Source organism: Cannabis sativa, chromosome 3, assembly GCF_029168945.1.
Source record: "Cannabis sativa cultivar Pink pepper isolate KNU-18-1 chromosome 3, ASM2916894v1, whole genome shotgun sequence".
Lineage (NCBI taxonomy): Eukaryota > Viridiplantae > Streptophyta > Magnoliopsida > Rosales > Cannabaceae > Cannabis > Cannabis sativa.
This window is the reverse complement of record NC_083603.1, coordinates 1,523,912-1,594,256: the sequence shown is the minus strand read 5'-3', so window position 1 is coordinate 1,594,256 and position 70,345 is coordinate 1,523,912. Positions and strand designations below refer to the sequence as shown.

The 70,345-nt window shown below is 32.9% G+C and overlaps 9 protein-coding genes across 11 annotated transcripts; 3 read left to right on the top strand and 6 right to left on the bottom strand.

The window, feature by feature from the left end:
• Positions 1 to 4,713: 4,713 nt before the first annotated feature.
• LOC115709502 (putative disease resistance protein RGA3) lies at positions 4,714 to 8,748 on the bottom strand. Its single transcript, XM_061111372.1, has 2 exons — positions 7,927 to 8,748; positions 4,714 to 7,299 (listed from the first exon to the last, which is right to left on the bottom strand). Exons 1-2 carry the CDS (start codon positions 8,746 to 8,748, stop codon positions 4,714 to 4,716), a joined length of 3,408 nt encoding a protein of 1,135 aa, XP_060967355.1.
• Positions 8,749 to 9,280: 532 nt separating this feature from the next.
• LOC115709123 (uncharacterized) lies at positions 9,281 to 11,648 on the bottom strand. The gene is made up of 2 exons (XM_030637159.2): positions 11,534 to 11,648; positions 9,281 to 11,423 (listed from the first exon to the last, which is right to left on the bottom strand). The coding sequence occupies exon 2, from the start codon at positions 11,411 to 11,413 to the stop codon at positions 9,392 to 9,394; it is 2,022 nt and encodes a 673-aa protein (XP_030493019.2). The 5' UTR covers positions 11,414 to 11,423; positions 11,534 to 11,648; the 3' UTR covers positions 9,281 to 9,391.
• A 2,183-nt stretch (positions 11,649 to 13,831) lies between these two features.
• LOC115708718 (uncharacterized) lies at positions 13,832 to 16,528 on the top strand. The gene is made up of 2 exons (XM_030636717.2): positions 13,832 to 15,272; positions 15,360 to 16,528. Exons 1-2 carry the CDS (start codon positions 14,270 to 14,272, stop codon positions 16,424 to 16,426), a joined length of 2,070 nt encoding a protein of 689 aa, XP_030492577.2. The 5' UTR covers positions 13,832 to 14,269; the 3' UTR covers positions 16,427 to 16,528.
• Positions 16,529 to 18,721: 2,193 nt separating this feature from the next.
• LOC115709626 (disease resistance protein RGA2) lies at positions 18,722 to 24,122 on the top strand. Of its 3 annotated transcripts, XM_030637769.2 has the most exons (4): positions 18,722 to 22,378; positions 22,469 to 22,991; positions 23,137 to 23,223; positions 23,593 to 23,630. In XM_030637769.2, exons 1-2 carry the CDS (start codon positions 18,982 to 18,984, stop codon positions 22,963 to 22,965), a joined length of 3,894 nt encoding a protein of 1,297 aa, XP_030493629.2. In that variant the 5' UTR covers positions 18,722 to 18,981; the 3' UTR covers positions 22,966 to 22,991; positions 23,137 to 23,223; positions 23,593 to 23,630. The 3 variants fall into 3 exon arrangements, with proteins under 3 accessions (XP_030493629.2, XP_060967440.1, XP_030493628.2); XM_030637768.2 differs by having other exon boundaries at positions 18,726 to 22,991; XM_061111457.1 differs by lacking the exon at positions 23,137 to 23,223 and having other exon boundaries at positions 18,724 to 23,040; positions 23,565 to 24,122.
• Positions 24,123 to 24,233: 111 nt separating this feature from the next.
• Positions 24,234 to 26,022, bottom strand: LOC115709627 (uncharacterized). The gene is made up of 2 exons (XM_030637771.2): positions 25,805 to 26,022; positions 24,234 to 24,618 (listed from the first exon to the last, which is right to left on the bottom strand). The coding sequence occupies exons 1-2, from the start codon at positions 25,884 to 25,886 to the stop codon at positions 24,395 to 24,397; spliced, it is 306 nt and encodes a 101-aa protein (XP_030493631.1). The 5' UTR covers positions 25,887 to 26,022; the 3' UTR covers positions 24,234 to 24,394.
• A 2,059-nt stretch (positions 26,023 to 28,081) lies between these two features.
• On the bottom strand, positions 28,082 to 29,614 carry LOC115710303 (uncharacterized). Its single transcript, XM_030638668.2, has 3 exons — positions 29,448 to 29,614; positions 28,576 to 28,870; positions 28,082 to 28,389 (listed from the first exon to the last, which is right to left on the bottom strand). Exons 1-2 carry the CDS (start codon positions 29,588 to 29,590, stop codon positions 28,585 to 28,587), a joined length of 429 nt encoding a protein of 142 aa, XP_030494528.2. The 5' UTR covers positions 29,591 to 29,614; the 3' UTR covers positions 28,082 to 28,389; positions 28,576 to 28,584.
• A 1,096-nt stretch (positions 29,615 to 30,710) lies between these two features.
• Positions 30,711 to 36,982, top strand: LOC115709860 (alpha-N-acetylglucosaminidase). Its single transcript, XM_030638092.2, has 19 exons — positions 30,711 to 31,179; positions 31,800 to 31,873; positions 31,989 to 32,200; positions 32,370 to 32,491; positions 32,975 to 33,060; positions 33,178 to 33,272; positions 33,412 to 33,493; positions 33,587 to 33,693; positions 33,780 to 33,810; positions 34,307 to 34,424; positions 34,607 to 34,657; positions 34,914 to 35,023; positions 35,098 to 35,200; positions 35,313 to 35,411; positions 35,536 to 35,646; positions 35,743 to 35,990; positions 36,077 to 36,314; positions 36,442 to 36,520; positions 36,618 to 36,982. Exons 1-19 carry the CDS (start codon positions 30,970 to 30,972, stop codon positions 36,851 to 36,853), a joined length of 2,412 nt encoding a protein of 803 aa, XP_030493952.2. The 5' UTR covers positions 30,711 to 30,969; the 3' UTR covers positions 36,854 to 36,982.
• Positions 36,983 to 37,518: 536 nt separating this feature from the next.
• LOC115709674 (probable glycosyltransferase STELLO1) lies at positions 37,519 to 40,798 on the bottom strand. Its single transcript, XM_030637837.2, has 3 exons — positions 38,723 to 40,798; positions 38,383 to 38,509; positions 37,519 to 38,306 (listed from the first exon to the last, which is right to left on the bottom strand). The coding sequence occupies exons 1-3, from the start codon at positions 40,462 to 40,464 to the stop codon at positions 37,833 to 37,835; spliced, it is 2,343 nt and encodes a 780-aa protein (XP_030493697.2). The 5' UTR covers positions 40,465 to 40,798; the 3' UTR covers positions 37,519 to 37,832.
• Positions 40,799 to 51,722: 10,924 nt separating this feature from the next.
• LOC115711317 (polyamine oxidase 1) lies at positions 51,723 to 58,111 on the bottom strand. Its single transcript, XM_030639655.2, has 10 exons — positions 57,947 to 58,111; positions 57,609 to 57,858; positions 57,236 to 57,367; positions 57,052 to 57,113; positions 56,813 to 56,967; positions 55,038 to 55,181; positions 54,146 to 54,295; positions 52,734 to 52,988; positions 52,567 to 52,648; positions 51,723 to 52,462 (listed from the first exon to the last, which is right to left on the bottom strand). The coding sequence occupies exons 1-10, from the start codon at positions 58,080 to 58,082 to the stop codon at positions 52,242 to 52,244; spliced, it is 1,587 nt and encodes a 528-aa protein (XP_030495515.2). The 5' UTR covers positions 58,083 to 58,111; the 3' UTR covers positions 51,723 to 52,241.
• Positions 58,112 to 70,345: the final 12,234 nt, after the last annotated feature.

Genomic DNA, 70,345 nt, shown 5'->3' with positions numbered 1-70,345 from the left:
TATTATTCTAATTTACAAATGATTTAAAAGTGAATAAAAAATAACATAAAGAATCACCTCTTCAAGACCTTTTTTTTTATATATATAAAAATTATTTAAGAATGATTTACAAATTATTATTATTAGATATTGAAACTTTCTTAAAGACTAGTGAGCCAAATATATTAAAGAAGAAAGTACTCATTTATTGCAATCAATTGGAATTGTAAGGATGAACATCCTTAAAGGAAACAAAGAGAAAGAAAAAGTGAGATGAGATTCCTATGTTTAGTAATGGTTTTTTTATACATAGTATTGTATAGTATTGTGTTATATTGTATTGTATAATATTATATATTATTATTTTCATATAATGTTATATTCGGTACTAATTTGTAGTGATAACTTAACAAAACAACTTTTAAAAAATATCGTTAACTAATCGTATAGTATCACTTATAAAAGATGTTCAGCAATAGCAATGCTCCAATTAAAAAGATCAACACTTTTAACTAGGGCTGTACAGAAATTTTCGTAAACCTCCCAACCCGAATAACCCGACTAAACAAAACTGACAAAACCGATAAAAAATACACTTGACAAAATTCTAAACCGCCCAATCTGTAAATTGGGTGAGTTGAATTTTGACCCAAACCGCCCAATGAAACCGCTCAAACCGATTTAACCCGATTTTCAGTTTTTTTTTTTTTTAATTTTATATATATATATTATATAATATATAATAATATATATTAAAAGAAATCCCAAATCCTAAATTTTAGTCTCTCAGCCTGCCTCTCTCTCTCTCGCTAGTTCACTTCACGCGTTCCCAAACCCTAAATTTTAGTCTCTCAGCCTGCCTCTCTCTCTCTCGCTAGTTCACTTCACGCGTTCTCTCTCTCTCTCTCTCTCTCTCTCTCTCTCTCTCTCTCTCTCTCTCTCTCTCGTTACCTTCATCTTCTCAGCCTCTACTCTCAGCCTGCCTCTCTCTCTCTATCCAACTATCATCCTCATTTATGTATTATATTATATATTATTATATATTATATAATATATATATATTAAGGGAAAAAACATCTTAATTCGGTTTAACCCGCCCAAACCGTCGGTCGGGTACAGAATTTTTTTTTTTTTAATTGGGCAGTTTGCATGAGAATTTTACAACCCGATTTTTATGTCGGATTGGAAAATATATAGTATAAACCGACTAAACCGACCGATGTATAACCCTACTTTTAACATTGTTTGTGTACTCTATTTTAACTACCAACCAATTGGCTCGAAAAAATGTTTATTGAAATTGAAAAGGCGTACAAAGGTAGGTTATGGCAGTTGTGAATAAAATATATATAAAAATCTATTCAGAAAAATTGGGGTATCTTAATAATGTCAATTGAAATATGATAAGAATTTAAACAATTGGTTTAGAAAGGATAAAAAAAAAATATATCGACTCCAAGTCAACTTTTTATGTGACAATAATTCATAGACGTGCCAAGTCAAGCCATATTAAACAAAATTTATGACACTACTCACAATATTAAACTAATAAATATTATAATTATAATTTACAAATGATTTAAAAGGCAATAAAAATGTGAAAAAAAATAATATAGAATAGAGAAAGTTTCTATTTCAAAAAAAAAAATCAAAAAACAAAACACAAAAAGAATAAAGAAAGCTTATCACCTCTTCTAGACTTTTTTATATACTAGGTGAATGTACGTGTCGAGCCACGTATTGCTAGTTTCATTTAAGATTTTAGTCTTTTGAAGATTTTGAATGTATTTTATTTTTAAAGATTACAAATTTTTTGTTTGAAAAAATTAAATATTTATATTTGAAATATTATTTAATAATGTATTAAAACTAATATTAGTGTAATTATAAAATTGTAAATAAATTTATTATTGGAGTAGTAGATTATTCTATTTAGTTCTTTTTTTAACACAGCATTGTAATGTAATTTTATATCTATAAATATTCTGTAAAGTGTTAATATTATATAAACATCTGCATTTATAAAGCTAAAAAGTGGGTCAATGACAGAAATGGTATATCTGCAATCACACAAAGATAGAAGTGGTATTTCTGCTAAACCATGACACTTGAATCATCGGGGCGAATTAACACCAACCAATAAGAAAGAAAAAAAACAGAGAACAGTTTCAAGGTGGAATATTGTGTTTAATATATGAGTTTGCACGATCAGATTTAGAACAATTACAAATAATGCTGTGATGTCCATGGATCGTGAGTTGATGCACTCTGAACTCACTGGTGCTCGTTCAGAATTGAAACCAGGGGAGAGTCTTCGAATCACTCACCTCACTTTTGCTCATGCTTCCCTTATGCGGTTTGCACTAAGCAATTGGGTTCCAAATTCTAACAAGACCGTGGTGTCTCAAGAAGTGGCTACACTCTTATATCGCATCACCTCTGGAACTTCCATTGATCTAGCCTCTCATATCCTAAACCAGATTGTCTCCTTCCGAAGAGGTAAAAAGCCAACCTTCAAACTTGTATTTCCAAATCTAATCTATAAGGTTTTATCTTCTCAGAAGAATGTGGCCCAAGCTCATGAAACACTTGAGCCTCCCATCACTGGACCTACATTCCAACCCTCTGAATACTTTGATGGTGTGTTTCAAAAACGGCCAAAGGCTGGTGCTGCTGCTGCTTCTGCTGGTGCAAGTTCAGGCTCTGCTGCAGCAGAACTCCTGGAAGTCAAGTCTGAACTTCAGAATGTGTACACTCGTCTTGAAGCAATGGCAGATGTCCAGCATAGCATGTCCAGGCAACTGTCCACTTTGGTTAAACTCTACAAAGATTAGAGTGTTTTTCGTTTGTCTCTTTTTAATTAACCTTTGGTCTAGTTTTTGTTCTTTGTTTACTTTGGCACTCCGATAAACAAAAAGGGGGAGAGATATTTATTTTTTGGTTTGTTGCCCAACTCTGGACCCTTTTTTTCAGGGGGAGTTGTGGTTTGTTAGTACTTGTGAACTTAATGTTTAAAGTTAGCATGTTTTTGTTTTTATTGTGATATTTGATTGTGTTACTCAGGGGGAGTAGTATCTTTTGCTCTTGCTAACTTTGCTGTGCAGGTACTTTTTGTTAAAAATTATTTTGTTCATCTAAAGTGCCAAAGGGGGAGATTGTAAAGTCTTTTTTTGGCAAGTTAGGTGACAAAATAATTTTTCCTTTTTATGGTAAGATTGCTATGCATTCAGTTTCGAATTCTTACTTCTTTTATTCGGTTATTAGTTGCCATTTTCCTTGTTTGGAAAGTTGCACTTTCAGCTGAACTTTCCTTTGTTGAAAACTTCTCAAAAGAGAAGGAATTCTCTTTTGGAAAGTTGTCTTTTTTAGGGAAACTTTGTTTATTGTCTTTTCCTTATTGATTTCGATTGTATCTTGATACAATCAGAATATCTAATCTGTTTTTGGCAGGAATCAAGCTTTAAAAGAAGATCGGACCCGATTTTAGTAAGTTTCCCGTTTCTGGGCAGATCTGCTTCGTCAGCATCCGAATCTGATGTAGCAGATCGTGTTTCTTTTGGAAAGTTTTTGTACTGCTGCTAATTCGAACTTGTGGTTGCCTCTTTGGTTTCTATGATCTATAAATAGAGCCTAGAGAGCAACCATTCGAATTACCTCTTCCATTATTCATTTTCTACATTTATCTTTTGAGAGAAGAGAGTCTTTCTTTGTTTTGTGAGAGCCTAGTTGTTCATCTAGGTTCTAGTTGTTCTATTTCTGTTCTTACTCTATCCTAGAGGTTGTGAAGAACTACTTGACTGAACAAGAGATTGGTCTTCGGGAGAAGACTTGATAAAGCCTTACTTCGGGAGGAAGTAAGCACTTGGTCTTCGGGAGAAGACTTGTTGAAGCCTTACTTCGGGAGGAAGTAAGCACTTGGTCTTCGGGAGAAGACTTGTTGAAGCCTTACTTCGGGAGGAAGTAAGCACTCACACTTCAAAGACGAAGGGAGTTCGGGCTTGAAGGTGTTTCAAGAAGTCAGATTCATAAAGTGGATTACAAAGGATTGCGGCAATACTTTAGAGGGAGTCTAAACTTGTTTAAGTCAATTGTCTTTGTAATTTTGATACTTTATTAATTGATTTCATTCTCTGGACGTGGCCCCGTGGACTAGGAGTGTTCGTGAGAACACTGATACCACGTATAAATCTCTTGTGTCAAGTTATTTATTTTTCTGCAAATATTTTATATTCTGCCTGTTCAGTTTTGCTGTAGCAGAATTACTTTCTGCTGCTGCAAACGCTTACAGTCTTTATATTTTCTTATATACAACTGACATTTGCAAAAACACGGTTTTATCAATACTAGATAGAGAGCCAGTTAAAATGGAACAACAATTTGTTCAAACCAGAAAAAAAAACACAAACCAACGATTTAAGCCACACAACACAACCAAAATCTAATAAGGGATTATATAACTGATGCTAGAAGCTGAAATAAGGCATTCCATAGTGTCAAGAATAAGTATTATTTATAAAAATTATATGATATGAGTTCTCAATTTTATTATTAGAAAACAATGAATACTAGAATTACACAGTACAAGGAGGCTATAGACTATAGTAATACAAACTCAGACATTTATTTCTCTCTAGCAGGAGAAGATTCACCATTACTCCAGGCTGTCTCACCTTAATAAGCAAAAACATAGTTGTAAATAAAAAATTAAAAGAAAATGAGAAAAATGTGAATTAATCAAACTACCATATGTAACTGATCTTGAAGTACTCTTTCAATGTGAGTAACTCGAGGGCAGTGCTCAACCTTCACATTTGAGGAAGTGATGAGGTCAATTCTATCATGTGGTATTCTTAACTGGGGACATAATTTGATTGAAATTTTGCTGAGAGTTTTGAAGTCATCTATCCAAGTTTCGATTTCCACTAAATTATAACAGCGCAAAATATGGAGTTGTTGCAGGCTGGTCACTTGTCTAAGTCCTCCTTTAAGATAATCATTTATGTCAGCAACATTATCCAATGTCACAGAACGGAGGCTGTGAAGGGACTTCCACATATTTGGATCAGAATTGGGCATGTCAATGATATGTAGTGTCCTCAATTTCGAGAGAGGAGTGACTATTGCTGTTGTTGTTGTTGATGATGAAATATTCTGTGGAGTTGGAACTGGTGTCTTCAATGTGGAGTCAAGAGCAACTGTGGAAGAAATTGGTTTTGGTCGAGAAACATGAAACCGAGAAACTTTTTTAAAAGAAGGTGATTTTGGTTTCATATTTAATGACTTTGTTCGGCGAGGGCTTCTCCGTGACTTGCTCTTGGTGAGAGTACTAGATGGTGATGATGACCACAATGGTGATGATGACGACATTGGTGATGATGACGACATTGGTGATGATGATGACACTTCCAATTGAGATGTTAGAGCTCTTTTCTCTTCTATTGCTGTTGTCACAGTTCGTTTGAATGGCTCCCAACTTGTGTTTTTGAGCACTAGTAGTTCTTCTAAACATGGAAACAGAGGCATGGAAGTAAGACAAGGACAATCTTCAACCACCAATCTAGAAAGACAACTAAATGTAGCATTTTCACATGAGTTATCTTTACACCATCCCTTTAGTTGTGGCAAATTAGTAAGTCTCAGCTCTTTCAATGATGAAAACCATGTTGTTGTTGATGATGGTGTTTCATCCATAATGTATTCCAGATTCATCAACTCATCTACTACCAATACTTGAAGATTAGTCAACTGATCCAGCCGCGGTAGGCAATGGCATCTGTTGCATCTCGATATTGATAATTTCACTAGATTTTTAAGCAATGGAAGCCAACTCGAAAACTTGCTACCACCATAAGTAGATATTGACAGCTCTCTCAAGTTTGGATGTGGCTCAAGATCTTCTAGTGCTTCTTCACAATCAGCTTCATTAACAGAAGAGTTAATATCCCAAATCAAAATCAAAGATAAAACATCTTTTTTTCCTTTCATGTTTGCTGCTGCTGTCTTATCATCTTTGGGATTTCTCAAATTTTTTATTTTGATCTCTCCTCTCAAGTAGTTTAGACAACTTAGTTCGTCGAGCTTTCCTTTTGGCTTTGAGGGGTTGTCCTTACTCAGCCCGAATTCTGACAATGTTCGAAGATTTGATAGCTGACTTAGTCCTCTTGGCATCCGAGTTAAACAATGACATGATTTGTTTTCGAGATGTCTCAGATTAAATAACCTCGTAATGCCTCTGGGAAGTGTTTGAAGATTACTGCAGTGGTTGAGTTTCAAAGTCTGCAGAAAATATAGCCCACAAATAGACTTTGGCAATGCCTTAATATCACCATTTTGAGACAGATCCAAATAACACAAAAGCTTCAACTCACTAATAGAATCAGGTAATTTCTTGATGCCTGTGTTATGCAAATCCAACATTCGAAGCCACTCGAATTTTGGAATTACATCACAAATAGACTGACTTGATCCGCCTTCAATTGCCCGCTGATATTGCCAAGGCAAAAACAGACTTCGAATCCTTTTCAAGTCAGAAGATGGGATTGAAATCTGCCATGATGAATCTAAATGAAAATCAAATGATACATGTCGAACAAGTGTTGCATCATCAATTCTATCTTCCTTTAAGATTAAAGTAGCATAAGCTTTCCCAGCTATTTGTTTAGCAAGATCATGCATTAAGTTAGGCATTCTGCATTTTTTTATGTAACCCAACTCATCTTGCTCAATTTCATGAAAGAAACATCTTCCATGTAAATCCACAAAATACTTATAACCCAATCTCTCAAGATCTTGTTGTTCATTATTGTCCTGATCTTGATCTGACTCAGTAATAACAATAAACCCCTGTGACATCCACAAAGTTATGAGTGTGTCTACATCAATCTCATAATCTTTTGGGAAAATTGCACAATAAGCAAAACAATCTTTCAAAGCAAATGGTAAATGATCATAGCTCAACTGAAGAATTGCCAATGCATTATTTTCAGTCTCTATTATCATTGAAAACTCATCAAAAAACAATTTCCACTCTTGTTTTGTTTTCTTAATACGCAATAAGCTTCCTATTGCTGTTATGAGGAAAGGGATTCCGCGGCATCTTTTCGCAATTCCTTGTCCAATCTCAATCATTTCCGGGTCAGTTAGTTCTTCTTCTTCTCTCACGGCCACTTTTTGGAATAGTAACCAAGCTTCCTTTTCATGTAGCTCCTCTAAGTGATATAGTTGGTTCTTACCAGTAATCTCTGCAACCTTTGTATGACGAGTAGTTACAATAATTCTACTTCCATTTGCACCAGCTGATAGTATCTCACTTGTTAGCACCTGTTCGGAAAAATAATAAACTTTAAGCGCAGCAAAATAATAAAGGAAAATTTACTAGGTTTGATAAAAATAACAAACCCACAAAGACTGCATATTTCACTTATTTCAAGAATACAAGAACATAAAAGAAACTAAAATAACAGAAAATGAAATGGACAGAAGTTTAATGAGGTTCAACCACTAGTTTCGGTTAAAACTTGGATCTAATCCACAAGTAGAAACAGCTCTGTTGGCTGTAATTATCTTTGTTATTGATTGGCTTGGCATGATGAAGATTACAATACTTGGATCAAGAACACAATGGCACCCACCAATGGTGGTAAACACCAATTACAAACACAATCTTACTTGAGGCTATCTAATCAAACACATGGAAAAGCCTTTTTACAACTCTCACTCTCAACTAAAATACTAAGAGAATTCATTTCAATCTGTTTGTGTCCCTAAACTTGATCACCCTCAAATGAGTCCATAGGCTCCTATATATAGTGCTCGGTTAGTTAGGACAACCCCTAACCGAATTAACTACCATAACCAAAATAACTGCCCTGACCATTCGAAAACTTATCAAAAAAATTTGACACATAAATTATTTAAAATTAATTTGAGTCAAATATGTAACAGTACCTTCCATGATTGTTCATCAACATTGGGCGGGACATCATCAAGAACAAGGAGAAATCGCTTTCGCCTTATTTCTGAAAAAACAAGAGCTTGCAGTTCCTTAAAATCAGAGATAGTTGGGTAATTATGTGTTATAAATGAAATAATTTGTTTCATAATGGCTTTTACATCAAAGGCAACACCAAGAGACACCCAAATTGTAAGATCAAAATGTGATTTTACCCTTTGGTCATCACAAATGAGCATAGCAATTATTGTTTTGCCTACTCCTCCAATACCCACAATTGGAATCACCATTAAATTCTTGTCTTCAACATCATCATCATCCTTCTTCAACAACTTTTCTGTGATTTGTGCTAGGTGATGATCCCTCCCCACAACTATAATTTCTCCACCAACATTTCCTCTCTGCTCTTCCTCTGCCTCTGCCTCTGCCTCTGGAACCGATGAGTTTTGTAGCTGTTTCACGATTTGCATGGCGTTGTCCATTTTGGAAGAGATTGAGTTGAAGAAAGTAGTGGTGGTATTCATCATCATCTTCATCATCATGATTAGCTTTTTGGGTGCTGACACGTGGCGTGTTCTCCAAGTGAGTGCCAACATTTTTGTGAGTAAGTCATCAACATCAGCAAGTGAATCTTTTAATAGTAACTTATCACTATAAAGCTTCTTCTTCAACTCTGCATCATCAAATGAACCTCGTAGCATTGAAAAATCTTTCTTAATCTCATCAAGTCTCTGTTTTTCTGTAATATCCTTCAAATCTAAACACTCCAACAATCGTTGAATCCGATCAACAACGCCCACAAGGTTTCCTTCCGCCATGATTGGTAGTTTTTGGTTCAAAAATTTGTAAAACTTTGGCTATTTTTAGTTAAGCACAATAATCCATGCAAACTGAACGAATAATCACTAAAATAGATCTAAAAGACTAAAAAGAAAAAAAGATTATTTTGAGAATAAATACAAATGAATCATGCAAATACGACGAAACAAACAGAGTTTCCCTATATTATATATGTAATTTATGAAAAGGATAAGTCAACAATAATTAATAAAGACATTAAAATATGGTGTTTGGTAATTGAATTAGATTGGTTAACTGTAGTTAGACTGATTCAAGTCTAATTAAATTGTTGAGTTTACACTAAGATAATATTAATTTAAAAGCAATCAAACTAAATTTAATATTAAAATTAATAGCAAACACCTAGATTAAAATTGTTCAGTTTGGAAATGTTGTTAGTGGCTGAAATTTTCATACAAATATTTCATTATTTACTTATTGTTAAAGAAATTTGTAATATAGTATAAAAGAAATTTAAAAGAAATTGGAGAACGATTTAAACAAGTGAAAGCTTAAATGATTAATAATATTCATTCAAAACATAAGAAAACAATATACATCTAATTGATAGAATACAAGAGCAGTAATTAAAACTAGCAAATTTTGAGTAACATGCCTTCCTTAACCATGTGGTACCTGGTCAGAAAATTGTGTTCCTAAACCCAAATGATACATGAGTAACCAAGTAAAACTCAAAAGCTCCCCGCCTTTACTAGGCTGCTGCGCATGTGTGGCCGGGCTGCAATTAATGGCCGCATAAGACATCAACTCAACCCACACTTGAGCCATCAACTCCCACTGCTGCTCCTCCAGATTTCGAAGCTCTTTCGAGAGAATGCAGGCGTCAAACAACAGAGATTTGCTCTTGGTTCCCTTCACAACAGCCGCTCTGTATGGCGTTTTTACTAACCTCAACTTTTCACAAGCTTCCTTATGATTTGAAATCGAGTGTTTCTTGAAAAACTTCCTTGTCTCTGCCTGAGTGTCTTGTAGTACTATGGAGAAATTTCCCATTTCTTGGGATAGCAAAGTAGGTTGGACAACAAGTTGATAAAACATGTAATTTGAAAGAAGCTGAGAAATACCAACATACTCATTTCTCTTCTGCTCTTCCTCACTAAGATTATGATAGCAAAGCTCAGTAGCTAAGTGCCATAGAAGAAGGCTCTCCAAATATTGGAATTCTCTAATACTCCATTCAAGTTTAGAATAGCTTCTACTATGCTGCAAAAGGGCCAAAAGGCCTCTTTGTGAACAAGCTTCTTTAGCAACTTTTAAATCCTTTACTTTTGAAGATAACATCTTAAGCTTGTTGAAAATGAAGTCTTCCTTTTCTTTGGTGACAATCACTAAGGAGGAAGACATCATTGCTCTCATTTTTTCAACGGATCCTGTTAATGTCAACAAAAATCTAGAAACTTTATAGACCAGTTGTGTAAACCAGTTAGATGAGCTGTAGTTGAGCATGTTGTATTGGAAAACTGTTCTTGACCATCTCTTTCTTTTCCAAATACATGATGGAGTAAGATATCTAACCAATGAGATTCTAAGGATGCCCCATTCAGAAAATAGGAGCATAATTATAGAGATGACATCAAAGAGAATGGTTCCCAAGAGCAAAGCTTCAGTAAGTCCAACATCAAACCCAGTATATCCGCGTTTATCTGTTAAGAGAAACAACACAGATGCAACCGAAACAGAGGAGAAACAAACAATCCTAAGAATGTATCCAAACATGTTCTGTAACACAGACATTTTGGTGTGCATAAGATCATGCAAGAAGCTGAGTTCATACTCAATCAATCTAAAAGCAACAGTTGAATTTCTACACCGAAGAAAATAATCGCGGCTTGTTTCTCGAGTTTGGTAGCTCAAAAATGAGCCAGTAAAGAGTATCTTAAACTTCTCAAAGAAATAATGTGCAGATTTTAGTACTTTCAACTCATCTATTTTCTCATCACGGCCTAGCAAAATTTCTTGCTCATTGTTATAATTTGAGGCTATCTTTTTTTCTGGTTCCATTTCAACTTGTACACCCCTTGTTGCTGAGTAAGTTGAAACAGCTTCTTCATAGTCACAACCTGGATCTGGTTTTGGTAAAAGAGTTTCTCCAAATTGATCAAACCCTGCATTGAGCAGAGCTATAACCCTCTCCCATGACTTGATAAGTCCAACCCCAAACACTAGGATTGTTGGGAACCATAGCTTATCCTTTCTAGAAATTGCAACGAGAATGAAGCTATAAATAGTTGCCAAAACTTGAGAAATGAGTCCAGTGAGTGACTTTAACCAGACTCCACTATCCCCAGTTGAAAAAGTTGTAATACTATCAGGACCAGCAAGATGCAACAAAAGAAACTGTGCCCAAAACATGTAAAGGTCTCCACTTTTGTTTGGATCAAGGAGATTTCTAGTTGGCTTTCTGACAGTTTGACCAAGACCATAAGCAGCAATCCAATTTGATAGGGTGTAGGCAAGCCATATGAACAAGTGTACGAAGTTGGATTTGCATATTTTCCTCAATGAAGCTGCAAACAACAGAAAGAATTGTAGGGAGAGGCTTATTATAAGACAAGCTCGAAGATTCCATGAATCCCATAGCTCATCTCCCAAGCTTTGTGATTGTGATTGTTCATCTCCCATTTTCTTATATCTGCAATAACCATTGCATTAAATTAGTTCATATCATATGAATTACATACCTGTAATAAGAATTACCAAGAAAGAGACACAAAAGATGTGCATATTCAAAAATATAATTACCTTAAACAGAGACTCAGATTACAAACATACTCAAAATCCAGTCGATTTGGATTGAAGTCATTGCATTTATTTATGTGTTTAGGCCAAATTAATAGATGCACACTAAGAGGTGACGCTCTATAATTAGCTAGCGATTCTATAATCTTTATATGTGAATGTTTGTCCTATTTGCATGATTTGTTTAGACTAACCTACCTATCAAGTAATTAAAAAAGACCAATATTTTAATGTTCTTGCATTAAATTATTTATCAATTATTATTATTTCATTGAACTTTTCATTTTTATTTACTTTGTGTACAACTGTACACGTGTTTTGTTTTTTAGCAAAGTCAACTGTACATGTCCAATAATTGAATATGAGTACATTTATTCTAGCTTTTGAAAACATCAGTATACATTTTGTTGATTTTATTGAGAGCAAGAAGAAAGCTTAAACCATCTTTTGTTATTTACAAAGGTGTGTTCATCAAACTACTTACACCGTACAAACCGCCAACACCACCCCGCACTAAAGTAAAATATGCGGTTTGAAATTTTCTCAAACCGTACGGTGTAGTGCAATTTATGATTTCAGAATTTATAAATATGGTTTAAACCACATCCTTTTAGAAAATACTAAGTTTTTTAATATAATTTATATTTTTATTTAAATTTTAGTTTTGTTTAAGCTTATTAGAAGTGTAAGTTTATTTAAGCATTATATTTATCACTTGTGTAACATATAATTCATAGCCCCTTCGAGATTTGGAAATACTATTCCTATTTCCACCCTATTTAACGAGCTTTAGAAATAGAGAACCGGTAACTATTTTTAAAGCCTTACTTGTGTTAGGCCCCTTAGTGCCCCATAATTCTCTTTTAAATCCTTTACTTTTGAAGATAACACCTTTAGGGGGAAAATTGTTGCTTACTTGTAGTAAAAAAGTTGTAAGCATGTTGTTTTTCAAAAATCCTGAAAAAGAGTGGCAAAGATTCTATGATGAGAAACTTTCAGAAAATGGTTCTGATGTTTTGAAAACTCTTGAATTGAGTTATTTAACTTTGGAAAAGCCTTTGCAGCTGTGTTTTGCTTACTGTGGGCTTCACAGGGTTATGTGAGGTTGAAACATCATTTGGAGGATCTTGACATAAAAGGTTTTGATAGTTTTGAGTATTTACTTAAAGATTTTTCTTTCAAGAAACTAAGAAAGATGAGTTTGGCTTGGGCTCATGATATGCTTATCATGATCAAGTACTCAAACGTTTCATTACTCATTAAATCAGATAAGGGTCATTAAGGCAACATTCAGAATAAAAATGGTCTAAGCCATGGCATACCAAATCGTTAAAGCATCAGTAAATAGGTGAGACTAAAAAAATAACATTAATAGGAACAGTGAGAACAGGTGTTGTAGTCAGTCTGGGTCCAGGGTCTCGAGTCCAAGTCTCGAGTTTGAGATGGGTCCAAGGTCGGGATCGGGGACCTAGATAAGCATTTTCCTTCTCAACGTAGATGTTGCCTTATTTGAGAAGGGAAATGCTTATCTAGAACCCAGGACCCCGACCCTGGACCCCATCTCAAACTTGGGACTTGATGTTTGGATCACCATTGGACATATCCATGAATCTGTGAAGTTGGTTCATATTGCTGACATAAATGATCAGCTCCAAGGACTTAGACAAGTGAGGAGCCTGCAACAACTTCGGTGTGATAGCTTAGAGGAAATTCCAAGTTGGATCAATGACTCTAATTTGCTTAAGACAATTTCGATCAAGCTATGCCTCAAGTTGACAATATTGCGTGACAAACTTAGCCTCATTACCAGTTCAAAAAAGGTGGAGATTGAGAACTATACTCGAGTTTCTCACATTGCAACCATGCTTAAAGATCCACTCCCCTGCTGTTTCAGGTATTGTTTATCAGTTTTTCAATTTTCTTTCCTATTAGTTAAAAATGTTGTTCTCTTGCTTATGATATTTTCATTAACAACTTGTCTGAATATATTCAGTGTTAACTTTTAATGGATGGAGAGAGAAAATAATATTGGAGATCTCTTATTATTGCCTGAAGAAAACACACACTTTAATATTTTAATAACTTGCAAGAAGAAGAAGAAGAAAACTTATTTATCATTATTACAGATTCTCTTGAAGCATGCATGAAGAAATCTTTGAGCTAAATAATTGTTTTTATGATAAGCAAACTTGAAGTCACTTGCTTGGTAACCATGGATATTGGAAAACAATCATTCTTGTAATGGTTCTTGGATGATAAAACATGCCTATAGCTCAAAAATGATTTTGCTGTGTTGGCTTTGTTTGTTTTGTGTTTTTTATTTCTGAGACATTATTGTATTATGATTTCATGGTTTGATGAATGAATGTATGGATAGTGCCTTGGGGTTTTTTCAGAATATGATTATTTTATGATGCTTTTTCCCCTTGGTAACTAAGTCCACCCGATGAGCTTTCTGATTCTGATTGATTCTGATTAGTTTGTTCTTTTGTTTCTTTAATAATCTTACTTAAAAAAGCTTTTGGAATTAGCCAACAAAATATTTCCTTACCTTTATTTGTGGGAACCAAAAACTTAGCCTAAGTCCAAAAAAATAAGGGAGCCCACCAGAAAAGAAAAGAGAAAGACTTGTCCTCTATGCAATACCACCATTAAACAAGTCAATTATACCAGAAGACTGATTGCATTTGTTACTAGCCAACTTATCATCATCATCATCACTCTACAACAGATTATTAGATGGTACCAGTTATTCCAAGTAAGGTGAGAAAGATATGGGAAATATGGGACCTGAGAGTGTGCATCACCACAAGCCTCTTACTCCAAGCCTTCTTGCTATTATTAGCACCTTCACGCCAAAGATCAAGAAGCAACCTTCTCTCAAGGTCTGTTTGGGCATCTTACTTGTTAGCTGACTGGATTGCTGCTGTGGCCATAGGACTAATCACCAAAAGCCTTGGCAACAAAACTGACCCCGAAGGCAACGATGACCTTTTCGCCTTATGGGCATCTTTTCTTTTGATGCATCTTGGTGGCCCTGATGGCATTACTTCTCTGTCTTTGGAAGACAATGAGCTATGGATCAGACACCTCTTTGGACTCTTCTTGCAAGTTATGTCAGCTGCTTATAGCCTCTACTTGACACTGTCTAACAACAAACTATGGTGTATAAATATCTTAGTTTTTATTGGAGGGAACATCAAGTTTGTAGAAAGAACTTTGGCTTTGCGTCTAGCAAGCTTGGACCGATTTGGAGCCACTACATTGCCAGATCCAAATCCTGGTCCTGATTACCAAGAAGCTGAACTAGTCTACTCTACAACAAGGTCTGTTCAGGTTCAAAGTTCCATAGCAGAGATGATGGTATCGACCGTGCCTGGTGGTGTTAGCAACTTTGGTAGTACTGACCCCATCTCTGCTATTGAAGGACCACCTCAGAAGAATTTAGATGAGATGAAACTACTTGAAGTATCATATTCCTTCTTTGGAACTTTTAAGGGACTCATTGTTGGCTTCCTTCTCAGCTCCAAAGATAGAGAGTCAAGTCGAAGTTATTTTCTCCACGAAACAGCTACTCGCGCGTTTAGATTGGTTGAGTACGAGCTCAGCTTCATGTACCAAGTTCTCCACACCAAGGCAGTTGTCATACATGGAAAACTTGGTTACTTTCTTCGCTTCATTACTATTTGCTCCACACTTTTGGCCTTTTTGCTTTTTCTTTTCACTCAAAAACATGGTTTTGGTAAGTTTGAAATTGATGTCACTTATGCCCTTTTCATTGGAGCTGTCCTCCTTGATACCATTTCTGTTGTTAAACTAATCTTTTCAGATTGGGTTTTCATGGCAATCAAAGATAATCAAATCATTAGGCATGTTCCAGAAGCTATATTAAGAAGAAAAAGATGGTCAGGGTCAGTTTCTCAAAAGGACATAATTAGTCATTGTCTAGCACCTAAGATGGCACCCCAAGACTTGGCTAGTTATGTCGATAAGCATGGGATTTTAAAGACAATGGAAATGATGTTATGTAAACTTTCTTACTGGAAAACAGTGGATAATCATCTCAAGCATTTTGTTTTCCAAGAGCTGAAGAATAAATCCAAGAAGGCAATTAATTTGAGAGATGCAATAGAGACATGTTCAGAAAGAGGAGAGGCTGCTCTGTTACAGAATTCTTCAAGCTATATAAAACTGAAATGGAGCATAGGTGAGTTCCAATATGCTGAGAGCCTTCTTCTTTGGCACTTAGCTACTGAACTATGCTATAATGATCAGGCCAATTCAAGTGTTGAAGAAGACCAAAAAATAGGAGGAGGAAACATTTGGCAACTCTTTGCTCAACGTTGTTGTAGAACATGTGTTTGTCAAGGCCACAAAGATGATGACCAATCAAGTGGAAGTGATAATAGGAATATTTGCAAGGTGATTTCGAATTACATGTTCTATCTTCTGGTGAACAAGCCAGTGATGTTGGCACCAGTTTTGGGGAACTGGAACATAGTGTTTAGAGATACTTGTGCAGAGGCCAATAGATTTTTCGAAAAGCACAAGCTTTCAAGTCATGGGAAAGCTTGTAAGAAGGTTCTGTCAGTGAAACCGAAAGTTAGATCGAGAGCTGTAAAGGGTGAGAGAAGCAAGTCTGTGTTGTTTGATGCGTGTATTCTTGCACAACAATTACAGAATGAGGAATCACAGTGGAAGATTATGAGCCAAGTTTGGGTGGAAATGTTGTCATATGCTGCTATTAATTGCAGACCATTCATTCATGCACAACAACTTAGCAAAGGAGGAGAGCTCTTGACTTTCACATGGCTCATAATGAATCACTTGGGTTTGGGAACACAATTTGCCGAGCAAGAACAACAAGCTGGAACAAAGATGGTCACAGTCATTTGATTGAGTAAGAAATTGAAATCATGTCATATATAATAATTAACCAAATTGTAGTTGGACTTAATTTATGTAATTAATTAATCAAATGACCATTTTTGCTACACATTAACATGTGGGGAGTACTGGCATATTCTCATTTGACCAATATTAACATCAAAATAAAGAATTAAGAGTTTCCATTAATATCATTCTACCCTTTTCTTTTAATATGATCACTGTCATTATTGCCACATCATCACGCCAAAAATATGAGTATTGCAACACAACATAATTGGTATGTATAAGTGTGGAAAAACTTAGGATTGTGTAGGAATTAATGCCCTACACCACAGCAAAGGAAAACCATTCAAAAGCAAGGTCAATTTAGTCCTTTTACCCAGTCAAACCCTATGTTGACTATCAATGGTTCAAAACCCCAAAATGACAGCCCATTGTCATTAACCTCTTGTCGTATATACTATTCCAAGAAACCCTAAATACCTCAGATATATATATATACCAGAAATGCTAAAGGGTACCACTGATGCCTAGCACCCTCCTACGTGTCAATATCGTTATTAGTCCAACTAAATATCGGGTCCCATATAATTTAATATAATAACTTTTAAAGAGTATCACTAGCCAATCGCAACGCGACATTTCGAGAAGGTGCTAGGCACCACTGGTGCCTTATAGCAATGCTCTATATATATATATTATCTTTAGCATTTAAACACACACTCGGCACAAGCAAAATAAACCCTAACAGAGCATTATCCTCTTCGTCTTTTGAATTTTTTAAAAAATTAGTTTAAAAAATTAGAAAACAAAAAATATCAAATTCTTATTTTCAATTTTCAAAACAATTTTTCTTTATCTAATATATTATATTTTGTATTTTTTTCACATACTTGGATTCTAGACTCGGAACCTAACCGAACCCAAACACAGACCCAGACCCTAGACCCTACACCCGACCCTACACCCGAATACCGGACCTGAACCCCAAACTCCGAACCTCAGACCCGGATCCCGACCTCGACCCGAACTTTGACGCAGACCCCAGACCTCAAACCCCGACCCGGGTGCTAGACCCCAGTTCGAACCACGACCCGAACCCGGATCCAAAACCCGAGGCTAGGCTCAAGGTCCTTGGTCGTGTCCGGATTCGAGGTCTGACTCCAGGTTTGGGATTTGGGGTCCGAGCCCGAGTTCGAATCTGGGGTCGGGGTCGGGTCCGAGTCCAGGTCTGGGTCCAGACTAGGGTCTAGGTTCGGGTTAGGTTCAGAGTAGGATGAGTTCATGTCATGGTATGGTGTAAAATATTAAATTTTTTTAGTAAGAACAAATTTAAAAATAATTTTAGAAAATTTGTGTCACACCATTAAATTTTTAAAATGACAAAACTGTTTTTATTCTCACTTTTGAAAACATAATTATAAAAACTAAAAACTGAAAAATACAACCAAACAACTTTTTATAATACAGCTCCTGAAAAAAAGTAGTTTTAATACACTCTTTATTTGTTTTATGTCTAATTTTTCTTTTATTTGTGAGGCTAAAGTGATCAACACTTGTGTTGTGAGATTAGGATAAGTGTTATAATGTGGCACTTGTTTATTAGTAGAAATCACCAACAATTATAAATACTAAAAAAACAAATAGATGAGTGAAGCCACATGGGGGGAGTTGTAATGAATGCATTGCATTAAAATATCTCCACATAGAAACAAACACAAAAAGAAGTTCTACCGAGTAGTTGTTGTTGTTGTTGTTGGGTCCAAACGAAACGACATAAAGTGACTGTCTTAGTCGTAGTGTCGCTTTCTACTTTGTAATTTCCTCTCCAAATCAAATGTATCTTTACTAACGTCAAATAACACTCTACCACTACACTTGAACACTTTTGTTTTTGCATATTTATCTTATTATATATATGGCGTGTTTGTTTGGAATTAGTCTCCCTCTCTATTTTATTGAGCTTATGAATTAGCTGTGCACGCACTTAGAGTAGATGATGAGCTGGTTTGGATGAAAGAATTTTCTTTCTTTCCTTATCGATGTACTGAACGCTGATTTTTTTTAATAAAATTTAGTTCATTGTTCAAAAAAAAAAAAAATGCCATATAGACTATACATAAAAATGAAAGTTGTTCATCTATAGAAGAATGTCTCCTAAGAAAAATAAAAACAAACACAATTACTAAGGAGTCTCATTCAACTAATAATATATTTTTTCATAAATTGATGTAATTTATTATCGAGTCTCGTATATTTTAATTAAATAAATAATATAATACCAGTGGTGCCTAGCACCTTCTCGACATGTCACGTTGCGATTGGCTAGCGATACTTCTTAAAAGCTATTATATTAAATTATGTGGGACCCGATATTTAGTTTGACCAATAGCGATATTAACACATAAGAGGGTGCTAGGCACCACTGGTGCCCTTTAGCATTTCTCATTAACTAGTGAAGGGAACACTTTGGAGGAAATAGCTAGCTAGTAGCTATTGTCTTAGCTTCTCATATATGAATTGCTAAGTATCAATAACAAAGCAATTAATGCTATTTTATCATGGCTCATCATGGATACTTGTTGTCCCTTGCAGATGAATTGCTTCATTTGCATCTCTTAAACTTTGAGGTGTTAACATTGCAGAAGGGCACTGTTGCTGTTGTTGCAGAAGAGTTGTCACGTCTGAAAAAAGATGTTTCTTTTGTCCAAGCTCTACTTCGTCAAGAAGCTCTCTTATGGGTTCAAAGCCATGATTTTGAAAGATTACTTCTCAGCCTTGAAACCCCACTTGCACGTATCATGAATTTGGTAGTGGAAATGCAGGTTGTGGTGGGTTGTAGAAAACGTGATAAAATAATGTCTTCACCCAAAAAGGTTCTCACTTTCTTCTCATTCTCCTCCTTAAGCTCAAGCCCATTTCATTTCAATCACGATTACAAACTCGACTTGTTCAAGGCAGTGACAGCAACAGTTCATGAGATTGTTATAAAAATAAGAAATCATGAAACGTTTCATAAACTTCACGAAACTCAGTATTTAGATCATTGTAAAGAAGAGGATATTATAGGGAGGAATGATGACAAAACAGAGATAATCAAACTTGTACTAGATGATGATGATGATGATGATTTTAGGGTGATTCTCGTTATGGGTGTTCCAGGAATAGGAAAAACAACACTTGCTCGGATTGTTTATAATGATGATCAGATTCAAGAAAAGTTTGAGCTTTATAGATGGGTTTTCATGGGTGATGATGCTAACTGTAATAGTACAAAGATTGTCATGAGACTTGTTGAAGGTGAAGGTGTACCAACTTATAATTGTAATCCTCCAATGGATCGATTGCAGAAGGAATTAAGAAGAGCAATAAGTGGAAAAAGATGCTTGATTGTGATGGATGATATGGTTGATGAGAATCCTCTCAATTGGGTTGGCTTAAAAGACATGTTAAAGGGTTGTGCTAAAGGTACTTGTGTTTTAATAACCACTTGTAGTGAAAAGGTTTATGACTTAATAAGGCGAACTGGTTCTGGTTCTGTTAAGTCTTACAGTTTGGATTGTTTGAGTGAAGAAGATTCTTGGGTTGTTTTCAAAAGACAAGCTTTGTTAGATAAAGATGAGAAGGATTTGGGAGAATTGGAGGTAATAGGAAGAGAGATTGTTGCGAAATGTGAAGGAGTTCCTTTATCACTACGTGTAATCTCGCTTATTCTGCGTTATGATGTTTACAACCTTCTTCCATGGGTGAAATTTAATGATGTAGAAATGATTAATGAAGAGGTTAAGAGGTATAAAGGTCTGGTTTTTCCAAATGCTCAAGAGATCAGAGTTGCGAATTCGGGGTGGAGGCAAACTCAGTCTTTTGTACCTCAAGATATGGTTGTTGGGAGAGATGAAGAGAAACAAGAAATCATAGCAGAGCTGTTGAAAAAGAATCATGAAAAAGTAATGGTCATTCCTATTGTGGGGAGTGGTGGATTAGGAAAAACAACACTTGCCCAACTCATCTTCAATGACAAGAAAATCGAATGCCATTTCGATCTCAAGATCTGGGTGTGTGTAACTGATGCCTTTGATGTAAAAGCAATTGTAGAAAGGATTACTCAATCCATAACAAGTAATTACTTTGAAGAACTTGGCTTTGAGCAATCTGTAATTCTACTTCGCCAAGAAATAAGAGAAAAGCGGTATCTACTCGTTCTTGATGATTTGTGGAATGAAGATGAAATCAAATGGAATGAGTTAATATACTTGTTATCAGATGGTGCATATGGGAGCAGAATTATTGTAACTACACATAGTAAAAGAGTTGCAGAGATTACTGGTATGAAGCATCAACATGAGTTGCAGATACTTGATGAAGAAAAGTCTTGGTTACTATTCCTGAAAGTGGCTTTTGTGCAAAGAGAACATCCAACAGACCCTGAAATTATCAAAATTGGAAAAGCTATAGTGAAAAAGTGTGGGGGAGTTCCACTCATCATAAGGACAATAGGAAGCATAATGTTTTCTAAAGATCCTGAAACAGAATGGCAATCTTTCTATGATGAGGAGCTTTCAAAGGTAATAGAAAAAGAATCAGATGTTTTAGCAACTCTTCATTTGAGCTATGATCATTTGCCAACTCCATTGAAGAAATGTTTTGGTTACTGTGCACTTTTTCCTAAAGATTATGAATTTGATGTGGACACACTCATATCTTTGTGGATGTCTCAGGGGTTTATTGAATGGAGACAAGATGTTGAGAAATTAGGATATGAGTATTTTATGGATTTACTAAGAAGATCTTTCTTTCAAGAAACTAAGAAAGATGAGTTGGGAAACATAAAACAATGCAAGTTGCAGAATTTAATGCATGATCTTGCAAGAAAAGTGGCTGAGAATGATTGTGCTACCTTAGGTTTAAAGGAGGACAAATTTGACAGCAAACATCATCATCTTCGCCACGTGTCGTTCGATTTCCATTTAGATTCATCCTGGCAGATTCCAATTTCATTAGCTAAATCGAAACAGATTCAGAGTTTGATTTTGCCTAGGCAATTTCGATGGGAAATTGAAGGAAGATCAAGTGAGTCAATCTGTGATGTGATTCTGAAACTCAAGTGGTTAAGGATGTTGGATTTACATAATTCTGGAATTAAAGTCTTACCAAATTCTATTGGTGAGTTGAAGAATCTCCATTATCTTGATCTTTCTCAAAATGTGAATATCAAGTTATTGCCAAGTTCTATTTGTATGTTAAGAAAACTGCAGACTTTGAAACTCAATCATTGCAGTAATCTCCAATCATTGCCTAGAAGCATTACCAAGTTAAGAAGGCTAAGAAATCTTGAAAATGAGTCATGTTATTCTTTGACTAACATGCCACATGGACTGCATCAACTATTTCAACTTCGAAGATTATCAGAGTTTGTGTTGCTGAGTAATGGCATTAGCAGCAGTTCTATCTCAAAGAAAAGTGGTAAGCTTGATGAACTAGGTGCTCTAAATGACTTGGGAGGCAAGCTCAAGATTAAAAATTTGAGATTTCCCAAAGATGATAAGACAGCAAAAGCAAACTTGTATGAAAAAGAAGATCTTTTATCTTTAATCTTGATTTGGGACATTAACTCTTCCATCAATGAAAATGATTGTGAAGAGGCACTAGAAGATCTTGAGCCACATCAAAATCTCAGAGAACTGTCTATATCTGCTTATGGTGGTAGTAAGTTTCCGAATTGGCTTCCATTGCTTCAAAAGCTTGTGAAATTATCTTTATCGAGATGCAACCGCTGTCACTGCCTACCACCACTGAACCGGTTGCCAAATCTTCAAGTATTGGTATTAGATGAGTTGATGGAGCTTGAATACATTGTGGATGAATCAACAACAACAACAACATCATCATCATTTTCGACCTTGAAAGAGCTTCGGCTTACTAATTTGCCAAAACTAAAGGAATGGTGGAAAAATGCAGGTGATCAAAATGCTACATTTACTTGTCTTTCCAAATTGGTTGTTGAGGATTGCCCATGTCTCACTTCCATGCCTTTGTTCCCATGTTTAGAAGAATTAGTACTGAAAAACACTTGTTGGGGGCCTTTCAATCAGACTATGGCAGCTGCAAAAGAAGAGAAAACATCTGAATTTCAAGCATCATCATCAACTACTACTTTCACAGTTGTTCCTCTCTCTAAATTGAAGACACTACATATCATTGCCATGGATATGTCCACAGGTGATCCAAACATATGGCAGTCCCTTCCAAGCCTCCGTTCTGTGACATTGGATCATATTGCTGACATACATAATCAGCTTCAAAAACTTCAGAAAGTGACTAATCTGCAGCAACTCCACATATGGCGCTGTGATAGTTTGAAGGAAATTCCAAGTTGGATCAGCAATGTCAAATCGCTTAAGACAATTTCGATCAAGCTATGCCCCGAGTTGACAATACCTCGCGAAAGACTTAGCCTCATAGCCTCTTTGAAAAAGGTTGAGATTGAGGACTGCCCTCAAGTTTCTCACATTGAAAGCATGCTTAAAGATCCCTTATACAACTAATTGTTCTCAATCCTCTCATCTTTCAGGTATAAATTGTTGTTGATCTGTCTTTAATTACATATTATATACTCTTTTGTGAAGCATGAAGATGAAACATGCCTATAGCTTCATCATATTATCTTACTGATATGGTTTTGATGATTGATTTTAAAATATTTCATGTATATTCAGGTGGAATTGTGTTGCGTGGTTGATGTTGTTGTTGCTTCTCAGGCTTGTTTTTCTGGATTTTCCAAGTTGTTGGTTGTTTTCGATCTTTTTTTTTTTTTTTTTTTGAAATGAAATAGCAACTTCATTGAATTAATAGCATTCTGAATACAAGAGAGCCTTTAAATCGGCCCAAGCATTATGAACGAAAATGCTACAACCAGAGGAAAATCGAGCATGCCTAGCAATAGCATGAGCAACTCGATTGGTTGATCGTTTAATAAATCTTATTTTAACATTAGATAGAGAAGTCAGTAAATGACAACAGTCCTGAATAACCAATCCAAAAAGGGAAGACATTCTCTGCCCGCTTCGGATTGCTTGGACAGTGATAAGACTATCTGTCTCAAGCTCTACGTTGTGCCAATTTGTGCTCTTAATCCAGCTAAGAGCTAAGAGCTTCGGGTTGTTTTCGATCTTAATAATGAGTACTTTGTACTTTATGTCTTCTAGAATTTAGGGTAAGATGAATGAGGTTTCAACTCAAAATTAATTGGCGAAAGTTTTTTAGTTTGGCTCGTCTTATTTTGGACCGGCAGCACTTTCAGTGCAAAACAAATCATAACCTGATTCTGATACTAACCAATTGACAATGAAAAGAGTAATCCATTCATCTTATATATAACAATTTATTTTCACACATTAACAATGTAGGACTAACTCTAATATTATTAATTACAAACTAAACCCTATATTAAATTATAAGTTGTACTTTATGACATATATATTTTATGAGTTCCATTACATTTTCTTATTTTCCCTACTTATCTAGGTCATAAGGCAATATATGTATCTTTTCATTCCAGTTTATCATGTATATTTGGTCATAAGGAAATTAGTATAGTTGCTCTCTGGGTCACTTCTTCCATTGAGGCCCCTATTCCGCAAGTGTTCTGTTGATTTTTCTTCCAAAATCTGCTATACGAATCACAATGCAGTAGTTTTTCTAACATTATGACTGAAACCAGAATTGATATTTGATATAGCATCATGCCAACACCCATTTCTTAAGAGCTTACAGTTTAAAGCCCCCATTAAATTAAGATAAAGATTATAATGACTGCGCTTTCAAAAGGGTAAGTTCAATTAACAGCAAAGAGTTTGAAAACAAAACCGAGAAAAAATATGAAATCTGCAAAATGATTGCGACGACAAAAGTGTACCAGAAAGGAATTCAGATGCCATTAACATCCTTATTATGAACATTTTTTTAAGAATTAATCTAAGCAGAGGCGGTCTTCTTTTGCTGGAAAATAACAGCGTAGACTGGAACGAAAACACCAATGCTAAAGGCAGTAAAGACAGCAAGAGGCATCTTCACTTTCTGATACTTCATCCTGTCCAAATTGTACATGTGCTTTGCATGAAGGTAGTATTCGTAATCGTCATGCCCGTGTCCTCCTCCACCCATTCTCTTCACTCCGGTTGAGTGAAGACTTCTAGTACCTGGCCACAGACAAATATTGCAGCCTATTGTGGTTAGTCCACACACTTAGTATTTGTATTTTGTAGGAAAGAATATCAAGGAAATTTTATCGCATAAATTATGAAAATTCTCTTGAAGAGTAGTAGTAGTTAGCACATTTTTTGCCACACGGGAAATCCTTACGGGATCAAAGCCAAATCTAACATATAAAGATACAACAAGCAAAAAAAAAACATTCTAAAAAGAAGTCAATACTATAGAACAATTACACCGATTGAACAAATTCCATATGCATTTACTGTCGACATGTAAAACATTCTAAAGAATTTGGAGTTTCTACATATGTATCGTCTAAAACAACAATTTTTATCAGCAATAGCAAGGAAATAAACTTCATAGAATTTGAAAATGAATAGCCAATGCTCAAGCAACCCTTGAAACTCAATTACAACTGTGAAAGATTTCCAACCACAGAACAAGTCACTCCCCAAACTTCTCAGAAACATAATCTTAACAAGTTTCCAATGTCAACAACCGAATGAGCTATACTTATACGCTAAATACACTAAAAGGGATCACAAAGGACATAAACTCCTAATTCAACGAAGCAAATATACAATAGCTTTTTGCAAATGACTCGAGAAAATTAGCAAAATGACATATCCATGTTATGTTACACTTAATTCTGCTAAATTCATTTCTGAGATCGTCATTCCTGCAAATCCTTTCTAACTACACTAAAATTATATAAAATTCAGTTAATTTATATCAAATACAGTACCAACACTCTTAAATCATAATGCTTCTTCTCTTACCTTTCTTTACAATCTGAATCCACCATTAGACACCCAATTCTACAATTTTTTACAATTTGAATTTCAAACCCATCATAGCTCACTAAGCTTCCTAAAAATATTTCCACAATCCCTTCAATTGAACTCCCCCGAAGAATCCATACCCTAACATCTCCAAATAGACCCTAAATCGACAAAACCTAACCCTAAGTCCACCCCTCCAAACAATCAGATAATAAATAAACCCGAAATTTCAAAGCTTTAATAAGATTCAAACAAGTGATCTGAATCAATAGAGCAAGGAGAGATTTAAAATCAAAATTTTAGCATTCCTTTGTAATCCTATAATTGGAACCAAACAAAACGACATATAATTTAATAAATAATACTACGGAAAAAGAAGAGGGTAAACCTTGCTTGAGGAAAAGGGTGGATTCGGATGAGGAAGCGATAAGCTGCTTGGCGATGGATCTGAGACCGTTGTTTAAGGCCATGGCTGCTGGTAATGGTGCGCACAGAACAGAACAGGGTTGAATCGAATGCCCACTCAAACAATTTTCTTAGGGCTTTTTCTTTTATATTTTTCAAGCTATAGATGACAGAAGAAAGAAAGACCCCTTTTTTAAGAGTAATTTAATAACAAAAATTTTACATTGCTAAAATTTTAAAAAAAAAATTACAAAAATACTTACCGACAAAAAAAATTATTTTTACGCTTTAAATTTAGATAAATATCATTTTGGATCTTGTGTTTTATAAAAGTTATCAATTAAACTCTCTGTTTTGTTAAATAATAAAATGGATCCTGTATTTTTTAAAACTGTACAAATAGGACCCTGAACTGATTTTTTGTCAAAATAAAACTTAATAATAATATGATCTAGAGATGTCATGACAAAACTAGTTATATTTTCTGTATCTGTTCGTGTTAGAAATTGTCTCAAAGTTAGTTATATTAAAAAATAAAATTATTAAAAATTGAACTCTAGGTCCCAAATTTTGATTTTTTTTATGCTTACATTTGGTTAAAAAATTTCTCCTAAACTCATAATAACTAATATTTGTAGGATATGACAACTTTTATGATATCCCTAAAATACACCCTATTTACATTACCCCCATTTACACAATCGGACCCCCCTCATCAGACCTCACATCGGACCCATCAGACCCCATATCAGACCCATCGGACCCCCCCCCCCCCATCAGACCTACGTCTCCTACCTCGCAAACACACAGTTTCATTTGACCTCATCGAACCTTGCCCAAATCACAGATCTGAGATTCTAAAAACTGAAAAACGAAACACAAACTCACCTTTGACATTATGTCCAATTTGGTTGGGGATGCATCGTGGGTCAGTGGGGGTCTACGGGGTGGTTCGTCGTGGGTTGGGATGTTGAAGGGGCATGTTCAACGAATATATATATATATAGATATAAATAGAGAGAGAGAGAGAAATGGGGTTTGAAAACTAAAAAGGGTATTTTTGGATTTAATGTAAAGTGAATCTATTTTTAAAATTTTGAAATGTATAAGTTTAGGGAATTAATTTTCCCCATTAGTATGCATAAATAATCAAATTTTCCTCCTATTTTTACCATTTTAGAAAATATATGGTCTATTTTGTCCTGAGTAATTTGCGGCAAAACCCCCTCAATTATCAATTTAATTGCAAAAAACCATCCAATCTCATATTTTGGTGGGAAAACCCTCCAAAGTACTGTTCCATCATTTTTAAGGTGGTATCTGTCCAGTCTCGTTAAGTCCTAATTTTGCCCACGTGGCAATGACAGGTCACTAAAAATTTATCCTGCGTGGCCATATTTTACAAAATAAAAATAAAAATAACAATAAAAAATTTAAGAGTAATTTGCGGCAAAATTCTCCCAACTATCAATTTACTTGCAAAAAACCATCCAACCTTAAAGTTCTTTGGATAGTTTTTTGCAAGTAAATTGATAGTTAGAGGAGTTTTGCCGCAAATTACTCTTAAAATTTTTATTTTTATTTTGAAAAAGACTAATTAGTAATTTTTTCCCCCGAACTTTACATGTACTAAATCGTGCCCTCTAAACTTTTTTGGCCGTTAAAAATTCCCCTCGATAGTTAAATTTAAGGACTTTTGTCTAATTTTAGTAAAAAAATTCTAACATGGATGAAAGTTCAAAGGCATGATTTAGTACATATCAAAGTTTGAGTGGCATGATTTGGTAGATATCAAAGTCTGGGGAGCATTGTTTAGTACATAAACAATCAAACAATAAAATTGAATGAAATTAAACAAAAATCCTTAAATTTAAGGATCTCAATAGTTCAGAAGAATTTCTAACGGCCAAAAATATTCAGGGGGCACGATTTAATACATGTCAAAGTTCGGAGGAAAAAATTACTAATTGGCAATATTAGATTTATGATGGGTGGATTAGCAATATTAGAATTGGCAACTATCAAGCAAAATACAACCATCTCTTTCAATTTTCTTTCCACTCATTTGTACAAATCAGAATGAATTGTTCTGTTCAATTTTTCTGAAGCTTTGATTCTTAATTCTGTGAAAATAAACTCACATCTAATGCAGCACTTGCCAACTCAACAATTGTCAACCTCTCCCTCCCCATATCATAAGGAGCATAATTTACAGTGAACTACAGATTCAAATAAAACCGATCATTTATGAAGAACAGAATGATAAAAGAAGGTATCAAATCAATTATTATTCACTATAACATGTATATATTATCACTGGTTGATCCTTAAAGTACATCAAAGGCCTCAACTAGTGATGACCCTTTACTTAATAATAATGATAATCTCTACCAAAAATATCACTCACATAATCTCCTCTCCTGGTATTTACCCAATAATAATGTTTTTTTTTCACAAGTAGTCAAAAACCTCTGTCAAAACTTGAAAGGAATCTTCCATTATCAAAACTTGGAAAGAATCCTCCTTCCATTGCTCTGCCACCTCCAGCCATGGATGAACAAGTTTAAACTGTCCAAATAAGCAAGATTACAATAAATAATTGTATATAAATATCAATAAAAACATTCTGATTGGTTTTGAATTGAAACCCAAACTTGGAAAACATAACTAAAGGTTCAAACGAAGTATAATGAATCATATTCATACAAAAAATAGTAATTGATTAAGGGGGCAAAGAGTTGATTAGATATGAACCTAGAATTTTCAAGCAACAGTAACAGGCTGCTGTTTAGGTGGGTCAAGACCCTTCTTTGTCTGATCAGATTGGACTAAGAAATCCTCCATGTTGTAAATGACAGTAATATAAAGAGAACAACTGGGACAGCGAGCGATCTCCTCGCCGAGTTTAAGATCATCTTTAGTAATTTGGAACAAATCTCCACACGGGCAAGGGTATGTGTACGCCTTCAGCTCTTCATTCCACTCCATATCTTCGATCTCCACATCGTCATACGACATTGTTTCTTCTTGTTCTCCTACCTCCCTCAAACTTTTGATTGAAATGAAAATTTATGAAAAATAGTGTCTTTATAACAAGTAAAGTATTACCTTCAATATTCATGTAAGTGCTAAGTCCTAATGATTATTTGGGTAAAACAACTTCAAGAACAAAATGAATGTAGGGCAAACCCTTGCTCTGTCTGCAAACTATTACAGCAGAGCGGCTAAAGTAGCCCCCAACAAAAGTTGATGATATGCGTCCAACGCACTATTGTGCGCCACGATTTAAACCTCTCCCGTGGAATACCACGCCACCCCTTCCTCAAGAGGTAAGCGCTCGGCCTCGGACGCGTATTTTCTCAATTCAAAGCTCTCACAATATTTATTCAAATACATGTTCATAAATCAATCAATCAATATCTACATAAAAAGATTATAATTTTACTATTGTAGAATGAGTAATAGAGCTACCTAAGAGATTTTAAATTTTAATTTTTGGATTTGGAACAGATCAAGGTTAGAAATTTAATCATTGATATCAAATATTACAAGTTAAGATTCGGTTCGTCAGTGGGTGTTTAGATTAAAACCAAAATGGAAGAAATTGCAGAAACTGAAAAACTGACCTGATTTGCGATAGAGAGAAGTGTGCAAGGTTTGGGTAGAGTCCGGCAGAGTGAGATTGAGGGTGGCGGAGTGGTGTGAAGGAATATGAAACCCTAGCTCTGTTTTTCAGAAAGAAAAACCCTAACTCTGTTGTGGAAAACATTATGAACAAATCTATTTATTTATAGAGTAATTTTCTAAGTAATTGATAGTTACAAAGAAATACTTAATTTTAATTTTTTACGGTAATAATAATACATAAGTTATATTTTTGCAACTCTGTAGGTGCCTAACAGTTAAAATATGAATTGAAAAAAAATAAAAAATATTTATATATATAAAGTTATATATTCTATGTAAAATAAATATTATTTAAATGTGGTACACCTATAAGTTGTTCGAGTGTAAATATGTGACCGTCAGTAGTCGCGAAGAAAATGCTAAGTGTGATGATTCCGAGACTGTGTAAGTATGGAACTACATAGTTAAAGAGAGCTTAAATAGATTAATTGGTACTACATATATTAACAAGATGGATCTTCTTTTCGGTAGCCCATCATAAAAGAACTCCAAAGTTAAGTGTGCTTCAACTGAAGTCATGTAAAATCTTATATATATCAACAAGATACATCTTCTTTTCGGTAGCACTTTGTGAATTTGATTGAATTAGATTTGAGTTACTATGCAGATTGGATTGGATCTAAAATATGAAATTCACACTTAACGCAGATCGGATGCACTATGAACAAAATAGTGCGGATTAGATCGGATGAACACTCCTTAACGTGATCCTTCTATCACACTTTACTCAATTTTTTCGTGAAGACACAATGGATAGTAGTTGACAAACTTATGCAAATTATATACTTTTCAACTTTTTTACCTTAATGATTAAATATCTAAAATTAAAAATATTAATTATTATTAAAAAAAATCTTTAATTATATTATTCATTAACCTAAAAAGAGTGAAAAGTATATAATTTGCATTCATTTATAAATTATTATTCAATGTATCCCTTGAATAGAGTGATGAGAGGATCACATTAATGTAAAAGTTATATTTTGAAAGGTATTATTAATAAGTTGTATATCTTAAGGGGTACAACTTAATATTATAAGAAATTTATGAAACAAAAATACTAATTATTCTATATTATAACTAATTTTCCATAAATAAAATAAAAGAAAAGCAATGGTTTTTCATTTATTTAATAAATTTAATTGATCCGGTGTAGCAAGGTCTATGATAAGCGTCTCACGTAGCCATTTTAAAAACATTGACTTTCAAACGTTGAAAAAACAATTCATCATTATCCATCTGCTAACATTATTGGAATCTTTTGATTATTATGTAAAACTATAATCAAATCATATAATGCCCACCTTATTTTGTATTACATAGTAACCCCATTTGGTGTGATTCTTCCTCCTCCAACCATTCCATAACTAAACCATATATATGGTACATTTCAGTTTCAGCAAACTGAGCTGTTGATTCAGTTTTCCTCTGAAGATAATCAGAGGAGGAAAGCCAATAAAGATGTCAAATTTGATGACCCTTTTGCTAGTTTTGAGTTTGCTACTTGTCCCAGTAGCTTTATCTGAACCAGAGGCCATTCAGAATCTTCTTCTGCGTTTGGATTCCAAAAGAGTATCTGCTTCAGTTCAAGAACTTGCCGCTAATGCTCTTCTCAAGAGATTGCTTCCTCCTGCCCATGAAGCCAGTTTTGCCTTCAAAATTGTATCCAAGGTTCAATCTTTACTTACTATTTATCTGATTCTTAAGTGGGTTTAATAGATTTCTCTTCAATGCTTCTAATTTTGCTAGGACAGCAAGTTGAATAACTAGATGTAATCAAATTGCGATTTCAAATTTTTGGTAGTTGTGATCATATAATGTTGTGTTGTGTTTTGCTTGCTGAGGAAAGACATGAATTAATGTATTTTCTTACAGCATAATCACTTAAAGTTTTGAGTTTATAAGACATAAAACCAGTTACATCAATACCAATACCGACTCTGTTAGTATCTTAAATTTGTAACTAAGTTTAGTTTTAAATTTATTGGAAGAAGATTTTGGAACAACTGATACTACATGTTTCCGTTTAGACTTAATAATATAGAATCTCAACCTTACACTATTGGAGTTTGTACTAATGAAACTGGATGAAAATTATAGTTTTACTAACTTATAACTTATGTTGCTAAGAAAATCATTGAGTTTATCCCCCGTTACAAACTCATTGCTGCGAATTTGCATTTGAAATGTTTTTATTGCTTGCTGAGCAGAAACATGGGTTTTTATTGATGTTGCATTTATTTGATCTTATGTTACTTAATTAAGCTGATTTTCTAAAAATCTAATATCAGGATGATTGTGGTGGACAAAGTTGCTTTATATTACAAAATCACAAGCCATCAAGCCAAGATGGACCTCAAATAATGTATGTGGAATTGAGTTCTTTAGTTTTTGTAAAAAACATTTTATCACAATAGAGTATCTGCTATATTGTATGACTATGCAGCCTGATTTAAGGCTTCATCTCATGTTTCTAAAAGAGTCAAAGGGACCACTGGAGTAGAACTTGCATCTGGCCTTAATTGGTATTTAAAGTATTGGTGTGGAGTTCATATTTCTTGGGACAAGACTGGTGGCAGCCAGATAGCTTCTATTCCTAACCCGGGTTCTCTACCGCCTTTAAAAGATGGGGGAATCGTAATAAAACGGCCAGTTCCTTGGAACTATTACCAAAATGTTGTTACATCCAGCTGTAAGTGTGGACTCTTTCTTATTGCTTTCTTACTGCAAAGTAGCTAAAGACTGTTAAGAGAGAAAAGTCCACTCATTTTGCACTTGCTAAAGTTGGCAGGAAAATGTTGTTGCTCTCAACATTGGTTGATATAAATTACCTCACATGGTTACTTCTCATTGTTTAACAGATTCCTTTGTTTGGTGGGATTGGGAAAGATGGGAGAAAGAAATAGACTGGATGGCTCTTCAGGGGATTAATCTGCCTTTAGCATTTACTGGACAAGAAGCCATTTGGCAAAAAGTTTTTATGGTATGATTAGTGGCTTGGTAATTTCTAGGTAGAACTTGGCTGCCTTATCCCACAGCCACAGTAATTGTTTGAATTTAAAGCTTTGTTTTTATGATAGATTTAATAACACCAAACATAGCTTTTATTCAATTACCAAAATCCTATTATGGGATTACTCACACATGAACAATGTGAAGCAGAATACACACACAAGTTTATTTTTTGATAGATTTAATCACACCAAACATAACTTTCATCTAATTACCAAAACCTTATCATGAGGTTAAAGCTTGGACACTACTAAGGAATTTGAAGCTTTGTTACTCTCTGATACATGAGACATGAATAAGTCAAAAAATTTAAAGTTCACTGTATATTTTTTGTTGTTTTTTCCCTTTATGATAACAATGGACATTTGTTGAATGCTATAAATGCAGGAACTTTGATAATCACTTGTCTTTTATTGAACTTTAGTATCATTTGACTGAAAAAGTTTGATTCCAGGATTTTAATATCAGCAAGGAAGATCTCAATGACTTTTTTGGTGGACCTGCCTTCCTTGCATGGGCTCGGATGGGAAATTTACATGCGTAAGTATCAGATTCAGATGCATGAGTACTGATTTCGCTGACATTTCATGAATTAAACTTGTTTTATTAGCATACACTTATGTTTGTATAAAAATCGAAACTATACGTGTTATACAGGTGGGGTGGACCGTTATCACAAAATTGGTTGGATAATCAATTGAAATTGCAGAAGCAAATACTTTCCCGAATGCTAGAGCTAGGCATGACTCCAGGTGATGCTGAGCTCTGTATTGGCTAATATGCTATGTTTATAGAAGTTTCTTTCTTCATATGAATCTATTATATATTAAGAAGGTTTCACTTCAATGAATTGACAGGCCTTGTTTCATTTGACGTCTTCTTCTTTTTCAGTTCTACCATCGTTCTCTGGAAATGTTCCGGCAACATTGAAGAAGATACGTCCTTCAGCTAATATTACTAGACTTGGCGATTGGTATTTATACAGTTCTTGTTCTTTTTTCGTTTTCTCAGCCTACTTCCAAGTTCTGTTTCTCAGCTAAGAATTCCATCTCTTTGTTATCATTAGGAACACTGTCAATGGCGATAAGCGATGGTGTTGTACTTACCTTCTTGGACCTTCTGATCCTTTGTTCGTTGAACTTGGAGCTGCTTTCATTAAAAAACAAATTGAAGGTATATTGGTTTTTTGTGAAATAATATTAATTTGTGTTACCATTGACTAATTTTTGCTGATTAACATTTTGCATGTAATGCTGCAGAATATGGAGACGTGACAGATATCTATAATTGGTAATTCTTCGCATTTGCATTTTATTAGAATAAGGTGAATGGAGTTCCATCTCAAAACAATTGACAATGGGAGGAGTAGTCCATTCCTCTTATATATTGTATTATCTTTCTAAATGTGGGACTCTCTAACATCCCCCTCAAGATAGTGTCTATTTTATATTCTCACCATCCTGCACATAGTCGCTAGAGATTTTTTTTTGTTTGTTTGTTTTTGCTCTGATACCATGTTAGAATTTAGGATAAGGTGAATGAAGTTTCATCTAAAAACCAATTTGCAATGGGAGGAGTAACCCATTCCTCGTATATATGAAATTTAGTTTAACACATTATCAATGTGGGACTCTCTAATACTTAACTTGCTAGGATTGGAGAAAATTAAACTTTCATCACATCATCATACTTTCATGTATCATTTTACTAGTAGTTTGTTGGTAACAACTTTAGAGGTGATTAGTGATTGAAAACTTCACTGAATAAGATAATACAATGTATGCAGCGATACATTTAATGAAAATGCTCCACCGACAAATGACACTGCGTATATTTCATCGCTTGGAGCTGCCGTGTATAAAGCAATGTCTGAAGGTGACAAGGATGCTGTTTGGTTAATGCAAGTATGTTTCCCTTTCTTCCCCAAACATGACATTAGAATTGTTTGGAAAGTTCTTTGGATTGAAATCATTTCGCCAGTTCCATTTAATGTTTTAGGATTTCTCACCATGACCATGATTTTGTTTGATGAAGAGTTGACCTTGACATTTATCATCCTATTGCTGACATTTGTGTAATTTTGCAGGGTTGGCTCTTCTATACAGACTCTTCTTTCTGGAAGCCGCCTCAAATGAAAGTACGAAACTTAATAATTTTGTTGGTTAAGTTTTTGTATTTTTCATTGAATATTGATAAGGTTATTTTAAACAAGAATAGTTTTCATGATGACATACAAAAGAGAGGATGAGCTTTTAATATTTGAGTATATGCATAAGCGTCACGACTTTGGAGGAAGATTGATACGAGACACGCATAGTGTGTCTGAGAAAGAAGATTGGATCCATAATGATATACCTTCTGTTGATTGATTTCATTACAACTGATATTTGCAGGCACTTCTACATTCTGTCCCATTTGGGAAAATGATAGTTCTTGACTTATTTGCTGATGTTAAACCTGTATGGAAGACATCTTCTCAATTTTATGGCACACCTTATGTCTGGTAACTAACTGATCTTTACATTTCAATAAGATGGGCAACAAAGTCTCTCTTTTATAATTTTGGTGAGCAATCAGGTGTCTATTACACAATTTCGGTGGAAATATCGAAATGTATGGAGTATTGGATTCAGTTTCTTCAGGACCAATCGATGCTCGCACCAGTGAGAATTCTACTATGGTATATGTCAATTTACAATTTCCTCCTGTACTTAATTGTTTCACTGAATTAGACATTATATTCAAGCAAGTAGCAATCTTCTTGCTATTTAAATAACTTGATGTTGCAATAGGTTGGTGTTGGTATGTGCATGGAAGGAATAGAGCACAATCCAGTTGTATATGATCTGATGTCCGAAATGGCCTTTCGAAGTGAAAAAGTTAATGTTCAGGTACCCATGTCAGCCTTTCTATTCATTATTGTAGAAACTTTTAATTCCTTTACAATTTACTTTATTTCTGTTCTGATCAAAAGTTTTCTTTCTGATCATAATTGTATATCAAATGCTTCTAAAGGAATGGCTGAAGTCCTATACTCATAGACGTTATGGTAAAGCGGTTCACCAAGTCGAAGCAGCTTGGAAAATTCTTCATCAAACAATTTACAATTGTACCGATGGAATCGCGGTATGTCAACCATATCAATTCTTGTTTATCTCACTGTTTTTAACAGTTATGATTTGCTTTTAAGGCATCTTAATAATGGTGAATAACTTCTTTCAGGACCACAACACAGACTTCATAGTAAAATTTCCAGATTGGGATCCACAACCAAAACAAAGATCAAACATTTCAAGACATAATCGGATGGAAATGATTTCGAGAACAGATGGAAAAAGAAGATTTTTACTCGAAGAAACTAGCTCTGATTTGCCCAAAGCACATTTATGGTATTCTACTCAAGAGGTGATCAATGCCTTGAAACTATTTATTGACAATGGTAGTGAATTTGCTGGAAGCCTTACCTATAGGTAAGACGATTTTTCGAATATGCTCTCTTTCATTATCACTATTTTTCTCTGAGATCATTTTCTAATTATGCATTCCATTGTGGAAGATATGATTTGGTTGATCTAACAAGACAAGTGCTCTCAAAGTATGCAAACCAAGTATACATCGATGCAGTGCTTGCTTTTCGACAGAAGGATGAAGATGCTTTTAAACTTCATAGCCAGAAATTCGTTCAACTCATTACCGATATTGATGTGCTTCTTGCTTCTGATGATAATTTTTTGCTTGGAACTTGGCTTGAAAGCGCGAAAAATCTTGCTGTTAATCCTCGCGAAAAACGGCAGGTAAGTTTGAAAGATTTCTTTCATGGTTGACACATATCAACACTCCCAACAAATTTGGGATATGATATTTTCTATTCAAGGTGGTGATCTCATAACAAGTTTTTTTTTGTTTGTTTGTTTTCTTCAGTATGAGTGGAATGCAAGGACACAAGTAACAATGTGGTATGACACAACAAAAACTAATCAAAGCAAGCTACATGATTATGGTAATGTCATAAAATGGACTCACCATAATGTTTGTTACCTCTTTAACCATCAACAATTTTAGTTGTTTTAACTTTACATTTGTCCTTATCAATGTAGCAAATAAATTCTGGAGTGGCCTGCTGCAAAGCTACTATCTACCAAGAGCTTCTGCCTATTTCAACTTACTCTCGAAAAGCTTGCTCGAAAATGAGATGTTCCAATTGGAAGAATGGAGGCAAGAATGGATATTATTCTCTAATAACTGGCAAACAGGCACAAATACTTATCCAGTTAAGGCCAAAGGAGATGCACTTGCCATTTCCAAAATGTTGTATGAAAAGTATTTCAGCTGAAAATGACTGGTTTCGGCTTGTAATATTGCTATCAAACTTGAGGGTGTTAATATTTAGTACCCTAAGTTGGTAACATTATTTTCCCAAAAATTTAAATCATAAGTGATTTATTACCGTAAAAGCTTTAAATTGAACCAGTTTTTACATACTATTAGGGGTAGCAATTCATGTTTGTGGGTCATATTCGTGCATGTTGAAGCTTAGGTATTATAAGCAAATGTCAAACTCAAACTCGACTCATTTATTAATCGTGTCAATAATTAAAATTCAAACTCAACTAGTTTATAAACGGGTTTGAGCTGACTTGACCTGTTTATATAAGAAATCAAGTTTAATTTTAGTTAATTTATCAACTAATAAGTTTTAACATGTTTACAATTTTATCATGACACAATTATGAGCAATTTAACATGTTTATGTCTTATTTAACTTAAAAAAATATAATAAAATAAATTTAAGAGTGGATACTCTTACCTAAATTAGTACGTGTCATCTTCAGTGAAAATAACCAGTTTAATAAACGGGTTTGGTGTGTTTGACCAAAAATGACCCAAATCTATTTAAGGCAAATCCAAACTCATTTATTTTGTGTGGGTTTCGAGTCTTGTGTATACCCAGATTGCCACCCCTAACTACCATGATCCCAGCTATTAAGTTAAACTTGGTTGCATGAAGATCAGCTCTAACCATTTCATTACTGAAGAGAGTAATTTTATGATATAACCTTGAGTAAATACAATTTCTAATGACAATTTACATCAATGAATCATACAGTGGAAACTATGGTGTAAAAAGATTTAAAAAAATCTACAATATATCAAATATGATGAATAATGAAGATAAGACATTTTCCTCAGAGCAGCATAGACAAGGGAATTTTCAATGTCAAAAGTGTTGTATGAACTTTCTCCACATAACCGAAAGTGTTGTTCTTGCACTAAGAGATTCACTAGAGATTCACTTCTAATGAACTGCTCTTTTAAACCAGCTCCATTAGAAGGGGGTCCCCAGCTGCCATGACTCTTATGAGCTCTACAAAACCGACCTCATTGGAAACGGTCCAAGGGTATACAGCAGGTACTTGAGCAGAATAAGAGCGAGAAGAGTTACTAGACAGTAACTCTGGGTTGTAAATCATCTTAAAGAAGACATTGTCAAATTGTTGTGGCGAATCCATTGCAGTGAAAAACATAGGAATCGCTACCTTGTAGTGCATATTGAAATTACCCACAAGGCCTACAAGATCTACAAAGTCCCCAACAAAAGCCCGAGGAATGTAGAAAATCTCCGAACTACAGATTGTGAGACTCTTTTCACCTGTGCTACTTGCTTTGTAGCTGACCTGAAGGTGAGCCGGCATAGTGCTTACAACTTTCTTAACCATTCGAGCTTGTTTTGAAAACCAATCTGACTTTTTTTCCTTACTTGAGACTGTAGTCCATGACTGAGGCACCTAAAACAAGGTCAAAGTAAATCAGACATGATTGATCATACTGAAATCAGTGTTCGGTGATTGGGATTTTCGTTACCTTATCAGTGATCCACAACTTAGATTTGTCTGCTTGTACTAAATTCCAGTAGTTTAGAACTGTATTGTCCTGGAGAAACAAGAATCCTTCTGCACTAGTAAACCTTTCAAATATCTTTGGCAAATACCTAGACACCATTAAAACATGTTAGGAGCAATTCCTCAGTTGGTAATTTGAAAAGTTCTTCATTTGATTTATTTCAAAAAATGGAAATGACTCAAACTGTATCAGCCATTGTTCTATACTACATATTCCTTAGGTTGCCATTATTTAGAACGTAATATATCAATAACAAGCTATCAAATGAAAAATTTGTCAATAATCCAATACAACAACTTACTTGTATATTTGGTCGAGTGAAGCTTCTTCCACAGCTAACTCTTCATTGGCTTTCTCAGACAAAATCACCACAGTTTTGAATATCCTGCCATAAAGCAATCTCCACTCCAAGGCAGTTCCTTCAACCGACCCACTTACAAACATGATCAGCACAATGTTACCGAAATTCTTCTTCCAGCGAACAAGGTTCCCAATCTCATAATTTACAGTCTCCGATTCCTTAACTCCAAGATGCACACAAGGTAGTTTTTGAGGAACAAACTCCTTCAACTCTCCCTGGTTGACAGTGGTTCCCAGCCGAATCCCATCCAACTCCAATGCCTTCAACTTCGGTTGATTATAACCAACAGCAAGCAAATCTTCAAGCCAAGCTGCTGTGAACTGCAAATCTTTTTCAGTCCAAAACCCTTCTTTTGCCATAGCAAAACTCAAATCCAATATTTTCTCGAATAAATTTCGCTTAGTAGATCTCCAAGAAACCAAAAACTTAATCAACCGACCAACATTTACATGTAGATCCTTTTCTTCTGCAAAAGGGTATCCTTCAATCTTATCCTCTCTAAATATTGTTGGAGGATAAACCACAACAGAACCACCAATTTCCCACAAAACCCTTTGTGCCCAATAACCCCTAATCACATCAGAAGCCATTGAACTAACAGAAACCGGAAGCATTAAAGCCCAAAACGAATTCGAATGAAACAATGTATTGAATGAATTTACAGGTACCATAACACCTTGTGGTAATGCAACCTTAGGAGAATTATCATCAAACCTTATATCAAATGATTCTGAACCCAATTTTCTAGTTAAGTAAAAAACAGAATCAACATCAGGTAAGCCATTAGATAAACCCTGTTGAATATATTGTGTACCTCCAAACACTTGATTATAGTACTCTTCATGACCAACTTCACCAACATTCTCTAATGGCAATCCCCTTGGCCAAACCGAACGCTGCCCAAAATGAACATAAGGATTCACAACCGATCTATTTGGATTCATACGATTATACTGCAAAATCCTCTCCTGCATTACATCCACACTAGACAATTTCAAATCAAAATGCTTACCAAGATCATCACCAACAATTTCCGCCCTATCATCAGCATCGAAAATCATTTTCGCGCCATGTTGGATGGCGAAAAGGTACCCAATTGTCTTCCTAACATAAGAATCATAAGGAAGGTAATCCAAAACACGAAAACCCAGATTAGCTTGGTCCTCCAATGTCATAAAAATCGCACCTTTAAGAGCCCAATCTGAAGGAGTCCTCGAATTCCCAACTGCCAATACTTGCCAACCCTTGATTTTAACAAGCTTCCGAAGTGAATCAGAAGGATAATCAGAAACCGATACCACAATCCATCGACGGGAAGTGAAAGATGCGTAAACCGAATCTTTATCCGAAATGGGTCGAACCGAATTGAAATCCAGTTTGGGAAGTTGAATTGGGATTGGCTTCTTAGTGTGAGAATTGAAACAGAAGAAAGTAGCTGAAGACTCATTAGTGTTGTGGAGGAAGAAGAGGGCTGCAATTACAAGAGCCAGGATCGTAAAGGTGGTGACTTTGAAGAGATTGAAGGAAACCCATTTGGGCAAACCGAGAGATTGAGGCTCAGGGAAGTGATCTGAGAGAATGGTGGTGGTCTGTTGGGGTTGGGGTTGTGTTTGGGGTTGCTTGCGATGAGGTTTTGGAGGCTTTTTCGAGGATGGAAATGGCGGGTCTTGTTGGACCATCATTACAGTTACAGATTTGGATTATCAAATATATAAAAACCAAAGCTTCGATTCAGTCAATCTCTCTCTCGCTCTTGTTAAAGCTCAGAGCTTTGACTGAACTGAACTGTGGTCTCTAACAATCACTGTAGATCGACACCATATGACATTGATGAGAGTATGGTTTTTGGAAGAGTTTTGCTGCCGACAGAACAGAAAAGAAGGTCAAACATTTTAAGGCATAATTAGTTAATTATTAGACAATAAAATACATTAAACTTCCCCATGTCAAAAATGAAAAAAAGGAAGAAAAAAAAACTACTTCATAAGATCATGACTTACTTGGTTTTTACTTACTACTATACTACTAAAGAAGTTGAGAAATGTGTAATATTTTCCTAATTGTAATCGTTTCTCCTCTTTACTTTAACCATAATTATCATAGATGATGACTCAAATATAAATGATAAATCAGTTAGGTGTTAATGATTTAAGATATAAAGTTTTGGGTATGGCTACATTACACTCTTAAATGTCTATAGTCCTCCTAATTTTTTTTTTCATGATAGCAAGTTGATATTTTATTTTATAAATATGATTAATTTATATATTAATATTTTTAAATTGATTTTTTAAATTATTGATTAGTGAGATTATACTTTATTAGACTATTTTAAAGACTAATCATGCATTTAGAGTTATTTAGAGGAATTTTAGCACATTTAAGTAGAAAATAGTAAAAGTAAGTGAGTTCGGTTTTATAAGCCAGAACTTAAATGAAAATTTTGATAATTTTAAAGGCAGAATTGGACTTGGAGCTCAACATGAAAGTTTTAGATCTTATTCTCAGCTTTTCAGAACATCTTAAATCGTCAAATTTCAAATAATATTAAGAAAATTATGGACAAAATACTTATCTGAGCATGCAATAGAGAAAACCCACGAAATAGCGCCCTAGTGCCACTTAAACTCCGCCCAGACACTCGTGTCCGTACAATTTGCAAAAAAATCAATTTTTAAGTTTAAATTAAGTTTATTTTTAAGGTTTTACTTCTACAAATAAGACTTTTAGAGTTTATTTTCAGTAAATTTTTCATTGCGTTTTGAAGAAGAAAACTCAAGAGAAGAGGAGAATCTACATTCATATCTAGTTTTTCTTCTTAAATTCTTTTAATTTTCATTTATAATTATGCTTATGATTATGTTTGAGATTATGGAGTAGTCCTCTTTTAAGTTAAGGGTTATTTTAAAACTCGAGACATGATTTCTTGTCTTTTTTTTATTAATATTATTATTTTATTTCTTCGTATTGAATTGTTTATATTCTTCTTTACTTAATTTTATGATTAATATTTTAATCTTGTTTAGACGACCGCTAAATTAAATTTTATATTATTCTACTATCTTAGAATTTTTTATTCACCTAATAGTCTAGGATTCTAGGTTTAAGTGATAAATTACTTTTAATGAATTGTGATGAGTTTATGATGAAGAATATAACCTATTTTAAATGAATTATATGTTAAATCAATTTGTTGCTTAGATCAACTTATCTCCATAGAATTTAATATTTTTTGTAGGTTAAATAGATTGCTTGCTTTATGGGTCTATTGCTTAGTAAAAAAATTTAATGATTTAGTGCTTAACCAAATTAGAAGTTAGTATAATTTTATGTAATATCAATCTTTATACAATTCCCCGACAACGGCGCCAAAAACTTGTTGCTATATTTTATAAACACTACGCAAGTATACGCAATCAAGTAGTAAATCTCACACAGGTGAGGTCGATCCCACAGGGAATTGGATTAAATACCACTAAATTATACTTATGATTCTATTCGGCAAATCAAAAGCAATTATGATTTAGAAACAGTAAAATATGAAAGAAATTCAGAAAACTTAATAACACAATTGAAAGTTGAGCAAGATGAGATAATAGGGAGGAGAATCCTGTTGTTGTTTACCCAAATCGTTAATGCTTAATTACTATCCTATTCTTGGAGTGAATGACAGATTATGAAATAACCTAGCTCCTTTCAGATCTTCTAGATTCTAAATCACATGTTATCTAATTAATTCCTTAATTAAACTAACATGAAATCAGCATTAAGTAATAATCTACTCGTCACATAAGTCATGCAAATACTTTCGTTTCACATAGAACATCGATTATCTTAATTTTAGCATTCTCAATTCTCACTTTTCAGATTTCGAATTGAGATCATAGAGCATGCACAAGGTGATCAATCTTAAACATGAAATTAAGAACAAATTAAGATAATTTCACACACAAGAATTGAGGAATGGTAATTAAACATTAACTAGGCAGAACATTAAACAACAATCATCATCCTCCCTAAATGGGAAATTTAGTTCAGAAACAAATCCATAACCATTCCTATAGCAATATTCGACATAAATAAATTAAAGAGGAATAAAGAAAAGAACTGTTGGTGGATGAATTCTGGATCTTCACTTCAATCTCTGTGCTCTTCCTGCCGCTCTCAGCTGTATTTTAGGGTTTCTAATCGCTCCCTTGACTTCCAATCGCAGTTTTCTATTTATATCTAACTTTTAGGGTTCGTCGGACAAAAATACCCCTGACCGTACGGACGCTCGCCGCGGCCAAAAGTGGTCTCGCCGCGGCCAAAAGTGCATCAAAAAACTACGTTTCTGCCCAGACTTTCTAGCCGCGGCCATGGAACTCTCGCCGCGGCGAGATGGAATTTTCAGTTTCGACATCTTTTAGTAAAATGGGCATAACTTTCTCATACGAACTCCAAATGGGCTGATTCAAGATGCGTTGGAAAGATGAGAAAGAGATCTAAAACTTTTATGTTTTGACTTTTTCCAAAATATGATCAGAACATAGTCGAATTTAGGCTTGAAGTTTCAGCTTTATTCTCTTTCAAAATTTTCTCTATTTTATAGATCACTGTTTTCCAAAATTTGTCCAATTTATACATTCCAAGTGTTGAAACCTGAAACCAAAGAAAACAAGCGTAATTCTATTCCAAAAACAATAATAAAGAAGAAAAATAACTATAAAATGTGATCCAAAACTTAGGCTAAAAATAGCCTAACAACACATCATTTTGAGCCATGAACTTTCCGCTTTTAAATTTAATTAAAGCTCGGGCATTATAATTAAAATTATTTCTATTGGAGAACATTGTCCCACATGGATTAAATGTAAAAGTATTGAGTCATATATAAGAACATGAGCTACTCCACTCATTGCCAATTGGTTTTGAGATGGAACTCTATGATTCTCAACATGGTATTAGAGCCATATCCCTAGCGGGCTTTCTATCCACACTTGTCAAGATGATTAGTCACCATCTTGAGGGGGGATATTGGAGAACATAAGAACATGGGTTACTCCACTCATTGCCAATTAATTTTAAGATGGAACCCCATAATTCTCAACAATTTCATTTTTAGCAATACATAAATGAAATAGGAGATATAGCTAAAACATTTTCTTTAATCATCTAAAACCTCCAACATCATTATTTCTTGAATTTATCTATGGAGAACTTAAAAGAGTACTTTTTCCAAGTGAAATTGACTAATGGTGACTATTTGTCTAATCTATTTGTGTTAATCACCTTTTTACATTTTGGCAAAACTTATCCAGTTAAAAAACTGTTCTTGTCATTTTATAAATCAATATTTTCGAAAACTAATACAAAGAATAGTCATATCTAATTTGGTAATATATGATTACATATCATCATATCATATCATATCACTACTTTTTGCTGTGTTAATCAGAATAGAATTGGTTATAGAAAAATCCCCATTTTGTTGGTAATTGGCTAATTGGGTTTCCTAAGCTTATTGGATTGGCCTTTTTGTCCTTTCAACAAGAAAGCCCTAGCTCTTGGCCACCAAGTAGTTTGAGGAAATTACACTCTATACCTTTTTCATATTGTCCTCTTTCATTTTTACCCTCTTTTTTAAAGTCTATCATTTTTACCTCTTCTTTTAAATATTGTACCAATTTTGCCCTTGTCACTTCAAGATACTCTCCATGTGACTCTCTTATGTTAGTGTATTTTGGGTACAATACATATAAAAAGAGGTATGTTTCAAATAAATATAAAATTAGAGGAAAATTTAGTTAATTGATTAATAAAAGAGGCATTTTTCAACTTACCCCAAGTAGTTTTAGGTATATTATCAACCAAGGGCCCATGACACGTATTGAGAGTTCCAAAAGGAAAACTTACAAAAATACTAGAATTTAAGTTAACTTTTACAAAAATATTGTCACTCGAAAATCTTTTAAAAAAAACTATGTTTTTATAAAACAACAGTAGAACACAAAATAGAACAACTAAAAATAATAGTAGAAAAACTAATAGACAACCGTAAAATAACAGTGAAAACTTAACACAGTACACAGTATTTTTGAAAAAAATTCCGTCCCACAATATAAAAATAAAAAAGTTAAAAATTTCAGTATATGGTATAATTATCCCTTCCAAAAAGAGATTATTTCATATATACACAAAAAATTATAAAAATACACTTATACAAAATTTTAAATACTTTTACGATTTTATTCATAGAAAATATATTTTTTTGATGTATTTTTATATTGTACTCTTATTAATCTTTTATAATCTGTATGCTATTTTTTTTGTAGTTTTTTTATTATTTTTATAAGACTTTTTAAAAATATAAAAATAATTGTTGAAAATAAAAATATAAAATTTTTACAAAAAAATTATAATGTATGTATTATTCCTTCTAAATATCCATAAGAAACAAAAACTAGTTGGAGTGGGACCCTGAAAAGTAAATAAATATAGATAGTAGATAGAATCATCATATAATAAAATATTTCACTAAAAAGAAAGGCCAATGAGAAGACATCTTATCATATTAGAAATTAGATTAGGATTGATTTAAAGGTGCTTAATCCAAAGTGTTCATGTCAATAAAGGTTGTAAAGTTCCGAATCAAGCCGCTAATTTAGTAAATATATGAATAAATTTCAATTGTTTTCAGATATTCATTCATGGGTATGGGGCCAATAAGTACCATATTCCATTATCAAAAAACAAAAAACCATAAGTTCCAAAAGTCCAATGTATGTAAAAAAAGTCTGGTCTGTTGACCTGTGTTTTTTCTCTCTGTTTTGCTGTTAGTCGTTTATGGTGTAAAGTGGTTTCTTGGCTATTTTCGCCTCTTTGTTTCTTGGACTGATTTGATCATGACAGATACAGAGAGGATGGATATCGAAAATGATAGGGACTTTGTCATCCTTACAAGTGGAGACGATGATGATGGAGGTTTGCTGTATGATACGAACGACAACGAGTTGTCGGATTTTGATGATCGATGGTGCATTGTCGGACGATTTCTCACTGAAAGATCCTTGGATTTTATGGCTATGCAACACAAGATGGCGTCTTTGTGGAGACCAGGAAAAGGTATGTTTGTGAAAGAATTGGAAGACAATTTATATTTATTTCAATTTTATCATCAAATAGATGTGGATAAAGTGGTAGAAGGCAGCCCCTGGACGTTTGACAGGGTTCCTTTAATCTTTTCAAAACTCAAATCGGGGGAGAATCCACGATCATTGGTTCTTGATAAACTAGATTTTTGGATTCAATTACATGGATTATCAACCGGTTTTATGTCAGCGAAAGTGGTTAAGGATGTTGGAAACTACATTGGCATGTTCATTGAAGCCGATAAGAACAATTTCATGGGAATATGGCGTGACTACCTTCGGGTACGGGTTTCTGTTCGAATTGATCTTCCTCTGAAACGAAGAATGAAGCTAGAGAAGAAAGGAGGAGAGATATGCTATGCTAACTTTAAATATGAGGATCTCCCAACCTTTTGTTTCATATGTGGGATCCTGGGACATTCTGAAAAATTCTGCCCAAGATTATTTGACACACCACCTCACCTGTTGAAGAAACCTTATAGCCTAGAACTGAAAGCTATGCCGAAAAGGAGACAGCACACAATTGGGACCAAATGGCTTCGACAAGGATTATTGATTAGAGGGGAGAGCTCCGGTGAAGGACCTGGAAAAAACTCAACCGAGAGGGACACTACGACAGGGAGAGAAGTTGATGGCGAGATTCAAGGGAGATTGCAATCAGTTCCACAATCTGTGGGATTGGATAGAGGAATTAAAGATATTGGATTGGCTATCAATGGAAATAAATCCCATGCTATTCATTCGGATTTGCCAGCAGGAAATATAGACAGAATCAATGTTACAAGTGAGGATTTAGCTGATGACGTGGATGGGGACTTGTTGGTTCTTGAATCAAAAAGGAAAAGAGTTGCTGAAACACAGCTTGTTGGGCCGAATATGGGTATTGAGGACTGTATGACTATTTCAGAAATGACAAAAAACTTTGTTGGGGCGGGTTCTGTGTCACAGGCCCGCCAAGCATTATGAATGTGTTAAGCTGGAATTGCCGTGGGCTTGGGAACCAACGGGCTTTTCAATTCCTTAAAGAGACTGTTACTCAAAAGAAACCCAGTTTTATTTTTTTGTGTGAGACAAAAAGTAATAAAGCTAGAATTGACTATGTGGGCCGGGGTCTAGGCTTTGAAGGAATGTTCACTGTTGAAGCCCAAGGTAGGAGTGGTGGTCTTGCTTTATTATGGAAAAATGAAAAAGATGGTAAAATAATTGGTTTTTCTCAAAACCATATTGATTTCATGGTAGAAATTGATGGTAGCCCAACGTGGAGACTTACAGGACTATATGGTGAACCCCAAAGACATCAAAGAATGGATACTTGGAATCTCTTAAGGTCCCTAGTCAATAATTCAAGGGATCCATGGTGTGTTGTAGGCGATTTAAACAATGTCCTTAGCCAAAGTGACAAACGTGGAGGGCAACCTTATCCCAATTGGCTCATCTCCGGGTTTGAACAAGCTATAACGGAGTGCGATTTATTCGATATGGAATTGGTTGGTTATCCTTACACTTGGGAAAAAGGGAGGGGAACACCTCGTTGGATAGAAGTTCGGTTGGATCGAGCACTTGTGTCTTCTTCGTGGCTTCAAAACTTTACGCAAGCTCGGCTGTTAAACCTTGAAGTTTCTCCTTCGGATCACTCGCCAATTTTTTTAGAGGTCATTGCTCCGGATATTTTCATTCCAAATAGGCGTTTCCGTTTTGAAAATGCTTGGTTAAAGGAACCAATGTGCTTGGAGATTGTGAAGGATTGTTGGAATACTTCTAGCCTTGCTTCGGTAGCTGAGAAGATTTCTTGTTGTGCTGATAAGTTGGCCACTTGGGGAAAGAATGTAACCGGTAACTTTAAACTCCGAATTAAGAATTGCCGTGATGAACTGAAAAACTTGAAGAACAAGAGGGACCCTATCTCGGTTCAGCGGTATAATGAGAAGAGAAAGGAATTGTTTTTGGTGTTGGATCAAAAGGAAGCTTTTTGGAAACAGAGGGCTAAGCAATTTTGGTTGAAGGAAGGCGATCAGAATAGTAAATACTTCCATAGAGCGGCTAGTAACCGCCGAAGTTTCAACCAAATATCGAAGCTCATGGATTCTAATGGCACATGGAAGGATTGGGAGAATGGCCTAGAAGATGTAGTTGTGGACTATTTTTCTTCTTTATTCAGTGCTTCGCATGTGGATAGTGACATGGTGATTCAATGTATCCAAAGGAAGGTGACATCTCAGATTAATGAAGAATTACATCAACCAATTGTTGCTGAGGAAGTGAAGAAAGCCATTTTCAGCATGCATCCAGATAAGAGTCCTGGCCCGGACGGTATGACACCTGCGTTTTATCAGAAGTGTTGGGAGGTCATTCAAGTTGATATTGTAGCCGTGGTGCAGAAATTTGTTACTTCAGGGGAGTTGGATTCGGCTTGTGGGGAGGCAAATGTTGTGTTGATTCCGAAAAAGAAACTTCCTGAAAGTATGGTGGATCTGAGACCTATTGCTTTATGTAATGTTCTTTACAAGATCATTACTAAAGTAATGGCTAATAGGATGAAGCCGTACATGGATCAAATTGTCTCGGAAGCCCAAAGTGCGTTTATACCGGGAAGGCTCATAACGGATAACATCATGGTTTCTTTTGAAGTGCTGCATTACTTGAAAAGGAAAAGAAAGGGTAAGGATGGGTATATGGCTTTAAAACTGGACCTCAGCAAAGCCTACGACCGCATTGAGTGGAGTTTCTTGGATTCAGTTCTTAGGAAGATTGGCTTCTCGGACCATTGGAGTTCTTTGGTGATGAAGTGTGTTAGTTCGGCTAAGTACAAAGTGATTCATGGGGGGAGAACTATGGGGCCGATTACTCCGTCTCGAGGCATACGTCAAGGTGATCCTTTGTCACCTTATATCTTTATCCTGTGTGCGGAAGGTTTATCAGCTTTGATTAGAAGATATGAAGCAATGGGCTTTATTCATGGGTGTAAAGTGGCGAATGGGGCTCCGAAGGTAACTCACATGCTTTTTGCTGACGATAGTTATCTGTATTGCAAAGCAACTCTTCAAGAAGCTAATCGAATTAGGGATCTCCTTCACCAATTTGAATGCGCTTCAGGACAGAAAGTCAACCTGGGAAAATCATCAATCTTTTACAGTACAAATACAGCAACTCATGTTAGAGATGATATCAATACTCTGTTACAAATGCCACAAGCGGATGAAAGGAGTACGTATCTGGGTCTCCCTAGCACTATGGGAAGAAATAAATCAGCTGTGTTGGGGTTTCTGAAGGATAGGGTGAGGAAAAAGCTTCAAGGCTGGGATTCAAAAGTCCTTTCTCGCGCTGGTAAAGAAGTGTTAATCAAATCGGTAGCGCAAGCCCTTCCTAGTTATGCTATGAATGTATTCTTACTTCCGTTGGAAATTAGTAGAGATATTGAGAGTACCATGGCGAGGTTTTGGTGGAAGAGTTCATCAAAAGAAAACAAGGGCATCCCTTGGATGTCTTGGGATCGTATGTGCAATAGCAAGAGCAATGGGGGTCTTGGTTTTCGGAATTTACATGATTTTAATATGGCTCTCTTGGGAAAACAAGGATGGCGTTTCTTAACAAGAGCCGAGTCTTTAGTGTCTCGGATATTCAAGGCTAGATACTTTCCCAATGGAACATACCTCTCGGCCTCTTTAGGAAACAACCCAAGTTTTGTTTGGCGTAGTATTTGGGAAGCACAATCTCTTGTCCGTGCGGGAGTTCGTTGGAGTGTGGGAAATGGTTCTTCTATTGATGTGTTGAACGAACCTTGGCTGCCCGATCAACTACAACCGTATGTGACTTCCTCCCATCCAGCTCTTTACCTTGCTAAGGTGAGTAACTTAATGTCCATGGACATGACATCTTGGGATGTGGATATACTTGAAGATCTTTTTGAGGAGAGGGATATAAGATTGATTTTGCAAGTTCCTTTAAGTTTACACCAGCAATCGGATGTGCTCTGCTGGTCTAATGAAGCAAACGGTTTGTACTCGGTCAAGAGTGCATATGCTCTACAACAAAAAATGAAGGGTACTGCTACCGAGAGTGAAGCCTCCGACTTTTGGAAGGCTCTTTGGTCCTTGAAATTGCCTCCAAAAATTAAAAATCTGGTGTGGAGGGCTGGTTCTAGCTGCCTCCCGACCCTTGCTCAGTTAGCTTCCAAGCGTGTTCCAGTTAATACTCGCTGCCCTTTGTGCGAGGAGATGGACGAAACAATCTCGCACATCCTCCTTACCTGCAGAGTGGTCAAAATGGTGTGGGAAAGAGTTGGTATTGGTACCACTGTTGCTGCAGCAGGAAGCGGTTTTATGGACTGGTGTATGCACATTTTCACGCCCCTGACAGCAGCAAAAAAAGAGTTGGCTGCTGCCCTTTGTTGGGCAATTTGGGGAGCAAGAAATGATGTTGTTTGGCAAGGGAAACCGTTTATTATTTCAACTATAATTGCCTCTGCAAAAGGCTATCTTGATCAATGGAAACACGCTCAAAAAACTCAAATTGAGTCATTATGGTCTAATCTTCAAGACTGTGATGGGATGGAGCGTTGGCTTAAACCTCAGGAAAATAGTATCAAGATCAATGTGGATGCAGCTATATTTGAAAGAGAGAACCGGTTTGGAAGTGCCATGGTGGTGCGTGACCATAATGGCTTGCTTATCGAAGGTCGCACCAAGTTACATATTGGAAACATCGCTCCAACCACCGCTGAAGCATTGAGCTTTCGGGAAGCTTTGAGTTGGCTCAAAGATCAAAATTATACTTCAGCTTGGGTTGAGACAGATTGTTTAGTGGTGGTCCAAGCGCTGAGGAATTTAACTAATCTGTCTTCTCAGTTTGGTTGTGTGATTCAGGAATGTAAAGCCATGTTGGCTAATCTAAATAATGTTTATTTTTGCTTTGTTAAGCGGTCAGCTAATAGAGTCGCTCATGAGTTTGCTAGAGCGTCTTTATTATATCCTGATTGTATGTTCAGTATGGAAAATATTCCAACTGATTTGTTACCTGTTTTGGTGACGGATTTTGAAGGTTAATAAAGATTGATTTTACCTTTCAAAAAAAAAAAAAAAAAAAAAAACAAAAAACCATCATTCTTTGCTTTCCATTGAGAGCCTATAAATCATGTCAATTATTAACTCCAACAAACTTAAGACTTTCCTTTTCTTAATTACTACCATAACCTTCATCATCATTATAATTATTAAGCTTAGTGCTTGAGTTAAGATGGTTAGATTATTAGAGAAGATTAATTGGAAATTGCAACTCATAAAAGGACAAAATAAAAAATTACTTATAGGTTAAAACCAAAAGTAGATTATTTTCCTAATAATGATCATCAAGTAGAACAAATTATTAGAATCAAAGTACATGAAATGGTAAGATTAGTGAAGAAAAGACAAAAACATAAATAACTGAGTATGTTTGGTATTGTTTTCTGTTTTTTGTTTTAAAAAATTGTTTTTAGAAATGAAAACAAAAAATAGTTTTTGAAGTTTTTAAAACACAAGTCATGTTTGGTTAGTGATTTTTAAAAACAATATTGACCAAAGGTGAATTGGTTTTTAAAACAGAAAACAACATTTTGTTGTTTTCAAAATTCTTGTTTTTTGTAACTTTGTTTTCTGAAAACTGTTTTTAAAAAACAAGGCCAAACAAGTCAAATTGTTTTTAAAAACAATTTTCTGTTTTTAAAAACAAAAAACAGTTTTTTAGTTATGATGCCAAACATACACTTACTTTCGTTTAATACCAAAAGGAATTATAATCCAAGTAAATGAGTAAGTTACAATGCTACTAAGAACAAAAGACAAAAATAGCAACTTAATTTAAATTAATACCAAAAGGAATTAGTACATTATTTCACTAATAAGCATCAAGTAGAAACAATTAGAATCCAAATATATCCCCTTTCCTCTAATAATTTTAATGGTTACAATAAAACTAATCAAATATTAAAAGCTAATATGCCCAAAATAATTAACTCTCCAACCTCCAAAAGGCAACCCCAAACCCAATTAATATATATATAAATATACCCCCTCACAAGAACAATCATATACACCGTGTGTGGTGATAATATGTGCATGATCATTTCGCACGTTTTCCTTCTCATCTCTCTAAGTTTTTTTTTTCACCTTTTGTCTGGTCTTGTCCTGTCTTGACTTTAATCCAACTCATTAAAGGCATTGATAAGGGTTTGAAAATAATTTTAGATCCAAACCCTTATTGACATCATCTTTCCTAGTGATCAAATTTTCAACTTCATCAAAGTAGGTGTGATGAGAATCGAGTAGTATAGTGGTAGTAGTAGGTCCATCTAGTCATAATATCGCTTCTTGGATCCCAATATTACCACTTAGATATAATTGTGTGGGAATTTCACATTTGTGGGGACCTGATACTACTGTTGTTTCTGTCTGTCCCAAAGTCAACGACCCGGTCAACGCTAACAGGGGTTCTAACAAAAATGTTTGATTTTGATCGTTTTGCCTTTCCTTGTTTTTACCAATATCTTCTAGTATAGCTTTACCAGTATCAATACCTATATATATACACATACAAACAACATCTTCTTTACATATATATAAGACTAATTTAAAACTAATCCATTTTGAGTTAAGTTGAAAAAGAACAATTTTTTCTTACCGGCAAGGTATCCGCCGTGTACATAGCCGCTAAATCTCTCGCTTGTGTGTTCGCCGCTGAAAAATATGCGTCCCACTGGAGCCTAACCAAAGAAAAAAACCATTTCTTTTAAAATTTCGAATTCAGGGGACATTTATTGTAAGCAAATGTGAGGTGAAAAGTGATACCTTAATGTCACGGAAATCTTGGTCATTAGTGATGAGAGGGTAGTTACTATAGCTGCCACGCTGAAAACGGTTGCTCCACCAGCGAGGAACAAGAATATTAGTAGCATCAGGAATATTGGGGCCAAACATATCTCTAAGAACTTCCATGGCTTCTTGCAATGTTTCTTCATCAGATTGAGATTCCACACGCTTTGATTCCTCATTTGTCAACGTTACAACAAGAATATTTGAGCCAGGATAAGCATTCTCCATGTGCTAATGACACATCACATTAACGTACAAGATTAGGAGCCAGCATGGCTTAAAAGACGGCGAGTAGTTGGAAGGAAACCATATTAAAAAGATGGTATGCTTATCAATCATTCAATCTGATATATAAATAAATATATATAGAAAGATACAGATATTAAATTTGGTATAAAATAGATTGTAGATATAGAATCCATATTGATAAACTAAATAACATTGGAAATGAATGAGACAAAGGAGATCCCACACTGTCTCCGCAACAGGCCACGTGTGCTCATTATAATATATCAATTCTTTATAAATACAAACAAATTGACCAATTTTAAAAGATTTGACGTCCTTTTCAAATTAATTAAAAAAAGGATTCGAGGAAAGAAAGTTAAATAAGTTTTTTTTTTTTGTAATTATTTTTGTTTTTAAAAACAAGTTGAGGAACAGCTTAGACAGAGATTGGTTCATAGTACAACAAAAATGGCCAGCTCTACGAGAGCGACAAAAACATCAATTACGCTATCAAAGATAAGAACCATAATAGAGACTAAAAATGTAAAAAAGTATTTTACATGAGAAAGGAAAAATTAAAAAAAAATATCTAGATTACAATTTGCAATCCAAGGCAGTTGATAGCATAATTGGACAGATATCGGACAAGGGTCTCAATCATAATCCAAACACAATGCCGCTCAAGGGGAAAAAATGTTGAGCGTTTGTTACATAATTGGACATCTTGGCCACAAGCGATGACAACCACAACTGTGTATGTGTCAATCAAAACCAAAGCTCTTCACAATAATACTTTATATATCTATACAGTATTGTTAAGAATACATGAAATTGTTCTAATGCATGTACATGCAAACTTATAAAGTAAGTCATCTTTAAGTAAAAAATACTATTCTATTTTAACAACTTTATATTTGAATCATTTGCAATTAGGTGCATGAATGTGGACACGTAATACTAATCACACACATAAAAACACTGATGGTTGATTCGTTGTCGTGCACCAATCAAATATAAACTACTACATAGCAAGTGATAAATTAAGAATGGAATCAGAACCAAACAAACTACCACAAAAAACATATAGCTTATATTATATCATATGTAGCAAAATTAGAAATATATATAGATTGCATGGGAAGAGTAAAAACTAAACCAACCTGCCAAAAAGTGTAGTAGCCTCTCCGTTCATGGGCATAGATGAAAAACTCCTTCCCGGGTCCACATGGCCAGAATTTATCAGGAAACTTGAGAAATATCTTAGTGTACACTATGACATCACATTGTTGTATAGCCTCTGTTTTCCATCTCTGTTTACAGTTATAAATTATGTTATCATTATGATTTGAAAATATGACATAAACAAATATTTCACGGCCAAGTGCCCAAAAAAAGTAAAAATATAAAATTTATAAAAGAGAGAGGCTGCATGGTCACCAGCCAACAAATCAGCTAGATGATTTCTTTTTAATTTCATGTTGTCTATATTATAAAATACAAATAAATAGCCTAATGGGCCATCCCTTGGTAATCCTGTGGGTTGCAAATTACAATTTGATTGCATAGATTCAGCCATCCACAGGATTTGCATAATGCAAACACCTTGGAAATCTTCCCCTCACGTCAGCTGCCAGCATAACCCAGTTGGGTGTGAAGAGCTAGCTATAGCTAGCTAGCTCATATCTATAGATTCTGACTAATTTAACTTAACACATTAAACGTTGTGGGCCATTCTTACATATAATATATACAAGGGGAACAAGTTGAGATTGGAACTCCCACCTAGAGGGACCCATACAGCATTTGAATTTCCACCATGTTGGACAGAACAATATTGAAACTTATGAGCATATTGAGCGGTAAAGATTCTCCAAATAAAAGCAAATAAATATGGTTGTAAATAGGGAAGGATGAGAGATACACAAATCTAAGAAAAATAAATGTGTAGTGTCACATCCTATTAACGAGAAGCTCATCAATGTGTCTTGGAATTGACTCTTAAAAATTATTTTAAAACAGAAAGGAATTAAATAAGGGAATATAAAGACGTACGGGCAAGGGTGGACTGAATGAAATGAGATCACTTTGGAGAACGCCAATGCTAACAGACAAAATTACGTAGTTGGCATCGTAGACGGAACCATCTTCTGTTGTCACAGTAACGCCGTTTCTCGAGTGCCGTAATTCCCGTACAACCTGCCCCAAATTATGCATGGCAAACATAGTTAATAAATGTACTAATCAACTGTACTAATATTATCTAAAAGATTCTGAAAAGTAAAAAAAAAAAAAGAAAATTTATTGAGGAGTAAAAGATGGCTCAGAATTCAGATGAACATATCCAATTACGCCAAAACAATTTTTGGGAAATCAAAATCACGATGAATTGCATCGTGGTTATTTAGAATAATAATAAATAAAAAAAGGTATATCCATTGGATACTGATTTTGTGAGCAATTCGGAAATAACATAAATACACAGCACATTTAATGGAGAAAATTGACAAGACTCCATACTTTCGTGTTCTTATTTGAGCTTTGATATGACATCTCACCTCAACGGCTAACGTTCTCAAGTCAGAATAATGCAAATTGGGACCTCTGGGGCCTACTAATTAATGAAAGGTAAAAGGCTTTGAGTCACCTCAAAATAAAATAAAATAAAAAAGATGGCGGAAAGGATAATATTGCTTTCCATTCCATTCCATGGTTCCATGATTGAAATCAAAGATATTGTTGGTAGGTCAAGGTATAGCTCTTCGTGGGGTATGGACTCAAAAAGTGCTATTTCTTAGCTTTCCTGTGTACAATTGACTCCGAGTGGAGTACTTAATTAATGAAACTAAAGGTAAAAAGCACCAACACTTGGAGCTTGGTTGAATGTTTCAAAGTCAAATTTTGGTTACAGAACAGAAGAAGAGAAGATGTACATGTTCACCAAAAAATAAGGAAAATGTTAACAGAACAGAAGTTTACAAAAAGATTGCCTTCAAAGAGAGGTAACTCAATATTTTAATTTTGGCAGTATACTCAAAAAATCTGACTCAAATTTTGAGATCTCTCCTAAACTACTCCTACAAAATGTCTCTTAATTTTTTACTGCAAAATCGTACCATAGACGTTTCATCTTTTGTATTCTAATACGGATCATCAGATTTGTCAGTATTATTTAAATATTCAAGAAAATGATATTAAATTTTGAAATTAAGAAAAAACCAACAGAAAAGCTGTTAATTGCCCGTGATACAAAGACCATAAAAGTTGGCAAACTATATTATATTACCCATTATAACCACTCTTAAATAATGAATATATGATCATGAATGAAAGAAAGAACTTATCTACTCGAGCATATGCGAAAGAAACCAGCTCCTGTAGGCTAATAATAATAATAATTAAAAAAATATTAAAAACAACAAAAGTGAGTTGACCCAAGTAAAGTTGTTGTTTCCCCATTATTATTATAATAATAACGATTAAGGACACCAAAGAAAATGAAAAGAAAAAAGAAAGGAAAATGCTTCTGAAAACGTCATTATCTTTAAACTCCAAAAGTGGGTCAATCAATCTCAACTCAACATACAAAAACAAAAAATGAAAAATCAAACAGTACGTGCTAATAGAAACAGAAATAGGATTTCTCCTCTATTCTATTTCTTTATCTACGTCCTTTGTTTTCATATGTTATGATTGGATGATTAAAAGTAAGAAAACAATGAAAGGAACCAAATCATTTTTATTAATTTTCCAAAAATATATAAATCATAAAAATATATGAACACAAACACGCAAAAATGATGAGCAAAATTAGTAAAATATTAATATACCTTATTGAGTTTAAGACGACTATCCAAAATATTCCCCCCAGATGAGAAAAGAAAATCTTCAGCCATTTTATATAGCAAATGTTCATAACCTCTTTCATCCGCAACTAAAAATTCTCTTTCTCCAAAATCCACATAAGTAGATATGGGTTCTACTTCTGCATTTAAAAAAAAATCATGAATTTTCCCATTTTCTCTTAATTCATTACTGACTTCATTAAAATTAAAACTGAAAAACTGACCTGCCATCTCAAAGTCATGTAAGATAAAATCAATAGCAAGCTCAATCGGAGTTTTGGGCGTTCTGGACGAAAGAAAAGGCCAAACCAAATTGGAAAGATAAAGAAAAAGTAAAGAGAAATTTCATTTTTTTTTTAAAAAAAAAAAAAAGTAAATGATAAAATAAATGAAAATATATACACATACGAAGGCGGTTCGGTTGCATTGGAGAGGTCGCTACCACAAAATTCCGCTTCCTGTATTCTAAGCTGGCGAATAGCTGAGTCGACCGCTTTTTTGTACGAGTCGGCAGCGAGTCCACTCGGAAAAATCTTCCCGCTGTAACAATAAATAATATAATTAAATCGATTAAATAACTAATAGAATATAAATTACCAAAGATTCAGAAGAACCATTAATACGAAAAATTCCAAAAATGCATGGTACCAAAAATCATTAAAACCTACATTTAATGCCTGCCTCATCACATGAGCAATTTACTCAGCTGGAACCAGATTAATTAATGAAATAAGAAGAAGAAAAGGAAAAACAAAGTGACCGGAAAATTTCGCATACGGACCTCCGATCGTAGATGTTATAACGAGCATTACTGTAATCGGAAAAGCAAGTTCTGAGACCAGATTCGTTAGCGAGTTCCCAAACTGGATTTGATTCTTTACCACCGACTCCAGCGATCCAACCCGCTCCAAGCTCTACCGACACTCCACCGAAATCTTCTTTCCGTATTCTCCCGCCGATTCGGTCCGACGCTTCTAGTATCAATATATCCTCTATTCCGTTCTCGGCCAACAACTTGGCGGCCGATAAACCTTTCATCAATATACGTAAATCGATCTCAGGTCAAATTCAAAACAAGAAAAATTTGAAATTTTGAGGTTAAGAGTAAAAAAATCTCACCGGAGACACCAGCGCCGATGATGATTACGGAGGAGCGAGAAGGTGAATCCATGAATGGAGGAAAGAAGAGAGAGAAAGTAGAGAGAGAGAGAGAGAGAAGAAAAATAAATAAAGAAATGAGATTGTGAATAGGCATAAAAAGCGGGAGTCTCTATTTATATAGTTTGTTTTTCAGATACTTTATTTTATTTTTTATTTTTATTTAATTAATTTTTATTTTTAATTGATTTTTTTCTTTTTTTGGAGAAGTGTGTTAAGTTTCTTTGTCCTTTCTTCTCTTGTTTTCTATTCTTAATAGTAATCATAATGCCTACTTGGCACTTTGACTAACCGTTGACGTGGAGGTTGGACGAGGGTATTTTCGTCTTTTCAATAACGGTATATTTTTTGACAGCTAGCTCACTCTCTCATTAGTGATTATGGGGGTATATTGAAATACACTGTTCCTATTATATAGTCCATACAATTTTTATTATGAGGGTAATTTTTTAAGAGCATTGCTAGATATGATGCCAATAGTATCAAGGTAGCATCTTTGGGAATAATTATTGAATTTTTTGTTTTTTTTTTTATTTTTCCTGAATTTTATTTGGGTTAAATAGGGACAAAGTCGAAAAAGTAAAATAAAAATAAAGTTGCACAAATCTCACAAGAAAAATAAGTTGAATACACAATAAAATACATTAATTATAAAGGAGTAAAATCTTAAAAAAAAAAAGACTAATAGCGACAAACCTCACAAAACGGCATAAAGCCAACATCACAAAGGATATAGGGTATAAAAGACTATTATTATGGAAAAAAAAAAACTAAAGATACACCCCCGAGCCAACCCAAAGTTCCTAACTCTCGACTAGAGATTTGAGAGAGCTTCAACACTTGTCAAAATCCAGTCGAATTTGGACTAAGGAACACAACCAATAAAAGCTCAAGAAACACCAAAATGAGTTCAAGATGGTGTGAAGGGGCAGCAACAACAAGACAATGGATGCACATTCTTTGGGAAATTCAAGGCTGGCCATAAAATTTAGTGGGCAATAAGAACAAAATATTTTTGTACTCTTGTTTTGAAAAACAAAAATGCGATATTTTTTAAAATTAATAAAAAATAATGTGTATTATTCAAATACGATATTTTTTTGAGCATTTTGGCTAGATGGGCTCTAGGCACAGGCCTAGTCTACTTATACCTATGACCGAACGGCGAACCTGGGAATATCCCATATCCCCCTCTCAATGTCAACACTCCTTGAGCTCAAGGTAGCCCCAGTGCACCAGAGCTAGAACGCCAAAAAGAACGACCAGGACCAAATGTAAAAAAAATAAAAAAAGAAAAGAAAATAAGCGCCACCCGAACTCCATACTCAGACAAGGATAGACCTCTCTAAACCATCACCAAAAGAAGGAAGGGCGGATCGAATCCACCAACACAAACCCCAATCGAACCCAAGCCCCTAAGCCCTACCATACCCACAGCTACCATCACTTACCACATTAAATCAATATTTATCTAATAGAGAAAATTTTATTCTTATTTTATGTGACTAATAATAGAATAAATCATTTTAATTTTCGTATACAAGACTATGTAGTTACTGTAAAATAAATAACAAAAAAAAAAAAATTACATTTATATTTTTGAAGAAGTGGTGATTTTTCTTGAGAAACATTCATCAAAAAGATGATGCTAATACTATTAATTTTATAAAAATTAATGGCTAATGATAGCTTATGGGTTAAAAAATGTAAATTGATTGAAGTTTGTGTTATTAGAAAATGTTTTAAATGATTATTATGTTACAAATATTTAACCTTAAAATTGGTATACATAGTTAATAATGCATGTGAAACATATAAATTAATTTGCATTGTAACAACCAAAAAATAATCCTAAAACAACAGTGAAAATATAATAAGTTCAGTGAGAATCTTAACGACCAGAAAAGTTTAAGGGTATGATTTGTCACATGTGAAAATTCGGGGGATAAAAATCTTAATTAGCCATTATAAAATGAATTAATTTTTTTTTCCTTAAATTTCTCATTTTTTACATTACCAGAATCTTTTATTGAACAAAAAAAGGGGTATTTTTGGAAGTTAAGTTTTTATTTTATTTTTTTTAGGGGAGTTCTATTTGCACCCCATAAGATGATAAATACACTTCATTATTTAAAAAAAAAGTATAATTTTTAAAAATTACTTTTGATTTTCTTTTAAAAAAAATTTTCTTCACATTATTTTATGTTAATTTCAATATTTATTTTGATTTCATTTTCATAATTATTTTCAAACTCATATATACATATATTTTTATTTTTTTAAAAAAAAAAATTCATATAATTTTTTATTTTAATTTTTTTGTTATAATATTTACAATATAATTTATTTTTATTTAATAGGTATATTTTTAAGAATATGAATTAGATGAAAAAGTTAAAAAAAAACTTAATACAATTAAAAATATAAATTTTATATAAAATAAAAATTATTAAAATAAAGTATAATTTTTTGAGTGTAAATAAAATTTCCACATTTTATTTTTGGAAAAGAGATGAGGTGATGTCAGATTAGGTCAGGTTAGGTCCATAGTATATAAACGTGTGGTCCATATCACAACGTGGAAGGCATTGATTATTCTCAACTAATCAAATTATAGGCATTAAAAAAATGTTTAAATTAAGAGAATTGCTATTGTTGTTTAGTAAATATTTTTTTTTTGGGATGAAATATCAACTTTATTAAATTAATATTCTGAGTATAAAATATCTAGAATAGCAGTTAGAGCATTAGACACAGAAATACTACGACTAGATCAGGACTGTGACATCCTAACAACAATATGTACTAGACGGTTTGCTGATCGTTTAACAAAACGAATTTTTATTAAAGGCATAGAGAGCATAAGAGAATGACAGTCTTGAATTAGATTCCCAAAGATGGAGCAAAGTGGCGAGCGGCTACGAATAGCTTGGATGGAGACTAAGCTGTCAAATTCCAGTTCAACATGTTGCCAGCCTTGTCGTTTAATCCAACTTAGGGCCTCTTTGATACCCATAATCTCTACAACCTCTGGTCCAAAGACACCATTAAGACAATGATGTAATTAAGTATTAGGTAAAAATATTTTTAATAGAGATATAAATAAGTGATGCAAATATAAAATATAGTTCACTTCGTTAAAAATTTACTTTAATATATAGTATGCTAATTTATGATGTAAAAATCTCACATAATTAAATGTGATCCAAATTTATATCACAATATAACATGATACAAAATTTGTATCACAAAATGTTATTATGCTTTTATATTTAACATTATATAATTTTTAATATTTTATTATTAAAGTTTAATTAGCATGCTAATTTACATTAAATGATCGACTTTCTCAATTATTATTATTTTATTATTAAATTTTATATTTACCTTTGTATTATTATTATTTTATAATTTTAATAAATTATTAGATGAGCATTAAATGACATATTAAATGTTGCATCAAGATTTACAATTATGTATTAGAGCATATTAATAAAAGTTGATGTAAAAATATCACAAAATCATATTTTGTATCAAATATAGATTAATTTTTGCATCTCTCATTAGAAATGGTCTTGAAGAAATAACTTTTAGAGAATATCCCTAACTAGTCATAGAACACAACTTATTGAAAGTGCTAGACAATATTAAATACCCAATAACAATACTCTTCGTTTGGAACGTCGTATTAAGTCGTATTGTATTGTATTGTATTGTATTATATTAAATTAGATTATATATCATATTTTTATATAATACTACATTAAACTTTAATTTATACTAAAATATTATATATTTAGGTGATTATAAAAGTTAATACTACATATATATAATTTTACATAAGAAAATGTATAAAATATAATTCAATATAATATTATAAAATATAATACGGTATAATAAGACGTACCACCAAACGAACGTTTAAATTAATAAAACATAAAATTTAGAATTAATGTGTGCACGTGAGAGTTCTTATTATTGATGCACACGTACGTGTGAACGTGTTCCTAGGTGGTAGTAGAGTACTTACCAAGCTTCTTCGAAGAAGCTGTCGATCTAGGCCATCCATGCATAATATATTTGGTAATAAACTAATTAATATTAATTAATTATCTTCTATAAAAAAAAAATAATTAATTTATCATAAAATAAAATAAATTATATAGTCTTCTTCTTTTTTTTTTTATCAAAGAAAGTGTCACGAAATAACAAGAATTCCCTCATAAAATAATATCTGATTAATATTCCAGTTGGGTAACAGTCTGTCTTGTGTGTATCGATATTGATCTTATTAGCCATATACAAATATAAACATATAACATAAATACATTAATTAATATATAATTAAACTAATAAAATTAGAGATTAAATTATTAATACCTTAGTAGTAGGAAAAGTTTTGTTTATAGTGAGAGATACTCTATATATATTTAGTAATGGGTATTTCTAAATTCTAATTTATTTTATATTTTGTTGGATCGATCTTTCATAATCGTAACGATTAATTATCATAGGCAAAGTTGTCATTACTCAATTTTTTTTGAAAAATTATCTATTGATATATACTCATTAAATAGGGTGTGAAAAGTAACATTTTTCAAGTTTTTATTATCAGTGGCGGAACTAGCGGTGAATGTTAGGAGAGACAATTTTTTTTTAACAAAAATAGTTAATTAATAAAAAATTATTATTATTTTTATTGGAAATAAAAATATAATTTTTTTGGAGATATAAATAAATATATTAGAATAAAAATAAAAATTAATTATTTTATGGAAATAAATATAAAAATATGTGAAAATAAAATTGAAAATTATAAATTTATAGAAAATAACAATATATGATGACAAAAATAAATTTTTGATTTTATGGGAGTAAATATGAAAATATATATAAAAATAATTTATCAAAAATTGAGTGGTGCCGACCCCATTCCTTTGCTTGTCATGATACTTTATAGTTAGCTATTTATTGGTCTTAGAATTTTCTTTTATTATTTAATAACTTGATTAATTAGCTTAATTTTGTTAATATTAAGTGATATCGTGTTTATTAAAGCACATTTAATATTTTTAAACTTATTCAAATTCGATCTAATTATATATTAGATGTTATATTTTACCATCCAATCTGATTCAATTAAATTAAGTCATCCGATCAAAGTTGACCTTGAGTTGAAATAGGTTTATAGAAAAAAATTAGACTCCCTTATTATAAGAATAAATTGTATTTTTATTTTTTTTTTTAAAATGTATATTTTTATTTGGCCCCTAATTAAGATGGGTGGGCCCTAGACGCGAACCTAGTTCACCTTAGCCAAGAACCGACCTGCATTTGGTCAATCCAACATCTAATATAGATTGGATTCATTCTATCAATTAGATGTATTTTATGTATATCTATTGTATTAATGATTCAGATTTATTTATCCAATATTTTAGACTTAATATTTTTTAAATTGCTTTGCATCGAATCCATTTAATTTTTTGGATCCAATATTTATTTGATTAAAAAAGAGTAAAATTTTAATCTTAATTTTCATAAATGTATATATATTTTAAGTATAACAACATAAAATCTAATTACTCAAATTAAATGAAAATACTAATGAGTTTGATTGAATATATATTGAATTATATTAAATTTTTAGACACCTCATCGAAAATTAGATCCAATCCAATTGGATATTCAAAATAATATCATGTTGGAAATTACTAATAAGGCCCTACACTATTTCATAGTATAACATATTAAATTTGATCAGATCACAATTAAATATTTAATATTTGGCAACCAATTATAATTAAATTGAATTAATTTATGCACATTTAAATTACTTATTAATTGAAATTTTCATTTACTTTAAAAAAAAACAATAAAAAAAACGTAAATAATGAGTCATTAATATATTCCATCGACAAAAAAGAAAAAAAAAAGAAGGAAAAACTTATTATTGTAGGACCCTAAAATTGATCAAACAAACAAAACTTGAAAGACATTTATAGATTTCATACAATCTTGATTTTCATTTTTTTTTTTTTGCTAAAACAATCTTGATTTTCATTTAATTTATTGTCGTCCTAGTATATACTTTTATTTTGAATTTTAATTTATGACATGAATTTATTAAATCATTTATCCATAAATAAATGTGTCAATTTTAAAAGATGTGAAAAATTAATAATGAAGTGGTATTAAAAAAAAAAAACAAGAGGTTCCGTACTGTTTGTTGAACAAATAACAAGTTGACGTGTTATGAATTGAAATGCAATTTGTAAACTCAAATCAAATCCAAATTTCTTTTTTATTTATTTTGTCAAACTTTTTGTTACTAAATTGAGCCAAAATTCTATAATTTATGTATCTGTTACATCACAAAGTTATAAATTCAATCACAGCCATTGATACAATAATATTACATATATTACATATATTCCCTTAAATTTATTACCAACCACACCACGTACTATAATTAATTAGCAATTATATATCAGCATTGTTATAGATTATTAAATTATTTAGCATTGAGATAACACTCTATAATTAATTAACAATTTTTTATAATCTTTAATAAAATAAATTAAATAAAATCTAATATAAAACTACATTAATAATAATATTATATCTCATAAAAATGTTAGACACTTTCATCTATTTAAGAATTCTCAATATATATATATATCTATATTTATGTATATAATGCTTAGCTAGATGACATGTGATAAACACCAAACATATATATACCAATGAAAAATATTTAAAATTGATACCATCCGCACAATGCATGTATATGCATGCATTTTTTTTATAATATAAAAAAATATATATTAATATGTTTTTATGGATACTTGATTTTTTTATCACTCCTTTGATTAATTAATTTTGTATAAAAATAAGTATTCTTCTCATGTATACATATACAATACTACTTAATTAATTGGTCTCTACTTTCTTTATAAAATTTCCCTCTCTCCTCATCCCTTGTAATCAACTAATAAATTTATTACTCTAGATAAGTAGTGTTATATAAATTTTTGGTATGATTAGATTAGACAATTATATGTATAAGAAAAACTCAAGAATATAATTTAGTGTGGGTGTTATATGCCAAATTATGAAGCTAATACTTTTAATATGTTGGTGTGTCACACACCATGCTTAATTATTATAAGCACAAAGGAAGGTCGTCCTAGTACATCTCGCACTCGTTGGGATTGAATTCCTGCCTCAAACGAGATATGTCATTGTTAGAAAATCTCACATATGTAACATATATAAGATCTATATGAACTACTCCTTTCATCTTATGATTGTAACGCAATCAATCAAGAGGAGAGTCTCGCTGAAAAGAGGCATCTATACTTTGGGTCCATTTCCCAAATGAGGTACATCAACCAAGTTGTCTAGCTAGTATGGACTTTTCAATGCCCACTTCGAAAAGCGCAAGCCACCAATGTAGCCGAAAGCGTACAACCCTATCAATTTAATTAGAGTCGCGCGATTATATTATTTGGTAAAACCCAATCATTTAAATGCAACTTAAACTCTTCACTATAAATAAAAGGAGGAGAGGTCCCGAAAAAGGATGACATCTCTTAGTGCTTAATACTTAGAAGTTCATTTTATTAGTATTGTGTTATTAAGTACCAACAGTGTTTAACATATTCTAGATGTATCCTTTTACAATTGATTAGTAATAATTCTTAAAAATTATTATATTAAATTATATGAGACTTGATATTTAATTGTATCAATATCAATATAACATTGAAGAAAATGTTAGATACTACTTATGCTTTTTTAGCATTTCTTCCATTTTTTTTATTGTTATATCATATCTACATTAATTCATTGAGTAGGTACACTAAAAAACAAGTATACAGGCAAATGGATCATATAAATATTCACATATATTATAACTGACCTAACATCTCCTAATATAATTAGTATTTTTATTCTTTTATTTGAAATATATATATAATAGTAAATATAATTCAACTATTATATTATTGCACAAAAAGAAACAATATTATTAACCATACATGTTAAAATTGCCAAAAACGTGCATCGAAACTGATAGTTAAGACACCACACAATATCAATTAATTAAATATATTAATTTATATACATAGTTATCAAACAAAAAATCATATATACGAATTAATTATATCTATAGTTTTCTAATATATATAATTAATATCTTATCTTTTTAATTTGTGGCTTCAAAGAAAAGGCAGTTAAATATACATTAATTAATTTGGGTAGTTAGCTAATGCTTACATGATTGTTCCACTAAAATAATGTATCTATTATACAAATATTATTATATATAAATATATTAGTGTGTTGTATATTAATATAATAAAATTAAAATGGTGTATAGTATGCATGTAATAAATAATAATGGATGGATGAATTATTTGCTATAATAATCTTCTAATCAAAATATGAAAAATAACAAACCCATTATATATGAAACAATGGCCAATCAAGATTTTAGGTCCTCCAACATGACCTATCCTAAGGTGAGATAAACAAAGCATACGACTTAGACACCACCTCAACGCTCAGGGCCTTGAAATTATAAAAAATAAAATATTAGTAGGAAACCAAGAGATTAATTTTCAGACCTTTACTTTTTTTTTGAGAAATTTAAAATGTGCTTATAAATGATTGAATCTTGAAATTTTTAAAAATATTCAAAAATATTACCAGTAGTATTAGAAAGAGCATTGCTATTAGGCAATAGTGGTGCATAGCATCTTTTCGACATGTTGTGTTGCAATTGACTAACGATACTTCCTAAAAACTATTATATTAAATTATGTCGGATCCGATACTTAGTTGAACCAATAGCGATATTAACACATAGAAGGGGCTAGACACCACTGGTGCCCTTTAGCATTTCTCTATTAGAAATGATAATATAATAATGATTAAAATATTTTTATTGCGCCCGAAGTTCATTTTACTTTAGGACCGACCCTAACACTACTAAATATTAAATTTCTCAGTATTAAGGCACATTTGATTGGGTAATAGAATGGCAAGAATTAAATATTATCAATATATATATGTATGTATTGAATGAAATTTCTACTATAAGCCATTTAATTGTAAAATAAAAATAAACTCTTTTTTTTTTATGTATAATAAATTTAGAGAAATTATTTTATATACTATTTTTTTATATATTTTTATTTTTACGGTTTGAGTTGTTCTGATAATTTGTATGAGTGTTAATTAATATGTGAATTTAAGTTGGTCCGTTGCTATGTAGATTTCTGTAAAAATATAAAAATAAAAAATCCCTAAATTTTATTCTATTCTATATTTTAATTTCTCCCATAAAGCTAATTATATTTTAATATTTTTATGTTGTATATTTAATCTAATTAGAAAGGGAAACATAATCCTTCATGTTGTTTACATAATTATTAATTAATTAATTTTTTTTATAGAAAATTATTAATTAATTGAATGTCCATTTTTGTAAGAAAATAAAGAATAGTATTTTAATATGAATGAATACTTTTTTAAGAACAAATCATGATCAATAAACAGTGCTTTGATTGTTTCATCACTCTTCATATTTAAAAGGATATCAAATATTTATAGATTGTATATTATATAGATATATGTAATGAATGCAGGTGTACTTAATTAACCTAAAATTTAATTAATATATCATGATTTAATTATTTTTGCATGGATCATGATTCATGATCACAAAAACATAAATTATACACGTATGATGATGAAGACACTTTAATTTCTAGTCACTTATTAAGAAGAAAATATCAAAAATAGACAAAATTCCAATATTTAAAAGAGCTTAATTTACAATTTATATATTTTTGGAGATATTGTTTGATATTTTTATGGACTATAAATATATGTTTGGTTGGCAATTGAAGAAGGCAACAGTGACATTAAATTTGTAGTGTTTCTTGTGACAAAAAAAGAATTTTATTAAATGCAATAATAAAAATAGATTTTTTTTTGGGAAGGTATAAAAATTAATAGATATTTTAGTATACGCACATATATAGCTAACTAATCAATTTTACTAAATGTAAAATATAGTTTACATTATTAAAAGTATACTCTAATGGTGTGTTAAATGATAATGTAAAAATTTCACACAATCAAAAGTCATCTAAATTTATATATCAATATAAATATAGCATGATGCAAAATTTGCATCACAATAAATGCTATGCATGCTTTTATATTTATTTCATTTTTAATATTTTATTATTTTAGCTAACATACTCATTTGCATTAAATGACTTGTATTATTATTATTATTATTTTATTAAATTTTACAATTAATTTTGTATTATTATTATTTTATATTTTTTAATAAATTATTAAGTGATTAAATAGCATATTAAATTTTACATCAAGATTTATAATTATGTATTAGAGCACAATAGTAAAAATTGATGTAAAAATATCACAAAACTATTTTTTTTTTACAAAATATGGCTCAACTTTTACATCTTTCATTGGAGATAGTCTTATTAATCAAGCGTTATTTTTATTGTGGTCATAAACATAAACATAATTTAATAGTTCTATATTTTTTTTTCATAAAGAGAAAGTAATAAGTTCAAATCGCCCTCTCCAAATATATAATAAAAAAGAATACAATTCCTATTATTATTTTAGTGTGGTGTACATTTTTATTTAACAAGGATCATTTTATTAAAAATAATCAATATGTATAATACATCAAAGTAAACTAGTATTATACTCTAATAAACACCCGAATTCAATACAAATAAATGATCTTAAGATAACACAGAAATTAAAATTAAAACTTAAAAAAAGTCCAAATTAGAATAATTGGTAAAATAATATTAAATTACTCTTTTATCATTTTTAATATAATTATATGTTATATTTTAATAGGTAGAAGAGATATTTTATTGTTGTTATTTTATTTTTTGTCTTTTTCTTAAATTCTTCCTACTTATGAAGGGATTAAAATTTGTATACTTGGGAGTCTTCCTCCATCTCACAATGGATTTTGTTTATTTAATCAATCAATTTATCCTTATCCCTTCACCCTTCCATCTTTCTATTTCCTCTACCAAACATAGTGTAAGAAATCAATCCATACTATTATTACAATTACAATTTTTCGCTTAAATATAACCTCTCTACAAGGGTACATAACTCCACTCAACTTTTAATAAATTAATTTTTTTTATATTATATATATTCATATTTGTCTCCACAAAATAATTTTTTTTATATTTACTATTATATATTTTTATTTTTGTCTTTGTAAAATTTTAATTTTATATATTTTCATATTTATTCTATAAAAAAATTATTTTTATTCTCATATATTTATTTATGCTCTTAAGAAATCTATATTTTTTCTTTTCTAAATATATATATTTTTTTATTAACAAGCTATTTTTATAGAAAAGAAATTTTTTTGCTCCCCTAATATTTACTGCTCTTCCACTGTTTGGGATGATCACATGTTTGAAATAATAAAGAAAGTTGTGATTAAATTGTCGAGTTGTTTGATAATATTGAGACTTAAATATTGAAAATTAATAATAATATTGTGATATTAATTGTTTTGGGCACCAAATGAAAGGAACGCGTATATATTGAATGAATGGATTCTTATGCCAAATGAGTGGAGAACTCCATTTTCTTCTCTATATTTTGACTTTGAACCTATTTATGATAATATATATGATTTTTCTTTTCTTTTTAATTATTATTATTATTTCAAAAAAAAAAATAAGATGTGCTTTTCAACTAATCCCAACCACACAACTAAGAAAGAAAAAAGCTCTAGAAGGGTAGACTCAAAAACTATTGTTATAGTTTTGTTTAGTAGTTATTGTCACTATTTGATTGGTCATGAAGATTTATTTAACTAAAGCTTATATTATATCATTTTGGCATATCCTGTTTTTCCTTTTTAACTTAAAACCACTTTTGTTTAGGGCATGTCTTTGTCACATAATAACCTTTATTAATTTTATGCTTAAGGGATTTAAAACCCCTTTAATTAGTTCATGATTCTACACTACACACCACCAAAAATTCCAAATTTTGGGTTCAATGAAACATAATTGTGGTGCTACTATTTCCTTGAAAAATATATGAAAAATAAAATAAAATAAAGTGAGGTCTATAATATAAGGATAAGAACATTTTTTTTTCCCAATTTGAAATGAAAGTTGGGTATTTTCTTTATTTATTTTTAAAAAATATTGAAAGTGGGTTTTGGGAAAGGGAGAGATTGAGAAGAAAAAAATGGCATAATAGTATTACTACTTGTACAAAGATAAAGACAATGATATATATGCTATTGAATAATAATAT

What these genes read in the sequence shown, in the direction of transcription:
- LOC115709502 (XM_061111372.1), bottom strand. Translation starts at nt 8,748, where the DNA reads ATGGCGGAAGGAAACCTTGTGGGCGTTGTTGATCGGATTCAACGATTG. An exon ending in TTGATGAACAATCATGGAAG is followed by an intron (nt 7,300 to 7,926) that starts GTACTGTTACAT and finishes TTTTCCGAACAG; the next exon opens with GTGCTAACAAGTGAGATACT.
- LOC115709123 (XM_030637159.2), bottom strand. Translation starts at nt 11,413, where the DNA reads ATGGGAGATGAACAATCACAATCACAAAGCTTGGGAGATGAGCTATGG.
- LOC115708718 (XM_030636717.2), top strand. Translation starts at nt 14,270, where the DNA reads ATGGTACCAGTTATTCCAAGTAAGGTGAGAAAGATATGGGAAATATGG. An exon ending in CACTCAAAAACATGGTTTTG is followed by an intron (nt 15,273 to 15,359) that starts GTAAGTTTGAAA and finishes TAATCTTTTCAG; the next exon opens with ATTGGGTTTTCATGGCAATC.
- LOC115709626 (XM_061111457.1), top strand. Translation starts at nt 18,982, where the DNA reads ATGGCTCATCATGGATACTTGTTGTCCCTTGCAGATGAATTGCTTCAT.
- LOC115709627 (XM_030637771.2), bottom strand. Translation starts at nt 25,886, where the DNA reads ATGGCCTTAAACAACGGTCTCAGATCCATCGCCAAGCAGCTTATCGCT. An exon ending in CACCCTTTTCCTCAAGCAAG is followed by an intron (nt 24,619 to 25,804) that starts GTTTACCCTCTT and finishes GTCTGTGGCCAG; the next exon opens with GTACTAGAAGTCTTCACTCA.
- LOC115710303 (XM_030638668.2), bottom strand. Translation starts at nt 29,590, where the DNA reads ATGTTTTCCACAACAGAGTTAGGGTTTTTCTTTCTGAAAAACAGAGCT. An exon ending in TTCTCTCTATCGCAAATCAG is followed by an intron (nt 28,871 to 29,447) that starts GTCAGTTTTTCA and finishes TTCAATCAAAAG; the next exon opens with TTTGAGGGAGGTAGGAGAAC.
- LOC115709860 (XM_030638092.2), top strand. Translation starts at nt 30,970, where the DNA reads ATGTCAAATTTGATGACCCTTTTGCTAGTTTTGAGTTTGCTACTTGTC. An exon ending in GCTGGAAGCCTTACCTATAG is followed by an intron (nt 35,991 to 36,076) that starts GTAAGACGATTT and finishes CCATTGTGGAAG; the next exon opens with ATATGATTTGGTTGATCTAA. An exon ending in AAGCAAGCTACATGATTATG is followed by an intron (nt 36,521 to 36,617) that starts GTAATGTCATAA and finishes TTATCAATGTAG; the next exon opens with CAAATAAATTCTGGAGTGGC.
- LOC115709674 (XM_030637837.2), bottom strand. Translation starts at nt 40,464, where the DNA reads ATGATGGTCCAACAAGACCCGCCATTTCCATCCTCGAAAAAGCCTCCA. An exon ending in TCACTCGACCAAATATACAA is followed by an intron (nt 38,510 to 38,722) that starts GTAAGTTGTTGT and finishes AATGGTGTCTAG; the next exon opens with GTATTTGCCAAAGATATTTG. An exon ending in AGTTGTGGATCACTGATAAG is followed by an intron (nt 38,307 to 38,382) that starts GTAACGAAAATC and finishes ACCTTGTTTTAG; the next exon opens with GTGCCTCAGTCATGGACTAC.
- LOC115711317 (XM_030639655.2), bottom strand. Translation starts at nt 58,082, where the DNA reads ATGCCTATTCACAATCTCATTTCTTTATTTATTTTTCTTCTCTCTCTC. An exon ending in AATGCAACCGAACCGCCTTC is followed by an intron (nt 57,114 to 57,235) that starts GTATGTGTATAT and finishes TCTTTCGTCCAG; the next exon opens with AACGCCCAAAACTCCGATTG. An exon ending in ACACGGCGGATACCTTGCCG is followed by an intron (nt 52,463 to 52,566) that starts GTAAGAAAAAAT and finishes GTATATATATAG; the next exon opens with GTATTGATACTGGTAAAGCT.